Below are 72,089 nucleotides of genomic sequence, written 5' to 3'. Positions count from 1 at the left end.
TTTGTTAATGCTAACGTGAACAGTCACTAACAGTCAAAACACATTCGTTCAAACACATTTGCACTGACCTCAGATACAGTATTTCCGCACATCATACATCCCTGCAGTTCATCATGAATCATCAAAAGTAGTAAAACGCTTTGGACAACTACAGGAATTTGAGACGAGTTTTAAATTAGTTTGGGTTGGTACAGTTTTTTTTTAGGTTATTGGAGGGGAGGGACGAGCCTAATCCTTCCCATATTAAGCATTGAATACGATCCATCCGATCACTCAGTGAGTCACAGCGCTCTGTTCCGTGCAGTACTGTCGCGTGTGTGCGTTGCATTTCAATATGACTGAACGTGTTGAGCAGCGCATTTGCCTTAGATTTTGCCAGAAACTTGGCCATTCAGCATCAGAGATGATTACTATGATAAGGAAAGTTTATGGTGACGTGTCTATGGGGGATACACAAATAAAAGAGTGGTTTAGGCGGTTTAAAAATGGCCGCATATCAGTGGAGAGTGATGACCGATCTGGCAGGCCTTCAGCGGCCAAAAACGCTGAAAATGTTGAACGTGTTCGTGCAGCAATTAATGAAAACCGTCGATTGACTGTCCGAGAGCTGGAAGAAGATTTAGGAATACCAAAATCATCAGTTTGTAACATTTTACACGAAGATTTAAAAATGAACCATGTTTCGGCAAAATGTGTTCCTCGACTGCTGACAGAAGACCAAAAGAACTGTCTACTTGAAATCGCACAGGACAATCTGGATTTGATAAAAAGTGACCCAGGGCTATTTAAAAAAAGTTATTACTGGTGATGAGTCATGGGTTTATGGCTATGACCCTGAAACAAAGGCTCAATCTTCACAGTGGAAAACTCGCGAAGAGCAGCGGCCGAAAAAAGCAAGACAAAGTCGAGACAGTTTTTTTTTACCAGGATGGCGTTGTTCATCACGAATATGCTAGAGACCAGACAGTGAATAAGGAGTATTATCTTGAGGTCCTAAGGCAGCTACGAGATGCAGTGCGAAGGAAACAAACTGAACTGTGGACAAGCCGTGACTGGATCCTGCACCACGACAACGCGCCAGCTCATTCCTCAAATCTTATTCAGCAGCGTTTTTTGTGTGAAACATATCAACCAACTACGACAGCCTCCCTACAGTCCTAACATAGCTCCTTGTGACTTCTGGCTATTTCCGAAATTAAAAATTCCTTTGAAAGGAAAAAGATTTGATGATGTTGAACAAATAAAACAAAAACAATTGTTTGTAACAGGACCTGTTAGCCATTCCGCAAAATGAATTTAAGGAGTGTTTCTGGAAGTAGGAGGAGCATTGGAATAAGGTAGTGGCTTGTGGAGGGGAGTACTTTGAAGGGGACCAGATTGCCATTGTCGCCGAGTAACGTCAGTTCATGACACACGTCAAGGTCAGATACTTTTTGGACACACCTCGTATATGCCTGAGGAAACTGTAGCACGTATGTTGTCAACATGATTGTTCCAGGTCAACCCTCTATTAAGGAACATCCCTACGAACTTTGTTTACATCCAGAAAAACATAATCTGGAGAGGCAGCTGGTTCTTCTTGATGGTTATTTTGTTGAAGTAAAAAGCTTACAACACCTGACTGATTTGTTATAATGTTCAGTTCAGTGAAATACTAAACGCACCAATTTCAGTTCCATAAATGCAGCTATTTCAAAATCTTTTGACGATTTGCTTTTGAAACAGAGTGTCGTGTCATCAGCCTATTGAAACAGTTTTCCATTTTGGATAACCGAATTCAATCTACAGATATAAATCAGGAAAAAAAGAGGCCTTCAGGGGACACCATGAGACGATGTCCCCATGGATCTTAATTTTGTTTGAGACAATGTTTGAGGTCTCCGTGCACTGTTTTTGATCCTATAGTTAAGATGTGAGCCATAGGAACACCTGGATGCCACAATACTCCACTGGTGCAACAGTGCCTCTTGGTACACACAGTCAAATGTTTTAGAAAAGTTGAGGAATATACAACTACATGTTCTCTCCTTTCCAATCCATTGAAATCGTCTAAAAGGGTATTCAAACATTAATTATGGATTGATTTGTTATGAATCCATATTTTTAAGGACTCAAAATTTCAAAGTTAAAAAAATTTTTCTAAACACTGAAAGAATTGAAATTGGTCTATAATTGCTCGTGAGGCAAGTATCGCATTTTTTTAAGATTAGAATGACATGCTGTTCAATATGTGGTTATGTTCTAATGTGCAATATATGCCTGAAGCAATGCTTAAGTAGACACACTGACATATCATTAGCATCATACGTCTTGTTCGCATTCAGTCCCTGAATACCACAAGCCTTCTCCTCACCCACAGGAAACAAAGCCATGGATGCAATTGGTTCCCTAATAATACCTCTACCACACATTTGAAGTTCTGTGAATGAAGAACATGATGCAACAGTTCAAAGGTATTTATTGAATTCATCTTCTACTCTTGATATTCCTCAACAATAATGTTACTGACTTTAATTTTGATAAGATTTGGATGCTTAAGAAAAGTTGTTACTAATTTTCAAAAACTTGCAACTGTTCAAAGCTCTACTAATGTAATGTGCTGTTTAGCTGCTCGGAAGACATTTTTATACACCCTCCGGTAAATTCTAAAGAAATTTTGAAATCTTCATTTTGGCTTTCAATGCAAATGTTTAAACAAGTGTTCCTTTTGTTAATCATGAACACTTGTGGTCTGTGGTTGAATTTAGTTTTTTAAAGGGACATGCAATGAATGACTAAATAATAGTTGAAATTTTTTTTTTTTTTTTTTTTTTCCTTCTGAGGGAAGAGGACACTTTGTCCCCGCACTTAGTCCTAAAAGGACCTTTGCGCCTCCCTTACTTTAACCGAGGCTTTTGCAAAAACCAATCAGATTTAAGGGCTCCTGTTCTCTGATGTCCTTGGGGCTGAGGAGATATGCTCCCAAGTATCTTTTCCTAGTCTCTACGATGGCAGGACAATCCAACCAAATGTGCTCTGCTGACTCCTCCTCTTCTCCACAGAGTCTACATTCGCTGCTCCGACTAAGGCCTACCTTCAAAAGGTGCTTCCTCAGAGGGCCATGTCCTGTCAACATTCCCAATATCAGTCTTATATCCTCCTTATTCTGGTCTAGGAGAGCTATCCACCCTTTTGCATAAGGAGAGATAAACATTTTAGATATTCTTAAACCCAAGGCTCTGCTCCAATTCTTGTATCTTGTCCTCTTTTCCCAATCTTTAACCAGAGCTTTAATGTTGGAGAAGGCTATCCCACAACCTGGCTCAGGCCCCACCAATGTGGATTCTGCTCCCTTTTTGGCGAGGATGTCCGCTTTTTCATTCCCATGAATTCCTTCATGACCCGGCACCCAACCGAGTGTTACTCTGTTATTTGTTGCTAGCTCTGCTAGAGCATTTCTGCATTCCCAGACCGCTCTCGAATCAATCGAACAGGTATCCAGTGCCTTCAGTGCAGCCTGACTATCAGAGAGTATTAGGTATGATAATCCTTTTGTCCTCAACTGTGTGAGTCTTCTGGAACACGAATCTATTGCCATGACCTCCACCTGAAAAACTGAGGCATGTCTTCCTAGGGGCACAGCCATGTCAACTCCAGGTCCATGTATTCCATATCCTGCCCTAGAGTCTAGGAGTGAACCATCAGTGAAAAACTTCAGGACTCCTTTTTTAGGGTACGCCTCCCTTTTAATCCATTCCTCCCTACTTCCGATAGAGACCGTATATGGTTTTTCAAAGGAGTATTTCTTAACCATAGTATCAGATACTTTGGTTAGCATTTCAGCCTCAGGAAAATTTTCCAATATCTTCATGTGGCCTTCTAGGGAGGTAGCATTTATTACCTTTGTTCCTAGTAGCTTCATTGCGCTCATCGCGGCTGTTCTCATCACTTCCTGGCCAAGAGGAGTGTAACCCAGAACTGCTTCCATTGCAAGTGTTGGGCAGGAGCTCATTGCTCCCGTGATGCTTAAGCAAGCTAACCTTTGAAGACTCTGTAGCCTTTTTGCAGCTGTTGTTTTGTTCGACCTTCGGCCACCACACTAGAGCAGCATATGTGACCATTGGTTTTACTATGGTTTCGTAAATCCAATATATCATTTTGGGTTTAAGTCCCCATTTAAATCCAAAGAGTCTCTTACAGGCCTCGAGGGCCATTATTGCTTTGGATGTCTTGTTTCTAATATGGGAGTTCCAAGTGAGTTTCTCATCCAGGATTAAACCCAGATACTTCACTTCCTTTGTTTGGTTAATGCTGATTCCCTCCAGGACCGGTTTTGCTAGCTGGAATTTCCTTTTCCTGGTAAAGGTAATCATATTAGTTTTTGATGGGTTGATCCGCAGACCTTCCCCATGACACCAGTTGCTTATGAAGTTCAGTTCTGTTTGTATTAGGCATTCCAGCCTGCCTATGTTTTTCCCTTTAATCATAAGCACTAGGTCGTCCGCATAACATAGTAGCCTTATTCCCCTCTTCTCTGCTTTTCTTAGGAGATCATCCACTACCATCGCCCACAGGAGAGGAGATAAGACTCCCCCCTGGGGGCAGCCTCTTTGGGCCGTGATCGCAGCCGATTCGTCCCCGTACTTGGCTTTCACCTGTCTGCTTTTTAGGAGGGCTACTATCCATTTGACTACGTCTGGGGAAACTCCAAAACGTTCCATCGCAGTCTTCATGGATTGATATGCTACTCGGTTTGAAAGCTCCTTCAATGTCCATAAAGACGCTGACTAGGGCTTCCTTTTTTTCGAAGGTATTCTCCACCTCTCTCACTAAACTGTGGAGAGCAGTGGTGGTTGATTTTCCTTCTATGTATGCGTGTTGTGTGGGACTAAGTGGGTGTTCCAGTAATATTACGTTCCTTATGTGTCTATTTATTATTTTTTCCATAGTTTTCACCATGAAGGAGGTTAGGCTTATGGGTCTGTACGAACTGGGTTTTGTTGGATCCCTGTCATTTTTTCGCAAGAACACCACTAGTGCTATCCTCCAGTTCTTTGGTATATATCCTAAGGCGAAACTGCTTCTAAATAGAATGCTAAGGGTATTTAATAGAATATCCAGCCCCTCTTGAAGAAGGGCTGGAAAAATTCCATCCGCCCCAGGAGATTTAAATGGCTTGAACGATCTTATCGCCCATTTAATTCTTTCGTGTGTGAATAGTCTGTTAGACAACTGTCTGGCTTTTGCCACCTCCCGACTGGATCCCCCCCCATATAGAGAATAAGTATCCTCATTACGAGTTAGCTGACCCCCCGGGAAGTGTGTCTCCAGAAGTAGTTCTAAGGTCTCCTTCCTGTTCATTGTTAGGTCTCCGTTGTCCTTTACTAGAGTCCCCATTGGATTAGTATGCTCCGTTTGGAGAGTTTTTTGAAGCCTGGATGCCTCGGGAAGACTGTTAATATTTTTACAGAAATTCCTCCAGGTTCTTCTTTTATTCGTTCTAAGTTCTTTTTTATATTCATTTTGGGCCTGTAGATAAGGGAGCCAATCGTCTGTCCTTTTTTGCCCATTTTAATAGTTTCCTTGTTTTGTTTCTTAATGTTTCCAACCTCCCAGTCCACCACGGCACATCCCTCTTCAACCGGTTTTGCCTGGGAGGACAGTTTTTTCTCGTAGGCCTTTATTATAGCTTGCTCTACTATTTGTGCTGACCTTTCTAATTCAAATTCATTTTTCTGAAAGGGTCCTATTTCTTCCAACTCTTCTGCTAGAGACTCTCTGTAACCTCTCCAGTTGGTAGATTTAGGAACCCTGTGGGTGACGTATCTTTCCCCTATCTCCTCTATGTCGAACCTAATTGGACAGTGGTCCGATAGTGAGGCCTCCTTGGAGACGTGCCACCTTACAATATTTATGTTTTTGAGTCCTGTAGATAGGGTTATATCTAGGACTTCTTTCCTATTTCTAGTTATAAAGGTTGGGCTTGACCCTCTATTCTCTAACACTAGGTCATTGCTGAACATAAACTGTAGAAGTTCCTCACCTCTCTTGTTTATGTTTGTGCTTCCCCAATACGTATGGTGAGCATTGCAGTCGCAGCTGAGAATGAGGGCCGAGCCTCTGTCTCTGCAGCTCTGCAATAGTCTTTCTATTTCTTTCGGTGGGCAGCTTGTTGACGGGTTGGGGAAGTAGGCTGAGGCTATAGTAACCTCTCTGTCCCCTTGCAGTGAAGCCACCTTCACTGTAGCCGCCACCAGATCTCCTGTTATTAGATCTGTAATCGGAAAGGCTGTTATTAGTTTTGAAGTTAGAATACAAGTTCTTGGGTTTTCAATTGTTCGATCATAAATGAGATTACCTACCTGAGTTGTCAGTCCTCTGATGCAACCTCTATTGATCCAAGGCTCCTGGATTAGGGCGATATCCAGGCCTGTTGAGATAAACCTTCTTCCCAAGATGTCAGTTGCGCCCTTTGCATGGTGTAGGTTTATCTGTATTAGGCGCATACTTACGCCTTTTTCCCACCTCCCCCAAGTGGTCCATCCCCGTCTCTTCTTTTGGATTGCTTGGAGACTTTGTCCCCTTTTCTTCCTCGAGCCGAGACTGGTCCTTTGAGAGAAGGTCCCCTCTTCAAGAAGAGAGAACAGGTTGGTCTTTCATCTTCATCCGCTGCACTGGCTTGTGGAGTAGACCTTTCTGGTAAGGTATGTACAGATTGCTCTGACACCTTCGTGGCCTCCTCCACTTCCATCTCTTCAGCGGTGCTTTTTCCTGTGGTGACCGTCTCAGATTTCTCTGAAGTCCCCTCTTCCCTTGTGGGTTGTTCTGTGTTTCCTTGGTGTTTCTTTTTCAGTCTAAGCTAAACTTTTCCAAACTTGTAGCCGATCCATGGACCTTCCTTCTCAAGCTTGTTCGCTGTAGCACAGTCGACTGCCAGGGTGAGTAGGACAGACTTCCCCTCGTCGCTTCTCTCCGCAGAACGTTCCATTCTCCGACAGATAGCTCTTGTTTTGTCCTTTTAGGAGCTTCATCATCTTGTCGGTAGTATCGTGTGTACTATCAGGAAGATAGACAGTCGCAATTCTCGCACGAGGGATTTCTTCCTCTGGTACAATCCTTAGACTGGCCTCTTCCCAAGGCTTTAGGGAGTCTTGCTTTCCTTTAAGCCATTCAGCTGTTTCGGTATTTTCGCAGGTGAAGATTAGAACCCCTTGTCTCCTGTTGATACCGTAGAATCTTGGAGAGTAGGGACCCTCCTGTTCTTCCACGATAGCTTCCAGGATGAAGCTCTGGATCTTCTCCATCTGTTCTGTTGTGAGTAGGGTCTCGGGAAAGTTTGGAGTGCAAAACCCCCACCCTTATACCAGCTACCGCTTGTTTGTAGGAAGGTTTCTGGGGTTGTCCAGATTGCTCCTTGTGTTCCCCTTGAATGGAATACCTTGTACATGCCATTGACATTGTCATAGCCATTGAAGGAGTTTCAACAGATCAGAAATGGTATTATATTTAACAATTCTTGAAATTTAAAATTCTGGATTTTGATATTCCGGGATGCACCAATTAACACTATGGGTGCGCGTCATACAACATAATAGTTTGGAATAAACAACTCTCATTAAAACTGTTGTATGATGAACCGCAGCTTATACTGTGTTACCTACACTGAACAATATTCTTCTAATACATCTAATTTTGTCCCCTGAATTACAAATACTGGGCTAGATAGATTAGAGGCTTGGCAGAATTTAGACCCAATAAATGAAATGAAAACTATGAAATTGAAAATTTGTTAATAAAAATGTGATCCTAACAGGGATATTCAAATATAAAAATTATTAGGGAGAAAAAGAACAGACATTTGTTGTTTAAACTTATAAACAATAAAATTCAGTTTTTGTTTTTATTTTATTTAATACTACTGAGATAAAAAATTAATTAATACAAAATAAAATACTATTAACAGCATGAGTTAACTATCTGCATTCTCATAAATTAATTTGCTGGATTCTCGTCATAGAAAGATTTTGTATTTGAAATTTATTAATTGTATTTTTTTATAACAGTTAATTCAATTTAACTACAAGTTTTACTGTTTATAATAAAATGTTGAGTTCTTTAACCCTTTATATATATTATATATATATTTCAGCAATTATTTAAACCTAAACATCAATAAGCAATGTGTTTACCTTGGCTAACTTGCAGAAATTTGCAAGTATAATATCCATGTTTACTCTGCGTATGGGACTAACATGTGCCTTATGTTAATAATTAAGTGCTATAACTGTAACCTAATTATAATAGCTCTGAATAAAATACAAGAAAATACTTAGTTTTAAACCAACTTTTAAGTATTTTTGCTGTCTAATTTTTGACAAACAATAGGACGTAATTCAATATGAATTTTAAAACTAAAATTAATAAAAATGTTTGTTACTTAAAGACACATTATATACCATCAATAATATTCTGTAATTAATATTGTACAAGGGCAAATTTATAAAACTAAATAATTAAAATAGATTAGCTAGCACAGAGCTAGTCAAAATACAAAGAAGACTTTAAAACCATTTAGTGTGTTGGAAACAAGAAACACAAGCAGTTTCTGATTCTCTCCATGATTTTGTGAGATGTATATGGTTTATGTTGTCAAAAATAAGGGTAATTATTTGGAGAGATGAATAAATAGAAAATACATTTTTGAAAACAATAAGGTATTTTTTTTATAATGTCCATTTAGTATAAATCAACAATATAATAATTTGCAAATAAACAATTTTTGTTTGATCAAAGAGAAAAATATAGGTGCTCAATTTTAAAGTAAAATGTGTTATTCCCAAGGCGATCATTGAAAATACACAGATACAACCTTTCCCAGACATATAGGAAGAGAATTAAACAATTATTTATATAAGAAATGTATTTTGGGGACCCCACTTACTAAGGTAAATAAACAGGAAGCCATATAATTAACACATATAATACACTAGTAAATAAAACATCTAAACATATTTTCAAAATTTTGTCATGAGAAACAATTTTTTTCAAGTATGTCAAATATGACCCTTTCAGGTATGTCAAAGTAGATGTTATATTTAGCTTCTACTGCTATATTCCTATGTCTACTATGGATATACCCTCTTTGTACAAATACATCTAATTTAAGGTCAGATGCAGCATTTTTAATCACAGCGAAGAGAAAAATGAACCGACCGTGATGACAGAATCTTCTGCGGACAATGAATGGCAAGAGGGTGGCAGATGACTTGCAAGTCTGGGTCTGAAGAATCGTGACAGAGTGACCTTGGTTTTGTCACTAGTCATTGTCGACAGCCGGAGGTGATCAAGTTGTGTCAGGAACATGGCAAGAATCAAGAATCAAGATCTTTATTGACCATTAAGTAATACAAAATTACAATAGGCTTCGTCAGTTCCAACAATAAAATATCACAGCTTGCTAATACATAAAATAACAATAACATATTATGTGCAATAAATAACACAAACACCAATACTAATATAATACAATACTACATTACATAAAATCTTTAAAATACCCACATTTAACTGTCACTAATATTATATTCTAAAAATTCTCTTATGGAGTAAAATGCACGACTTGACAGCCAACCAGAAACCTGCCTCTTAAATGAATTAAAATCTAATACTCTCCATGATTCAGGGAGTTTGTTAAAAAATTTTATTTGTAAATATTTATGACTCTTTGCATATTTTTCTAGTCTAGGAATAGGCAGGACTAAGTTGTTTACATTTCTTGTTTGATAACTATGGATACCATTAAAACAGAGGAAGTCATTAATATTCTCTTTTACATAAATTAAATTTTGAAAAATGAAAATGCAGGGTACAGTCATTATATTATGAGTAGAAAAATAAGCCTTACAACTACTCCTAAACCCTAAACCAAAAAGGATTCTTATTGCCTTTTTTTGCCATAAAAAAACTCTTTCCGCACCAGTACTACCTCCCCACAAAATATTTGAATACAATAAATGAGCATGAAAAAAACTAAAATATGACATTTTCATCAACTCTTGGCTTACACAGGTCTTTAACTTTCTCAATAAAAAACAAACACGTGCCAATTTTGAGATTAAGTTGTTTGTATGATCCTCCCATAAAAGCTTCTGATCAATAGTGACACCTAAGAGTTTTATTGGCTTTGTCATTTTACTATCTATCTGCATTTGTCTTAAAGTAAACACTATATGTTCTGTTTTACTTTCATTTATTTTAAGATAGTTAGAATCAAACCATACATTGGCTGTGTTAATTACTCTATTAGTTTGATTGAGCACTTTATTTAAAACAATTTCCATTTACTAAGATAGAGGTGTCGTCTGCGTACAATATGGTATCACAATCTAAATTAACAGGCAAGTCATTAGTATATAGTACAAATAGCAAAGGACCTAGGACAGAACCCTGTGGAACTCCAGCAAGAACCTCCTTAGCAGATGAAATCTGATTTCCAACCGATACCATGTGCAATCTGCCACACAGATACGTCTGAAAAAATTGTAATTGCTCGTTATTCATTCCGTAATATTCAAGCTTTTTCAAAAGAACACCATGAGAAATTCTATCGAAGGCCTTGCTTAGGTCTAAAAGGGTCATTCCCACAAGTTCATGATCCTCAAAGCTCCTTAAAATCTTTGTCACAGCAATATCTAGGGCCTTAACTGTAGAGTATCCTGGACGAAAACCAAACTGGCTACATGAAAGAATTTGATATTTATCAAAATAATCTAATAATTGTTTTTTAACGCAAGTTTCTACAATTTTTGAAAATACTGATACAATTGTTATGGTCCTATAGTTATCAATACACATTCTATCACCCTTCTTAAACAGAGTTATACTTTTGGATGTTTTTAAGCAGTTTGGAAAGACAGAAAACGACAGACAAAGATTAACTATATACACTAAAGGTTTAATTATGAATGGAGACATCTGTTTCACAATTTTGTTTGAAAATCCAAAAATATCCTCACATTTTGACATCTTCAGAGAATTTACAATGTCACATATTTCTCCCTCATCCACACTTTTCTAACAGAACTTTACCGGAGGACGTTTAGCACTTGTTAAAAACACTTCATGACTTAACCTATTACTACTAGTAGACTGACTTAACTGCAATATTTCTTTACCAATATGTATATAGTGGTCATTGAACTGATCTGGTGTTATAGGAGGAAGAGATACATCTGATTTGAAATTCCCTGATTCATTTTTAATAATTTTCCAAGCAGCTAAACACTTATTACTAGCTTTATTTATAAACTCATCATTGTGATTAATTTTTGCTTCTTTAATTTTTGCCTTATACAACCTCCTTTGTGTACTATAACAATTTCTCAATTTTACATCATATTTATATGCTGGTAATTTTAACATATCTCTTAGTATATTTACAAAACTTCTTAGTTTCTTTAGTGAATCGTCAAACCATTTTGAACAGTCGGGTTTCTTTCTATCTTGTACCTTAATACATTTTTGTACTCTTGGACAATACTGATTATACACAGATGAGAGTGTATTTACAAAATATTCAAAAGCAGCATGTGTATCAGTCATTTTAAATAGGGGATCCCAGTCAAATTGAGACAAGCGATGTAAAAACAAATACATATTTTTATCATTTACTTTCCTATAAGAGATAATTTTTGTATGGGAAAAAACTGAGGAGGTTGAGAACTTGAAGTTAATTGCCTTGTGATCAGAAATAGCGTAGTTCCACAAACTACACTCAAAATAGTTTTTATCTATATTAGTGACTATGTTATCTATAACACTATTTTGTCTGGTTGGAATGTTGTTTGCCTGATACAAATTAAAAGATTTCAGTACATTAATGAGAGTTACTGTTTCTATTTTTTTTACTTTAAAAAAATCTGTATTGAAATCTGCCCCAAGTACTACTTTACTGTTTGGTTTCTTATTATTAATAAAAATGAGTAACGATTCAAGGTAATCAAAAAACATATCATAACTTGAGGTTGGAGTCCTGTACAATGAAATAAATAATACATTAAAGGTACTTACATAAATACAGACAGCTTCAAAAATGCTAGTAAGAGTTAAGTGGGCAATATCAATAAACTCGTATGCAATATTATACTTTACTAAAATAGAGGCACCCCCGTAGGGCTCATTCCTGCAGTATGCTGCAGCTAATTTAAAACCCTCAGGCACATAAAGATTCACCTCATCATTAAGAAGCCAGTGTTCATTAACTAACACAACATCACATTGGGCTTCATATAACATTACTGACAATTCATTTACTTTGTTCCTTATTGACTGTATATTTAAATGCATTACATTCACCCATGTATCTTTACCAGACTTTGTATAACATGAAATTAAATTACTATTGATAGGACTTGCAGTTTTTACGGTGGTGTAGTGTGACAGAGGGGTGAGAAGTTTCCCGAAGCTAACTTTTTCACCGGCTCTGCAACCACAGACAGTTCGCAGCTTGAAGTGGATTCTGTATCTAGGGTGACCAATATCGAGCTGGACTCATTGACTGGTAACTGTTGTTCATTGCTCCTATACTCATCTTTGAGGGGTGATGTTGGAGTTGATGTTCTGCCGCTGGTTGATCTATGGATCAAGACTGACCTTGTACTCTCCACCAATACTTCACAGATTCTTCTTGCAAGCCAGTGTTTTCCCAAGCCATTCATGTGCATACCATGTTGTGTGTGTAAGTTTCTGCCAGCCATACTTGACTTGACCAGCAAGACATTTGGGTACTTTTTACTAAGAGCTTCAAGTGCTGCATTTGACCTTATTATTTCTTTGTTAACACATGACCACATTTTTTAAATCGTATCTAATTGGAAAATCCACCACAACTATTTTGGGAATACAATACGTTTGCAAAGTCTTGTCGATTACGTTGAGTGCTCTCTCCGCTTCGTTGCGAGCAACATCGTTGGCACCACATATAACAACAAGGGCATCCTCGGGTCCCAAGTTTTCACCATCAATGTTTGCAAAATTTAACACTTCCTCTGCTAAACCACCTGGCCTCACAAAACCGACACCATCCAATGTTTTTGAATAACTATTCACTTGAATAGCTAAGTCACGTCCATGGCTGTCAGAACATATAAGCACCTTTTGCCTTTTACCATTATGAGCAGGAGTAAATTTGAAAATAAAATTGAAAATATATTTCACTACTGATAATGTCACATATATTCACCTTAAAATTATTAGTTTCTCACAGTTTAAGGCCAAAGAGTATGGAACTCTACTGATTTAATTAATCAGTTTTTTAGCGTGATCATACCAGAACTTAAAAATACCAATTTACTATCTTGTAGTCGCAGATTTGAAAGTACACTTTCACTATACTGTACTGGATGTAGGTATTCTCAAAAATAGATGTTACTGAAAGTGACAATTTCCTGGTCTATATCTAGAAACACAGATGGACACTTAGTTCCACAGTGTTACTGCATTGTAACACCAGTTGCTCTTGTAGCCTGTTGCTAATTTCAGTAGTTCACTCTGGCTCAACCAGAAATTTATAAACCAATATCACTTATATATACTTTTTCAAAGATTCTGGAATAAACCTGTTATTATCGGAATATTATCAGTCTTTATTGTTGTTCTACAAAATTACATTGTAATGAGAAAGTCCTTACATCAAAAGAGTTCTATATGCACGCAGATTAACAATGATCACAGAATAACAATGATCGTAGGAAACAATGGATCAAAAAAATAAATCAGAATAAATTAAAATCTAAAAAACAAAATTGTCTATACTGAATTATTACGTTTCCTGCACCCTATATTGGTATTGTTTTTTGTTTTATACATTTAATTACACAATTTTTTAAGTTTTAACAGGTAGAATTTTTTGCAGCCATAGGCAGTTTGTTTAGCAATATCTGAGCAAGAAGACCTTATAACAACAAAACAGCATGAATTCATAATAGGCAGATCTACTAACAGTGCAATTATCCAACTAATAGAAGCTATAATAAACCATCTGGGTAATCATTAATATGAAATGGCTATTCTCATGGAATTCTCCAGGGCTTTTGATTGTTTAAGTGATGACATCATCATACAGTAGCTAAATATGTCGGGGATTAAGGAAGCACAAGTGATTGGATAGAGATTCGTCTTAAAAACTTATAGAGGTTCAGCAGGGGAATTAAAGGAGAGTATGTTATAGTCAGTGTCGAAACCGAGGGGAGGGATGTGGGGTGGTGTTTGTATTGTTTTTCAGTTTTAAGTTTATTTATAATTAATCACTCTTTTTAAAATAATTTCTTAGATATTTTTATAAATTTATAAACATATGAAATGTAAAGAAATATAATAACAAAACATTTTCTCTTTATCTCTTTTTAAAGTTATATTACAACTTAATTCAACATTTTTATCAATATAATAATTTTTGTTACTACAATAATTGCATTCTAACTAAAATGTGAAGTAATTTACATATTCGTTGTTCATAATTTCAATAATAAAATCCTGTCGAAAAGCTGAGACAAAAAATGTAAGCTCTCTAAAGAAGTTCATGAACTCAAAAGTCATGCATTAAAATATAGGGCTTTATTCTTCCAACTTACCTCTCTGGCCTGGGCTTTCATAACTGAGCTGCAGGCAATTGGGGGGGGGGGGTGGGGGGGGGGGGGGGTGGGGGGGGGGGGGGGTGGGGGGGGGGGGGGGTGGGGGGGGGGGGGGGTGGGGGGGGGGGGGGGTGGGGGGATAGGTCCAATAGGTTGGCTTGCATGGTTTTATAGGCTCATTCACAAACATTATGGTGCACATAATAATTTTGGAAAAAACCACTCCTTAATAAGTTTTTTTATGTTATAAACCGTCTACAGTATGTGTTTTTACCAACCAATGAGGTCCGTGAACCACAGGTGGTCCCGGGATGGTTTAAAGAGTACCGCGATAAACTGTACCAACGGCTATACACAAGTCATGTAAAATTAGAAGAAAACAAATGAAGCTTTTTAAGGAAGTCATACCATTATCCATAGGGCATGCTGCTCACAAAAAAAATAAGTTCTGAACTGTACGATGTGTTACCAATTGTTGTGAAGATAATAAAGAGTAGTTCTCTCAAATCAAGATCAGTTTTCTGCATTGTGACGGTATGGGGTCTATGTGCTCTTAAAAACTAAACACAGAGGACTGTTGTAGACTCTTGGAGCAATTGGAAATTCTTTAAATATTATTAAATATTAATAAAAAACACTACTTTTCCAAATTGTTTATTATTTTCGGGCGAGGCCTTTCAAAAACCAAAGGTTTCATCTTCAGGCAAACTCCACAAATAAATATTTACATATTGTTTGTTAAAATTAATATTAAATTAACATATGGTGTAAAATGTAAATACAAAAATTTTGGAAAATATTTTCAGCCAGTATGAAAAAAATTATATTTGGGACTAGAGTTTAATTTTTGAATAAATTCAGAAGAAAGAAGATTGGAATTTTCAATAGGGCCCTCTTCATTGTTCATGAGTTTTTCTTTACTTCTGTTTATGTATAGTGTTTTCCCAAGCATTCAAGTTCATTGGTTTTTGTTATTTCTTTTATTAATTTTAGATTTGTAATTGATGTTCTGTGTCCTGATTCAATGCAGTGCTTGGCTACAGCAGATTTGTCAACTCTTCCATATTTTGTGGTGCGATAAATGCTCTTTAAATCGTGTTTTTATTGTTCTTTTTGTTTTGTCCAATATAAATTTTGTCCACAGTCGTTGCATCCAATTTCATAAATTCCCGATTTACTATCATTTTGAAATTTTGTCCTTAGGGTTTCCTAAAATTTGGGATAATTTGTTGCTTGTTTCTGTGAGTGACAGTTTTATTTGTATGCTTTTTAAAAGTTTTGCATATTTGGTTTTGAACAGAGGACTGTTGTTTATCAATTAGTACAGTTTTAAATAGGCTGTTTAAGTTAAGAGAGGAAGTTCCAAGATTTCTTGAGGGGGAAAAATCGACCATAACCTCTTACTTCCAGTATACTAAGTGGCCAGAAAAGTTCCCTCTTAGGCTTGAATATTTTAATGGGTCAATATTTTAAATCTGACACTTCAAAGCCAGTAAGACAGTTTATGATCTTGGAAAAATTGGCATTTAAAATGAAGTTCAACCTATTGGTTAATAAAGCAAACAAAATTTTTTGACTTGTTAAGTTCACTCTTTTTAGACTTTATATAAGAAAACCAGAAGTTACATGATTTTAGTGATAGAGTGACAGAAGGATATAAACACGTAATTCACAATGTTTCAGCTCTTATTTCGAAAAAAAATGTCTACTCAGGAAACAGTTTTGGAGTTTTGATTCTTTTGTACCCACTAAGGATCTAAAGCTGTCACATCCTCAAAAAGGAAAATTTACATTAACAAATTATTTCCCCCCTAACCGCTTACAAAGAGAAAAAAATATTGTTCATTTTATATAAATACCTAGGAGTGCGCTTGTAAACTATACTAAAATCAAGTCCTGCTCCTTCTTCCTTCTCTATTATTTTACCCTTTACAAATCTTTTGGCATAGCTTGATTGTTTTTGGTTATCTTTGGCGTTCCACCCACAATTGTGAACAAGCCAACTGTAAACTACAACTAACTAATGTTACACATCTTCTTGCCAAGCCCAAAAAACACCATACAATATTTTAGGGATTTTTAAGGTTCCTGGAAGCTTTCAGCCAATTATTGCATCGGTGCTTTCCTATGGCCTTGACCTGAAGGTTGACTCTCTCGAACACCCCCAAAACCCAGTCGAGCGAGAGGGAATATGCCCGTGGTCCCTTACCATGTTCGTTCATTTTGATTCATTGCTTTCAGCATAGTTGTACTGTTACCGACAATGGCCCCATCTGAACGCGATTTACTGCAGCGATATCCTCTAAGCTCAGACTGGGCTTGAATTGAGTGGATTTCCACTAAACACACCACAGAGTATCCAGATCTCCAGTCTAACTGTATTTTTAAAGAATGAAACCGTAGACCAGATCGCCACTTAATTGCCCTGTGACAAAGGCTTCATTGTTAGAAGAAGGCAGGCATGTTCTGCCAAGGAAGATTGAGCTCCTTGCATAACAAAGAAGTTAGCACAAAAAAGTACGGGAGAATATTCTATTGTGTTAGCTTCTCACCAACAATTTATGCTTGATGTTGATTGCATAATTACCGCTTAGACCCTACAATCGGATTGTAAAAATAAGTTTGTTTCTGTTATTTTACGTCTATGAAATTTTGTATTAAAGAAATTATATTTGTTGGAATGAGATACCGGTATATAGAATTGAGATATAGAAAGGAACTAGACCAGAGAAGAAATAGCTTGAATTAAATAACCACTGGTCCGTAGGTAAAAATAGCTGTTTTGGAAATTAGGCCAGAATGAGTAAAATACTTACCAATCCCACCCTTTACAACTTATTTTCATTGGGTTTCAAGACGGCGTGTTGATAAGTGAATTTTACAGCCACCGTGTATTTCAAAACTGGCACTAACATTCCTATATGAGTTATTTTCCACGACAGGCCAAATATATCTATTAAAAAGCGGGTATTGAGGAACCACTGTATGAATTTTCAGATTTAGGAGAAAACAGTGTGTAGTTTTATTAATAAAATATGAAAAACGGCTTAAAATGTGTAGCACATTTTTTTTAGTTTTAGTAGTAGCATTTAAACAAATATATATATATATATATATATATACACATATATATATATATATAAATTATATTATATTTAGATTGATTATGAAAATCTTAAGCCGTACAAAAAAAAATGGGTGATTACTTAATTTAGGATTATGTTTTTGTTGTTCTCAATACCCTTTTTGGTTTTTAATCTAAACCCTCTGCGTAGAATTTCGCAACCCTTAATTTCCAACAGAATAGGATAAGTAGTTTACCTGCAGACTAAAATCCGCAGCCAATTTACTCGAGTTGCTGCTATATTTGAGAGATTTCTTATCGCAAAAATATCGAAACTGTGGTTTTTATACACAATATTAACGTAGTCATGATAAATAAACCCTGTGGTAATGTGCACGCCTAGAATCTTGGTTGTGGCACACGAAGAAACCTCGCCCCACAAACAAAGTAAAAGGCGTAATCCTCCCAAAATCACCAGTGAGGACATCCGTTACTTTTGTTTTTTGTTAAGTTCCGAATTACTGAACTACATCATGAACCTTGTTGGTGGATGTATCATCAACGAGTAGAACAATCTTGTCATTCACGTAAGATATAATCTCCGAAAATCATTATAAAATAAGGCAAGAACAGAATTCGCCCTATAATCGAACCTTGCGGATCACATAATAAGAGCGTCATCCGAGGTGGAAATTGCTGACGTCATACGTCCATAACCGTCCAAATATAGCATCCGAAACCAAACTGCGTTTCTTCCAAATAAGTAACAGGAACGCAAAACTAATCTCGCTCAAAGATTATCAAATTTACCCAAACTATACTTTGATTAATCATTGTAACAGGTTTAGGAAGAAAAAAGTATATGAAATAATGATTTATTCCACAGATGTTTTCATGTGGCAGAGAGCAGTGTGTGCAGATCGCGAACACCCTGTCAGGCAAAGTATAAATGCAGTACGGTGTTCCCCAGGGTTCAATTTTGGGGCCCATGCTTTTTCTCATTTACGTCAACAGATTGAATTCATCAATTCAAAATGGAGAGGTGATTCAATATGCGGACGATACGACTCTCTGCGTCAGATAAAGTACAAAACAAGATCTTGAGATCAAAGCCTTTATTGAACTAAAACGCACGCATCGAGCACTTTTCAAAGATAAATCTAAAAACTAACTATGCCAAAACTAACCGTAATAAAATTTTGTCTCCGTCAACAAGAAGACGAATACAGACCAATTGTGATGGCGGATGAAGCTATCTTAGTTGAAGCCGAATCCACCAAGTTTCTAGGAATGTACCTGGACCGGGGACTAACCTGGAGCAATCACATTGACAGAGTTTGCGCAAAGGTTGCCTCAGGCATTTATGTCTTACGCAATCTAGCAAAATTCTGCTCGTTTGATGTACTGGAAAACAGCCTACTTTGGCATAGTACATCCACATTTGACCTACGGTTTGAGACTATGGGGCAGCTGTTCTAAATACAAATTTGACAGAGTATTTAGAACACAAAAAGAAAGCTGTTCGAATAATTTCGAAATTAAAACCCAGAGAGTCGTGTAAAATTGCCTTCAGGGAGCTTGGATTTCTAACCTTACCCAGCCTCTATATTCTCGACGTCATCCTGTACTGCCGATTCAAATGTGAACTGGTTCAGGGAAGGGACGTCCATCAGTACGAGACCAGAGGCAGGAACAACTTCAGAAATGAAACAGAATAAAACGGGTATGTTCGAAACACTTGCCATCTCAAATGGGTGTAAGGTTAATCAATAAGGTTCCTGGAGATCTCAAACGAATTAATGAACCCAAACAATTCAAATCTCGATTAAGACACTTTTTGTTGTCAAAGGCATTTTACTCCGTTTATGAGTTTACGATGGGCCGCTGGCATGAAAATTAGCATTTTATTATTATTATTTTATTTATCCTTTTCTGATATCCAAAACTGGCAAAATACAATATATTGTTAGGTTCACACATTAGTATGTGGAATTGACTGTGCCTATGATAAGATAGGTTTTAGTTTATAGATTTTTAAAATCAATATGTTGAAATGACGCTTGCAATGCAATTTTGTTAATTGTTTCACTGCAATAAAGAATTATTATTATTATTATTATTATGTTTACATGTATTAAACAAAACTATTAAATAATGATCCTTAACCACAGATTCCAGTAATAGTTGTAGATATTTCTAATGTTTATAAACAGAATACAAGTAATCTGAATCCAGTCCTTTGACAAACATGGTAATCGGATGAATAACGGGCCGCTGCAATGCTCGTGAAAAATTGCCTATAACCTTTTCTCCGTCCATTTCTTCAAATATTAGAATATAATTAATAAGATGAGACTTGTTGTTGTGTAGAATAAACTTAATGATTTTTTTTTAATAATTTACAATAAATAGATTTGACAACATACCAGAAGGCAACAGCACAAAAAAGTTTATTGATTACGTACCAAGCGTATTTTAAAGGTGTCATCGTACGAGGTAGGTCCAATTCCTAAGTTAGGCACTGAACATTAAAAGGTTGTAAATGTTTAAAAGCCATACTTTTCTTGCAGAATTTTATCTGATTGTAACTTTAATTAATTTCTAGTGTTAGTTTATTGAAAAAGCGTGGCCCAAGATAGAGAAACGAGTATTTTAGCTTGAATAAATTCACTTTATACTTGATAAACATTCTATTTCTATTGCTACGTGTATAATAGTATCCTCGAACATCAAGTCTATTTCTACTCATCATGTAAAACAGGTGCACAATTATTAAAACAAGATATACTGAACTGGGAAATATATATTGTATAGTTCTGTATATAAATGAAATGACGAGGCTCGTCTATTTTTCTTCTGAATACCTCGTGTGTATTCTCGAGTAAATTAACGCAAAATGCAACGTAATAATTGGATATCAAAAAAGTTCCTTAAATAGTAAAACTTTGGAAAATTTAGTTTCACCTGATTCTGTAATACTGTAACATGTTTTTTCATGATAAAGATTCGTCCAGGTTTATACCTATTCACTTAAAATTGCCCATCTAAAGCCATTTTGAACATTGGCATAAATCACTGTTACTTGCATCATATTTATGATATTTGACCGGTAATTTAAAAACAAAGCTACAATTATCAAAAGTAATAAAATTTGTTTTGGAAGTGTTCAAGACAATCTTATTTACGTCGTATAATGTCTCAAACTTTAGAGACCATTTTTTATTTTTGGAACAAAGTTTCGATAGACTTTTCTGAACATAGAAACTCAATGTAGTCTGCGAACGTAAACATCTCTCCTGAAAATTGCTAATTCGTAAATAATTAATTAAAATAATTAACAAATCAGCAGAAATCCCCGTTCCTTGAGACCCACAAGCCATGACAGGCAGCAATGTGCTGAAATTGTTTCAGATTTTCACTGTTTGTACCTGACCAGAAAGAAAACTTTTGACCAGCTCAAAGGATTTCCGCTGAGTCTAATTGATTCTAATTTCGATGACAAACCCTTAGGACGGACTCGGAAGGCCACACTCAAGGCTCTGCTTTGTTTTTAGTGCTCAGATATTCAATGTCCTCCCCCGATCGGAAGGTCACACTACAGGCCCACTGCATGTTCTCCCACTTAGTCGGAATTCTATGCTTACCTACCGCTAAACGCTGACATATCGAATTTTGTCCGGGTAACTCCAAACTGGATTCATCTGCCTCAATTTCAAATCACCATAATATTGATGTATGGTCAGATTTGTTTACGTAACGCAGACAACAGATCATAATGTAAGTAATTGTGAGTGAGTGTTTCATAAAAAAATTGTATATAAATTAATATAGTTTTTATACGAAATTGTAAGCATGATTATCGATAATAAATTAGTGGTAAATCTTGTTTCACGGTGCAATTCAACTTTATTAGTTACAAATTATAATTATCTTAAATGTAAAGTTCGATTTAATTATCAATATAGCACTAATTTTAGTGAGCTGTTCATGTCGTATTGTATGTAATTCTAAAAAACTACATTGTGCAGCTTAAGGTGAATTAACAATTTTCTTGTAATAAAAGTATAAAAAAACAAGTATGGCAAAAAACTTATAAATAAATTTTATAAATTAATTCAGTTCAATAAAGTAAATAACTATACTCGGCGTCACTTACAATTAAACGTAAAAAAAATTATGGTTGCCTGTAAAGTCGGTTTTACGGGCGAAGATTTTACGTGACAACGTCTTTTTCTCGGTAGAATATTTATTGATATGAATATTATTAAATTGCACAATAGGAACAAGGAATTGAATGAAAATAAGAATTGCACAAATTTTAACTATAGAAATATATTGTGTTTACTAAAACATTGTACATAATTTGAAATTAATTAAAATTTGTTATTGTAAATGGTAAAGTTGAATAAAACATTTACTAAAATTGGAATTTGAAATTCTTGCTAAACACAGTTAAATTCTAACTCCGCCGCGCGTGGTGATTGGTCGGTTTAGTTCGTTTGTTTGGTCGCACTGTTATGACAGGTTAGAGGTTATAATTTGTTATTTTAAATGTTTGACTAGCAATACGCGCTGTTTCTTCTCAATCGACTGAATTACGATTGATTGCAGAGTGATTTAAACTAATAATTTACTTAACACTATCAACATTTGTCAATAGTATGACATAACCTATAAACTCAGTTTTCTCAACTTTTGTGTCAATCTAACAATTAATCAATCAATCATAGTTTACGATAATGAAATATCAGTGTACAATTATTTACCTTTATTGTTGTAGTTGTTGTAAATGACGAATCTAAGCACTCCACATTTTCACGAATAAACATAGTTATCTGCTTTATCCCGTGCGGCGGACCCACAGTTATCTGCTTTATCCCGTGCGGATCCCGTGCGGCGGACCCACTGGACGGGCATCGTAACGTTACCGGGCGTTTACACTTTTTCATGAGTGACTCCGAGCCGCAACCTAATTTAAGACGTTGTCACGTCAAAAATCATCATCACTATAATCAAATTCTTGTGTTTCAGTCATTTGTCTTATTCCATTAGAACCTAGGTCATCTACCATGATGTCATATCAAAATTTATATAGTTAAACTAAAAGAATTTAATTAGTCAATTATATAAGAATACATATGCAACACTGTGCGAAACACGTTGGAACATAAAGTTGTAGTTAAACCATCATACCTATTTCAGATTTTATTTTTGTTATACTTAATTATGCAGGCCTTAATTATACACCTGTAATTAGTCTAATATTTCATTACTATGAGTTGGCAATGTCAAAAATGATTTCATATGATTACTATTGATAACAGGTGGAGGGCTTATATTTAGTGTCGTGAGTTATCTATTAATTAAAATGTGGACGTTGACGAAGAAACTATTTAACGTATCCTCTACTAACTGAGGGTTATCAATACACTCGCCACTACCCAAGATCAGCTGATTTACATTCAAAATTATTTTGCAGTAAAATTATTTATTACCTTTTATTGTTGTCCATCATTGTCACCATCACCGTTGCTTATTAACTTTGCATAATAAATGTATTTCATAGAATCAATATAATTCTTAAGTTTGCTAACAAAATCGTAAGGTCTTTTTTCGCATAACTGGTAAAGTCTTTTCTTTTCTTAATCCTACTTGCAATATTTCTATTTATCAAAGGACTAATGACTTTAGCTTTAAATATCTTAGACTGAAATAGCCCCTGTTTTGTATTCGTTAACTACACTGTTTTTAACGTAGAATCTTGGAGCATTGGAAAAACGGTTTATTGTAGTATCACTAGATAAAGGAATACAACATTTTCCAATATATAATTTTTTATATATTGGAAAATGTTGTATTCCTTTATCTAGTGATACTTCAATACACTGTTTAAATTAAAGTAAAAGTTTAGAACATTCGCTAAAATCTGTTTTATTTAAAACAATATATCAGCCAAAATTCTATAGTTTTTCATTGATTAAATCATAGTTGTAATTTATATTAGTTTTGACTTTTTCTGTTTCAATTACATTACATGGGATATTTAGTGTTAAATCCAAAACGCAATGATTAGTAAAATAGCGGAAGTGTATCATTATTTTTAAACTTTACGACAAAAAGTATCCACACAGGTAGAGGATTTTTCATTAATTCTAACAGTTGTATTGACAAGAGATACAAAGCCATCATTACTCATAAAACTTGTAGACTTTTGTGCACTGAGTGTGTTTCTTCAAATGTCTACATTGATATATCTAGTATATACCATATTTAATGTAAATTCAATAATTTTAATGTCAAGCTATGCATTCTGTAGGCCGAAAATAAATAAAATCGAACTGTATTAATTTTCATGTATAATACATTCATTATATTCATTATTATTGTATTTGTTTGTCATTCCTATATGATAATTTATTTCAAAACAATCAATAGCTTCCAAAAGAAAAACATACAACTCCCCTCGAAAAAGTATACTTCCCAAAAACAAATTCTCTTATGAGAATGAACTAACAAACAATTCAATGAGGTTTGATCAGTTTTGGGCTGTTTATCTTGAAACATTTCCCTCCATCCTCTCTTCTGATGTAGAAATTTCCATAATGAAACCAAAGATATTAATGTTTTCCTTCCTGCACGCTTCCTTAAATTGAGCTAAGAAGACTTTGTTGTTCTTAAGAGTATCCCTAAGTCCGACTCTCCTGAACCTAACACTTCAGTGTTAAACTTGTTGAAATGATACAACAAGGTTTACAGTTTCGATCGTAAACGCCCTTTTGTAAAACTAAATTATTTAGGAGATTTGTTATTATACTTGAAAAGGAAGAACAAGAATCTCCCGAAAGAACATCTTTTTGACTACCTTCGAGAAGGTTCACACGAGCGAGCCCTTTCAGATCTTAAGTAATTGGTGATGTCCTCAAGTTCTTCAATTTCTGATTAGTGTTCTGGAACATTTTATAACCCAGTAGAATAGATACTGTTTGCCTGATTGCACCAATAATTCCACTCCAGTGATTGCTTTGCTCTATTGCAAATAATAATTCGTTTACTGTACTGGTTGCTGTAACATAATCTGCCATGTGGACATTATTTTCATCCAAAATTTATATTTTTGTTTTTATGATTCTAAGGCTTTTTATCATTAATGGTTTGTTTCTTAGACAGATTTCTTTTTATTGGACAATGTGGCTAACCAGTCGACTATCTGGAAAACTACATGTATGTATATACAATTTACATAGTAGCAGTATACTCTTTGGTGAAGAAGCACCTTTTCCGTTACTCTAGAGATCAGTACAGCAGGTGCATGATTGCAGTATTCAGGATCTTATTCTTATTGGCTCTACCTCTGTTTGTGGCTGGCGTTCTCAAACAAGGAACTTTATCAAGTTCGGGTGTATATTGGCTTTTTGTATTGCCGGTTTAGAAAAGTTATTTATATAGTAAATTATTTATACCCAGAAACTATGGATAAGGTAAGGGGTATATTTTTAGTTAAAATAGTTAAGTAGTAATGTTAAGTGCAATAAAAAAGTTTGGAATGTCGGTATGAGGAAGAATGTTCTAGCAACTTCTTTCTCATTCTCACATGGCAACCTATTCGTAGGTTACTGTTTCCTGAAAATTTTGCTGTGTCATTGGTTGTGCACTTTTAAGTTTAATTTCATGAATTTGACATATTATTCCAGAATTGGGAGTTTTATCAGACACAGCAATTTGGGTCTGCTCTTTTATAGTTTTCACTTATAATATACCGGGCTTTGTCCTTTGTGAAAATAATTGACACAAATTATTACTAGGTCTATATTGTTGGTAATATACATATTTAATCTTATATTGCAACCTAAGATTTTGCAATATAACAAGATATTGTCTGGGTTTCACAAAACCATTTATAAAACCCTTAGGTATTTTCTATTTCCTTATAATAATGCTTATATCTAAGAAATATTCCCCTGAGTTTCTCATGGGAGGTCTTAAACTCATTTTTGTTGAGATTTTGACATGTTTAAACCAATTAGTTAAATAAGTTGGTTAATTCATTGGTTTAAACTCTAGAACTAATAACCTGATTTTCCTGTCCTGCCAGGTCCATTCAGGTTAATATGCTACAAAGGTAAAAACATATAATTTTAAATAATGAAACTTAAAGCAAACTCTGGCTAACTTTGAAGTAAGAAAACAACAAATTAGCAAGCATAAAAAAATAGAAGCAATGAATAATAAAGGGCATGAGAAACAGGATTTTTAAAATAACTGAAAAATTAAAGGGATTAACATTTTAATGGTTCTTCTGAGTAGATTGGCATTAGTCATTCTGAAGAAGTTGACATCCTTTGGAATTAGTTTATGTATTAGTATAGTAATTAGTCTAATTTGCCTCCACAGTATGTATTAAATTTGTAACTTATTGGAACAGTTGGTACTTAGCCTATTTCACTTAACATGTAATTTCAACTTAGTAGTTGCAGTAATTTGTTATGTAAACAATATTAACAGCAAGAAGTAACTAATATTGTGAAAATTAGTAAACGGGGATGAATATCAGGAAATTATGAAATATATTTCTAGATATGCATTTGGGTTTGGCTCAAGGTAACTTATTGGGAGTACTGCTATCTGAGAAAGCTATAAATATTGATTTATAAGTCTAGGCCATAGTGTGTTTTGTTACTTTTTAATGTTATTGTTAATTTTATGTTATTACAAATTTTAATGTTTTATTCTTGTTGCGTACAATTATTAAATAGGCTTAATATAAAAGTTGGATAATGTATATAATCGTTTTGAGTGTAGGCCCCTTATAAAGTGTCCCCTAGATTATTAGTTTTTTATAGCCATCGAGAAGTTGTAGAGAGCTACTGTGGGGGACTAAGATTTCCTTTAATGTTAAATTGGTTTAGTGAACAATTCAGAATGTTTCGTCCTTTCACCAAATAGATTGCATTTGGCAGAACCTCAAGAACGTCTTCTTAAGGCGCGTGGCTTGGGTAGGGTACGATAAGCGGACCCGGTTTTTTATATCGAAATAGGCAAACGATATTACTTAATCAAAACCATCGATATAATCAATCGATACTGATTAATTATGTTTAACGATTAATTATGTTTAACGATTAATTAAATAATCTATATCAATAGCTGTAAACACTCTCAAATAATACTCTTAATGTAATATTTCAATTTTATATAAGTAATATAAATAATTTTATATATGTGTGTGTGTATGTATAATGTAGATGCGCTGCTTTGATTCTTTGGAAATGTATTTATTATTCGTTTTCTATAACTTCAGATTTTTATATAAATTGTTATCTTTTCATAGATATTAATTCTGTTATCTTTTTTTTTTCTTCTAAATATTTTATTTTTCATTTGTTGTTGACTGGTAACTTACGGATGTTTGTTTTGATATAAATTAATTATGTGCTTGTTTGTAAGTAATACGTAGCTCCTAGTCATTCATCAGTTTTATGCATGTTAGCCACCACTTGTCAATTTTTTCATTGTATATTTTTTGATGTATTGGGTTTCTCCCGTTGAAATAAATAAATAAATAAAACATTTGATTATTAAAAATTACAGTCAATTTTAGAAAACTAAGTTACACAACATTGCTTTGAAAGATGATAAGACATGTTTTTCATGACTTCAACGTGTTGGACTCGTGCGGAAAAACTCATTATGTGAAATTTGTGGGAAAGAAACAACTGTAACTGTGAGAGGAGCAAATATGGTCGTCTTCAGTTTTCCTAATTTTGGTTATAATAATTTGTTTGATCACTGTAAATATTAGATTCATATTTTAATTTAAAACATGATTGTTATTGAGAACTATAGATACTTTATATCGATTGATAGTCTAGGATTTGAGATGCGAATATTAGGTATCGATGATTACATTTTTCGATATAAAAAACCGGGTCCGCTTATCGTACCCTACCCCGTGGCTCTCATAATTTTCAATTATGATGAAGCCGTCATTTGAAAAGCCTGAACCTTGTAGTTGCCGTCAGTTTTTACCCTTTCGATACAGTACATATTCCCAGGAATACCATAAAATGATACTCTGATTCTTTTCCTTGGAAGAGGATTTCACCAACAGGAAGACTGCAGATGTGAAAGTTCCTCATCAATGATCTCAGCTTGGGTATCATCAGGGTCATTTTCACCTCATGAAGAATTGGAAGCAATGATGGCTCTGAGTTTGGTTCTGAAGGTAGTTTGTGTATTGGGAGAATGTATTGATCACAATCGTAACAAGAGAAGCAGCTTAACCCTGGATCTGGCAGTTGAAATGCCTATAATGGCAGGCACTATTTTGCTAGTTGTACACTTCTTCATTCAAACCTATGTTGAATGTTTATTACTGAAGTAAAGTACATACTACTCTATATTTTATTTTTCAGTACAAAACAAGGAACATTTATTATGCAGTTGGGTTAATTTTTTAATTTAAATGTAGGTTTTTGGTTTTCATTATAAGTGAAAAGGCGAATATTAAAACAAAAATATCCAAAAGTAATGCCTTATAAAAAATTAATAATTTGTTTTATTACCTTTCAAAAGATACAACATGTTTTAAAAAGGGTTTTTTATGCAAAACAAAAAGATCCACCTTTCCCATAATTTGTAAATTGTTTTGGTAAATAGGATAGTAAAATGTTGTATTTTTACAAAAAACAACATTCACATTCTTAACATTTTAAGGTATTTTCTATATGGTTATTATATTTTGAGACCTTTTCTATGTTGAAGAGATAAAAGTTCTGAAAATAAAAATATATATATATATATATATATATATATATATATATATTTATTTTAATACTTCCATACCTACTATGTAAAAATGTTTTGTTGCAAATCTTAAGAAGTGTTTTTTCAAGAAATAAAATTTGTAACAAACACAATATACTGTCAGAAAACGCTTGAAATTAAGTAAATTTATTATAATTTATTTCTGTTTTCTAGTTTGTAAGACATTCACACATTGTTAATGTGAAGAATGCATGGACGCAATCTTGTAAGTTTTTTTCTTTTTTTTCTCACATTGTAAAATGATATACCGTTTGAAATAAAATAAATAAATAAACAATAAAAACTTATTGTTTAATAATAATTGTCTAAGTTCTTCACCTGACTTTACTAGGTCACTCATAGTGATCAATAAATAAATACTGAAATTAACAGTATTTGTAATCTAGGCGTAGGCCTAAGTATAACGATTTTTATGTCACAATTTAGCCTACAAACCTGTGAAAGTCACTAAACCATTGTACAATAAATGAATCAAATAACAATTGTTCACGGTACAGTTCAAATATACTGTACAAGCTTAGAATTCACAAATAAAAATTTAGAATACATAATGAGTAATGCTGGTGCATCAATATGGCGGCTATAGTCCTCTCGAATGTATAAAGTTTGATCACAAAATATACACTTATAATTTATTTATTCCTTGAAGATATCTATACTACTTGATGTTAAATTTCACAAGAAAAAGTTTGGTACTAACACATCTCTAATAATATTACGAGAGACTACAAAATACTAGTAACTGGTTGTCTAACATTACAGAAATGTTTTAAACAATCGTTGCATCGAAGGTTATTCTTCGTAACATATAACAACAAACAAATTTTTGAAGCAGATATGCTTGTTGAGAAAGAAATTCTGAACGCAATGATTTAGTCCTACTCATTCCTAAACGAAATTTCCTGTGGCAAAAGTATAGGGAAAAAGTCCTGTTTTTTCGTGTTCTCTTGAAGTGCGTGACCAAATATGGCATACCAACACTTGTATTACAACTTTATAATTTCATTGCATACTTATTGCACATTATTATTCAATAAACTATATGTCTAGTTAATCTGTAAAACATCCCGATTAATTTGGTATAGTATTTGTCCTACTTAATTTTTATTTTCGATGGCAAAAGTTTGTTTAAACAGAAGACTGCAAAATTGACAAGTGTCTAGTTGTTCAACATTAAAAACAGATTTTGTAGCGACTAGTCACTAGCTGTCTAACAGATGGAGGGTTAATGAGTTCATCTTAAGAATGTCCGGTGTGAGGCTTAAAGAAAACTACCTTCTTCAACGATTGTGAGCTGGACTCTTCTTGTGTGGGTTTGCAAAATTTCAACAAAGGTTCAGAAGTTACTAATGTCACTAACCCTGTCGGCTATCTGTTTGAAGTAACCCCCCCCCCCCCTCCACCACAATCCCACTTGTGGCACCTTTTCTGTGTCCAGGACTTCCATAGTTATACATAGTAAGAATTAGGTTTTCGAAGTGACCTTACAGAAAAGAGATGGAACAGTTTTGTGTTCATGTATTGCGCTGCAAGGCAGTCTTAACTGGAAATGGAGCACATTGATTTTGAACAGCTCTCTTTGACGAATTTAAAATTATGTTGAAAAATGTGCCCACACAGCAACAAAGCTATGCTCTACCTCCGAAAATAGCCTGTTATTTTGTGACTTTATGGTTTATTTTAGGGAAAAAGTCCTGTTTTTCGTGTTCTTGTAAAAAATGTTCATGTAATTGGGCAATGCCTGTAATGTAAGCATTTCTTCTTCAATAAACGAATTATGAATTTTTTTGTTCCAGCTGCTGACAGCGTAATTATATAAATACAAAATTTATATTTAGTTATGTAATGTGCCAACCGGTAGACTTTCTTTATTTAGCGAAAAGATTACATTAGTATTATAGGTTAGGTTTCAAGCTATGTGAAACTGCCCATAGATTCCATCCATAGAAAGAACTAATCCTCTTACACAAATCCTAACCTGGTTCATGAACTACTCCTAACCTAGTTCTTGAATTATTCCTAACCTGAACTACTCCTATAACCTAGTTCTTGAACTACTAACTTGGTTACTGAACCAGTCCTTTAACAAAAATTAATTTGATTATTTGAAGACAAATGGAATAAACAAAAAACGAAATCTATAGAATTTACTGTCATTCCAGAACTTCAAATACCTGTTTTAAATGAACAAAGTCTAATTGATTTTATAGGCCAAATACAGTAAAAAATCTTTGGCTGTACCTCAAAAATGTACAAACCCATTTTTATAAAATTCTCTATACACATTCGAGACAGTCCATTATTCATTATTCAACAATACAATCCTCATTTTTGGGCGGCGTCTATTTTTGAAGCTACATAGATTTTATATTCAGAAAATAGGCTGGCTTAAGAATGGAGTTATAAGTATATTGTAGTAGACTATGTCTTTAATGTGTATGCAAAGTTTTATCAAAATCAGCTCGTAGGTTTTTGAGGTACAACTATCTAAAGGTTTTTTTAACTTGTATTTAAAAAACGATACAGCTCAGAAAATAGGTGTGACCTAAGAATGAGAGTTAAAATATAATATAGAGGAACATTGCAGACCGCAAATAGACGCTTTTTAATTCAAGTTGGTATATATTTTCTTGATTAAGGTACAAGTCAAATAACACTTGAAATACCTAAGATAAAAAATTAATCTGATCAGACGAAAGTTGAAACTTTTTGACCAAATTAGGTTTTTGAGACATATGTATATATTTATTTATACAACAAAACCTAAAAAAGAGAACTATTCAAAATTTTACTTTAGTTTTGAATCTCTCAAAAATAAATATGATATAAAACAATATGTACCTAATATGTCTACTTGCCAGAATCAACAATGTAGCCTTGGGAACGAAAGAGCTGATGCCCTGGCCAACCAGGGCTCAGCGACAATTATGACGGGCCCTCAACAGTTCTGCGGTGTTCCAAGGTGTGAATCCTCTAGAGTTGTCTCGAAATGGATTCGCGCGGAGCATGGGAGAAGGTGGAGGTTGCATCCAGGTTTGAGAGTGAGTAGAATGGTATTACAGTCACCTTCCTCCAAGGTGGCTTCGGACCTTCTCTCATTAAACAGATCAATGTCTTCTAAGGTCATTGGTCTCATTACGGGGCATGGTCACCTGAGGAAGCATCTTCACAGAGTCGGCATCCTTCAGGAGGATCCGCTCTGTGGAAGGTGTAATGAGCAGGAGGAGACTGCTGAGCACCTGCTCTTTGATTGCCCTGCAATAGCAAGAGAGCGGTATGCCATCTTTGGTAGGTTGGACAGGGGTGGTGAATTTTCCCAGGAGGACTTGATAGGTTGTTTTCGGCGGTTTGTTGAATTGCTGAAGTTGTAGACTGGTGGGCCTCATGGTGTGTTTCCGGGGTGCGCAAAAAGCCCTTGAGGCTTAAGTGCATGGCAGTAGGTAGGCCGCCCCAAGGGGGAAAAAAAGTACTTATTAAAAAAAAAAAAAAATGTAAGACTTGCTCATATTACATCATAAATGCTTTCACCACAAAAGATATGGCCTTTGATTTTGGAAATTGCGTGTAAAGCTGTGGTTAACTGCTAATAATGATAATAATAAGGACGTTCTATTAGATTTATCCAGATGTGCTGTCGTGAGTTTGGCGTTCAGAGTGTGTAACTTTTCTGAGAATTATGGCGATTGGAATGTGTACTGATTTATTAACCATGATCATCTCATGTGACGAGAGTCTGGCAGCAGTTTAGTAAATGTAGATGGTTGCTGAAGTTGATCATGGTGGGCGAGAAACTGTATAGGTATGCTGATAGGATACCTATATTTATATAAACCTGAGCTCTGTGTGTGGCAAATAAATCCGGCACAGACAAGAATCAATTGTTTAGCATACCAAATTGAAGAGGAAGAGTTGTATTACATAAACGCACATGCACCAAACTACTGCACACCTCTCTTGTACACAGATGACACAACTCTACTCCTATATCAACATATTTTAAACAGCCTGGTTGTATCATCTTAGTGGGCTTCAACATGGTCTTTCTGTATTGATCTACACAAATGATCTTGTGGTAAACCCCTCAAAAACCAACCAAATTGCTTTTGGAAGATCATTGGAAGTCCTGGCTGTTTCTGGCATCAGAATCTAAATTTCATGGCATAACCATCACATAGACAAACCGGTTTCAGCATTTGTGTACAATCCCAGCAAGAAACTTGATACCAACTTTTGGTAAAACTATTAGTTTCTCTAAACAGCTTACAGACAAATCCTAGTTACGGTAAGGCCTTGTTGTGTGTGGAGGAAAGACTAAGCAGTTTTAAAGCATTAAAACAAATATATTTTGCTTTTGTGGAATCTCATATCATTTGGTCTTTCCCTATATGGTGCAACATCGAACAGTAACTTAAATCAAATTCTAATTTTACAAAAAAGGGCCATTCGAGTAATATTGAAATTAAGTTTTTAGGATTCTGTAAAAGAACATTTGCGATATTGGAATTTGCTAGTGTTTACGCATTGTACATTTATCAATTGATAATTCATATTCAGGGCAATTAATAAAAAAAAAATAAAAAAAAGTAAAGTAAAGAATGTCTTATTTTACCAGGCGAAGTTAGGGCTAAGAAGCCCTCTCTAACACTTAACCTGAGGACCAATGGCTTAAAGGTGACTTTCAAACCACCACCAATGGCCGGGCAGGCGGGCCGCTTGCAAGGACAGGATCACTCAGCGGTCAACTATCCAAGCAGCGGCCACGCTCGACGTTGCTTGATCTGGTTATCTTGCGATACCCGCTACACTGCGCCATTGGCAATTTAGACCAACTACCCAAAATGTGGAGTTTCCACAGTTATTACACAAGAAATAGTTAGCAACCAGCTTATAATAGTCATAGACTAGAACTGTATGCCAAGAAACCTAGTTATGCAGGAATTAGGATTTTAAATAATTTGCCATGTGAGTTTAAAAACATATTCAAAGAGAAAATCAAAACATTTTTAATTGGATAGACTATTTATTCATTAGGGGAATTTTTGTCTGATGGGTTGATTGTTTGGTTTAATAATGTTCTAATTGAAGTATTTAAGTTTCTGCTACTTTACGAACTTATAATTTATAAATTGAATAGATTAGAGTAAGTTTGACGCCATTCATGTACACTTGTGCTTGAATAAGGAAATTTTTAATTGAATTGGTATAGATCATGATTATAACAAAAAAGTATCTTAAAACAAGCAGGTCTCCATCATCAAGAAGGCTGTAAAAGTTCCTTCAAATTCTAATGTATGCTGATGGGGGAGATTTCGCATAGGGATGTGCACTGCAACAACACATGAAATGAGACACTTTATAGCCTTCCAGCTCTCATTGCCTGAGGTCTTAGTAAAAACCCTTCAACATGGGAATGTAACTGCCAACAAACCTCCAATCCAAAAGAGGCAAGAAATTAAAAAATGGTTTTATACCGATGGCTCTTTGACCAACCTTATTTATGCAATAAAAGAGTTGTTACAAAGGGCAATTTAAAACTTTTAGGGCATTATTTTAAATATTGTTGTGTACTTTATTAAATCCTTTATCTGTGACACTAGGAAATTCTCATTCATTAATTAATTCAATTTCATAAATACCATTTATATAAAATGGAAAATAGTTTTCAATGCGAAACAAACATATTGTAAATAACTTTTTTTGTAAAACTGAAAAATGATAAAAATTTCAATAATTTTGTAAATATAAATCAAACAATGAATATAATACTAGTTTATTCATTATTATGTTCTAAAATATTTATTATAGCATAAAAGTTATTTTAAGAAAGTAAACTCCTGCAAACTTTGGCTGATTAATGTGAATCCTGTTTACCTCAATCTCGTGGCCAGTGAGCTAAAAGGTGTTATCCTTTTTTTTTCTTTTTTTTTTTTTTTTTTTTCGTGGGCGGCCTACTGCCATGCACTTAAGCCTCAAGGGCCTTTTGCGCACACCCGGAAACACCATGAGGACTACCAGTCTACAACTTCAGCAGTTCAACAAACCGCCGAAAACAACCTATCAAGTCCTCCTGGGAAAACTCGCCACCCCTGTTCAAGCTACCAAAGATGGCATACCGCTCTCTTGCTATTGCAGGGCAATCAAAGAGCAGGTGCTCAGCAGTCTCCTCCTGCTCATTACACCTTCCACAGAGCGGATCCTCCTGAAGAATGCCAACTCTGTGTAGATGCTTCTTCAGGTGACCATGCCCCGTAATGAGACCAATGACCTTAGAAGACATTGATCTGTTTAATGAGAGAAGGTCCGAGGCCACCTTGGAGGAAGGTGACTGTAATACCATTCTACTCACTCTCAAACCCGGATGCAACCTCCACCTTCTCCCATGCTCCGTGCGAATCCATTTCGAGACAACCCTGGAGGATTCACACCTTGGAACACCGCAGAATGGTTTGAGGGCCCGTCATAATTGTTGCTGAGCCCTGGTTGGCCAGGGCATCAGCTATTTCGTTCCCAGGAATCCCCTCATGACCAGGAACCCAACAAACGGTTACATTGTTGATTCTGGCAAGGGAGGAAACGGTCTGATAGCAATCCCAAACCAGTTTGGATTTGATTGCGCAAGAATCCAGCGCCATCAGCGCTGCCTGACTGTCCGTGAAAATGTTAATCGTCTTGCCCCTATATCGCAGACGAGATTCTCATGAGCACATTCCATAATGGCTGCGACCTCCGCTTGAAAGACTGTCGGATACTTTCAAGAATGTATGTACAAGAACAGTTTTTTACATTCAACCTCCGATCTCAAGGTACAAGAGCCGTTTTTTATATTCAACCTCCAATCTCAAGCCATGATGGCCAGACATGTGATAAGTCTGCAGTGTGGGCAGTAGTTGATCGAGTATATTCACCGTTACATTTGTCACTGCCGAGTTCGAGTAGCTAGTTTGTGCTGAGCTACGATTGCATAAACATTGATTCTCCTGCCAAATGTAACTTAGGAGTTTTATTCAATTCCTGCAAGCACAGAAATGAAAAGTGCAGCAGAAATCCATAGGAGAATGTGCCGTGTTTATGGAGTAAACATTGTGAATGATGGTGTTGTACGTAAGTTGTGTAGAAAGCCAAAGATGTTGACTGACATCTACAAAAATGGCTTCAGCTTTGAAATTTCTGTAATTGACTCTTGAATTTGACAATCTATCATTTGAAAAATGGCAACATGATTCACGAACAATACCATCTCTTATCTTATGTTTTCCGTAAACACGGAAGATTCTCCAGTAGATTTCTGCTGCACTATTCACTTCTGCGGTTGCAGGAAATGAATAAAATTTGCACCTAGTGGAAGAATCAATAGAGGCGGCCATGTTTATGCGATTATCATTCTGACTAATTAAATTTAGTGGTGACAAATGTTGTTGCGGGAAAGATGCATGATCGACTACTGCGGTTTTGCCATATGTCTTGCCATCATGCAGTGAGATTGGAGGTCGTAAACAAAACAACTCTCATGAGACTTAAATTTATAAAAAGTACAACATGTGGTTAAGTCATTTAGTAATGTGCTTTTTGATCATAATATGAGGGATTATTTTTATTTTCCTTTGTATGGTATATAAGATATATCTCTGGCTTAACTGGATGACACTTAACAGCATATAAAGTGTATCATGTAAAACATGTAAATGTTGTTACAGGTAACGGAACTCAAAGACAAGGGAAATGCTGCTCTCCAATCTAATAACTGTGATGAAGCAATACAATGCTATACCGAGGCAATATCGTTGGATTCAAAAAATCATGTTTTGTTCTCCAATCGGTCAGCGGCTTATGCAAAAGCTGGTTCTTATCAGAAAGCACTAGAAGATGCTGAGAAAACTGTACAGCTGAAGCCTGACTGGGCTAAGGTAGGTGTTGGCTCTGTAAATTCATATTTCACTTCTCAAAATGTCTCATGCTAAAATAATAGTAATAGGAAAAATTCAAACTATTGATTTATTATAATAAGATATATTGTTATCTTAGCCACCAAAACTAAAATATTAAATTCATTAACTAGACATTTATTAATACCAAATTAATAGTGCTAAAATATTGGAAAAACCTTTCTTATATAACTGTTGTGTCGATCATCAAATTAACAGTTGGCAGTGATCGTGCTTGTCAGATGTGGGCTGAGGTTGAGAATCAGTTATTGTTAGCACTATGTGAACATTGTCTAAGCATCCCTGATATTGTTAAATGCAATTTATGTAGTTGGTGAAATGAAATGAAAAATTACCTTATTTATTATTCAATGTCTAAGCTAGTAAAACTGGATTCAATATTAGATTGGATTCTGTTATAAGAATCATATTGTATTGTTTAGGGCTATTCAAGAAAAGGAAGTGCGTTGGCTTACTTGGGCCGTTTTGAGGAATCTGTTAAAGCGTATGAAGAAGGATTGAAATATGACCCAAATAATGCCCAGATGAAGGAGGGCCTAGCGGAAGTTCAGGCTCAGATGATGGGCCAATTTACAGGTAAGCCAGCATCTGGAAACTAGAACTCATCAACATCTTTACAAAACTAAAATTATTTAACAAATATTCTGAGTGTTTCATGTAAGGCAATTTGAATTGACTGTGAGAGAATGAACTATCGTGCAATAGTGAACTAAATAGTTAAAAATATTTTTATATGTTTTTAAGTACCTACTGGATTCACCAAAATCAGTGTAAGTGTTGTAAGTGTTACAAAGACAAAATAAATAAAATAATACAAAGTAATATATAAAATATTTCTATCTTTATCCTATTTCAAGTGCATACATTTTAAATTCCATCCTTTCCGAGGCTGTTCTTATTTTTGAAAGCAAGTTTTATCCACTACCGGCTTGCTAGACCTGACGTAGCTTCACCAGAGCCCCGTTAGCCGTCTCTTTGAGCCGTTGCCCGTCCCTCACGACGAGGACGAGGGGTTGGACTTAGAAGGACAAAAATTACTTACAAAAATGTAAAGTAATGAAAGTAGAGAGAAGGGATGGAAATAACAAAGACGTGTTAGTTGAAGGAAAAAGACTTGAAAAGGTGAAGGAATTCTGTTATTTAGGAAGTATCATAACAGATAGGGGCTCAATAAGAGAAGAGATAGGAAACAGAATATGGAAGAGTGGAAAGTTTTTCAATATGGTAAAGAAGATTGTGTGGAGTTGGAACATTGGGAAAGAATCAAAAGTATTGATGTATAAATCTTATTTCCAACCAATTTTATTATATGGAGCAGAGACGTGGACGTGGACTAAAAATGATTTAAGCAGATTGCAAGCTGCAGAAATGAGATTTTTAAGAGGGATAGAGAAGACTACAAGAAGAGATAGAATAAGGAACGAAATAACCAGAGAAAGATTGAAGGTAGTTTCACTGCAAGAGACAATGGAAGGAAGAAGAATACAGTGGATGGGGCATGTGAAGAGGATGGGAGATAATAGAATGCCTAGAATAGCACTGGAGAAGGAGGAAGGAGGAAGAAGACCGAGAGGAAGATGGGAGGACCAAGTGTGGAAAGACATAGAGAGAAGGGGACTACAGAAAATACAGGTGGATGAAGAGGAGACATGGAACGATAGACTAAAGTGGAGGAGGCTGTGTACGACGACCCGTGAGAACGGAAACGTCTTAACGATGATGATGATGACATTTTAAATTATGCTATGTTTAGTTTAAATATCTTAAAAGTATTGTTTCTGACATGAAAGTAAAAGAAAAAGCAAAGTGGCTTTAGGTGGAAAGATAAATTGAGATACAGGCAATAGTAAGATGTTCATTGTCAACGAAAAATTCTGCCCATTCTGTTATGGGTGTTTGGATTAATTGAATATCCTTTAAGGGTACCAAATAACAAATTTATAGTAGTTAAAGCCTTTTTAACAATATAATTTTGCTTTTAACATAGTTTTTACTAGTAAGTCAGATTTTATGAAGAAAGTCTAGCTTATACGAGGGCTGTTTGATAAGTAAGTCAGTGATGTTTGGAATAAAACAAATTTTGACAAATATACATTTTATTTTTCAAATAATCTCCTTTTTACACTTTTTTTTACTTTTAGTCCAGGGTTTTTCTAATTTTTGTATTCCTTCCAAATAATAAGATTTAGAATAGACAATAGAAAATATCTTTATTAACATAATCTTGGAGATTAGTATTAGCGTCAAGTTATAAATATTTTACATTGTAGGTTTATTTAAAATGAGTCTTCAGTATTAGTGTTTATTTTATTGTTTTGATGTTACATCTGTGTCCAGTGGTATTTCCTTCAGGTATTCTTCCACTGAGTAGAAGGGATTCTTCAGCAGCCAGTTAGTTAGGTGTTTCTTCAGCTTCTGGGGTGGGGTGTTCTACAGGTCCTCTGGTAACAGGTTGAGAAGTTTTGCTCCAATGTATGATGGTTTTTTTGCTGTACTTGCTGAGGTGATGAGGAGGCAGGGCAAAGTCTGAGGCATGGCTAGTGTGGTATTGATGGATATCTCTATGTCTCAGTTGTTGTGTGGAGAATGTGTGGATGATGACCACTACTGTGAGGATCTTTAACTCGACAAACACTGTTCGGCAGCTTTCTCTTTGCTCAAGTGAGGACTCTTTCAAGGTTAGTTGCGGTGGTTCCTCCCCATGTAGCTGTGCCGTATCTTAGGTGGGATTCAAGAAAGGCAAAGTATTAAGTTCTTGTAGCCTCTGGGGTGCTTATTTGCTTGAGTCTGCGAATCAGGTAAGCCTGAACTGATCTTCAATCAATCAATCAATCAATCAAAGTGCCTTTATTTACAAGCGTTTCTCAGTACATACACTGTTTTGCAGAACAACTCAAGTCATTTAATGGCCTTAAATACTAAATAACAAAGACTTGTGATTAAAACTAAAAGGAACAACATTGGATTATACTAAATACTAAAACTTATACACTAACAACTTAAATACGTTATTTATCACCACATATGTAGTCCTTAAGTTTTAATTTAAAAGAATTGCAACTGTATTGCTTAAGGCTAAGGGGGAAATCATTGTACAATTTAGGGCCGAAATACGAACGAAAAACTTTTTCTCCCGACTTCATGCCTGACTTTTCGAAAGTCAAGAAGGTAGCCATGGCGGGTACTGTGTTGCGAGACCCCCTCCCGGAACAACAACCGCTCGCTCAGGTACTGCGGTTCCTGGTGTGATAGGACCTTGTGGACCAATGAGCAAGTCAACATCCTGCAGACGGACTCCACTGGTAGCAAGCTGGCAGCATCTCGAAAGGGGGGACACGTGATCAAAACGTTTCAAGTTGAAAATGAAACGCACCGCAGAGTTTTGAAGTCTCTGAATACGTTCTACGTCCCCACGCGAGATGCTGTTACCATAGGCTGGATAGCAGTAATAAATGACGGAAAAAACCATCGACTGCATAAGCTGAAGCTTCGCAAATTCCGGCAGTAGAGATCTGAATCTGTATAGACCTCTTAATCTGCCAAGTGCACGTTGTATGACATAAGTGACGTGTTCAGAGAATGTTAAATCGCTATCAAGCATGATGCCGAGCGTTTTCACCCTGTCACTCAAGGTCAAAAACTCCCCATCAAGAGCAATCCCCATACCACTGTCTGTCAAGGCCTGTATTGTGTTGTGTGGTAATAGTATGAAGGACAGTGCACTTGCCAACATTGAGCTATAACCCATTGTCTACAGACCATTTACTGATGTTTTCAAGATCAGAGTTTATATGGGCAAAAGCCACCTGAACTGAGCTAGGGTCATAGGACAAATGCAACTGGCAGTCATCAGCATACATATGAGCCGTACAATGTTTAATACACTTTGGGAAGTCAGAGGTGTACAGGTTAAACAGTACAGGACCAAGACAACTTCCCTGAGGCACACCTCGCTCCCTACTTAGAGAGGCAGATGTCTCGCCCTCAACCCTTGTCACCTGGCTTCTTCCTCCAAGATAAGACTTCACCCACTCAATAGCGTTTTCTCCAAAGCTGTAATAGTGCATCTTGGCCAACAACATTTTGTGACTAATTGAGTCAAATGCCTGCGAATAATCCAACATAACAATGGAGTTGTATTTTCCACTGTCTTTAGAGTCAATCAAATCTGAAATCAAATCTTCTTGCACAGCTGGACTGTGTGTGGTTTCCACGACATGCTGGAGTCGATTATGATGCCAAGGTGCTTGGTGTTGGTTTTTATATTCCAGTACTTTCCAGTATTCTTCCTTTTGTATTTTTATTTTTAGTGTTAAAGACTATTTGAACAATTTTAGTGTCATTGAGGAAGTCACTGGGAGCACAGTATTCTTTAGATTACCTAAATTGATAGCTGCTACAGTGTTAGTAGTCAGTAACTCATTTTGTTTTTCTGCAAGTGTGACAACCGTCATCGTCTGTATACATTACTATTTGACAGGGTCCTTGCAGATGAGTTGGCAGGTTGTTTGTTAATAGTAGAAATAATACTGGTCCCAAGACTGAGCCTTGCGGTACCCCTCGTTTTACTTGGAGTAGTTTAGAGTGGGCCCTTTCTGTTGTATCACCAGCAGCGTGCCGCAGCTCAACGAGTTGTTTTCTGCCACTCGGATAGCTGAAGAACCAGTGTGCTGATTTTCCAGCTATGCCCAGGGATTTCATTTTTCTGATTAGACAGTCATGACTTAGACAATCAAAAGCCTTGGTGATGTCCTGAAAAATACTAGTAACTGCACAGCCCTCCTCCAGCCTGTCCAGGATGTACTCGACAAGCTGTATCAGGGCTGTGGTCGTCAATTTGTCCTTAAGGAATCCGTGCTGTTGGTGTGTAAGCAGCTTGTTGTGGTTGAGGAAGTGCAGGAGTTGTTCCATTACAATCTTTTCAATTATTTTTGAAAAAGTTGGTATGGGGGAGATTGGGCGGTAGCTATTAATTTCTATTGTTGGTCCTTTCTTGTATTTGGGATAAACTTGGAGATTTTTAGTTGGTCAGGAAGATTCCTTGTTGAAGTGATTTATTTACGATGTTTGTCAGTGGTACAGTTAGTTCTTTTTTGCAGTGTTTTGTTACTTTGGCTGATATGTCATCTATGCCTGAGGAGGTTTTTGGTTTCAAACTGTCTATGACTTGACTTGGTTTGCTGCTATTGGTAGAAAATGAAATGTTCTATTTGTTATTGGTGCTATGTAATTGGTATTATTGCTTTGGTTAATGTTGTTGTTTTGAAGTGTCTTTTCTGCTATTGTTGTAAAGTGTTTGTTAAAAGAATTTGCCATTTCTACTGGGTCTTCTATGGTGTTTCCATTGACTTTCAATTTAAGTTGGTTATTTGACTTAGCCACAGCTCCCTTTGCAGCATTTATCACTTGCTAAAGTGCTTTAGATTTATTATCTGATTTGTGTTTATATGGTTATAATTTTGCTGCTTTTAGTTTAATAATTTTAATGTTTTTAGTTTACAATCGTAATCCTTTTTCTTTGTCGCTGTGGCTTTTTTATCTTCATCTCATCCTGTGCAGAGTTTGTGTTCCAGGGCTTGTAGATTACCTTTCAGTTTGCTATATTCACCATCCCAGCACTGTCTTGTTGAATAGCCTTTCTGTAATGATTTTGTGAATGGACAGGCAATGTCAAGACAAGTTTGTATTGTATTGTGAAATACATTGTAGACAAGATTGAAATCCTCTGCTTAAAAAGACCTTTTCCCAGTTTTGGTTGTTTAACAATGATTTGAATAGTTCAGTAGCATTTTTACTGAAGTTTCCTCTTAGTTTCTTTTAATTTTTGTTTGTTTTTAGTCAAGTTTTCTCAAGGCTTTCAAAATAAGCATTTATTTCAGTAATGACTTCTTCATTCGAACCAAATCTCCTACCGCCCAGCCATTTATTTAGGTTTGGAAACAGGAAATAGTCGCAGGGGGTTAGATCTGGAGAATTTGCTGGATGGATGGGGTGGCAGTTCTTAGCCTAATTGAAGAATTTTTGCCATCGTTACTAGACAAGTGTCACACATGCATTGTTTTGATGGAACAGCACTTTCTTCTTCGCCAAATGCAAATGTTTTTGCTTCAGATTATGTTGAATCTTTCCAAAAACTCTGAATAATATTCAATGGTGATCCTTTTACCCTTCTCAAGGTAATCAATGTGAATGACACCCCATGCATCCCAAAAAACTGTGGTCATGACCTTGTTAGTTGTAAGACTCACCCCGAGCAACCCACTGTTTCGATTGTTTCTTGGTTTTTTTCGCGTTGAGATGGATCTATGTTTCGTCTCAGTTACATAACAGTGCCAAAACTCGTCGAGGCTACGGCTGAACATTGCTGAAACACTTTTAAAGTGGTCACACGGTTGCGCTTATGGTCGAGTGTGAGTAATTGTGGCACCCATCTTGCGGAAAGGTTTTTTCATGTCCAAGTATTGGTGTAAAATGTGATTTACCCTTTTAGTTGAGATACCTACATCAAGAGCTAACTAACGCACTGTCATTTTGCGATTGTCTAATATCAATCCATGGATTTTATTGACGATTTCCGACGTGATCACTTCTTTTGGACAACCTTAACGTTCAACATCACTAGTGCTGGTATGGCCACAACAGAACTTTGTAAACCACTTCTTAACCCTTTGAGTGCCACGCGAAGTGGCGAAGGTCATGCAGCCGGTGCCAGTCATTTGTGACAGGCCATTCCCCTCAGTGCCAAGCACTATTTTTATGTTACTGCAGTATTTTACTACAAAATTAACATCTTCCTTAAATATTAACATAATGGGACACTTTTTGCTTTATTATTTAGTGCAAGATACGGGCTAAACATTGGTATATATACATTTTGACCATAAATAAAAAAAAATATATTTATATATGTGTAAGAAAAAATAAAAAAACAAAAAAAACACATTTTTTTTGTTTAAGATACAAAAAGTATTTATTTATTTTTGTTTTATGAGTTTTATGTGCCAATTTTATGTTCCCCATGTTAGTTGGAATACATGTACCAAGTTTCATAAAAATACATTTATATATAACGGAGTTTTGAATTTTTTTTTATATATTGCTGCAAAATGCTGAAAACCTGCCCCAACATGCACGCTTACTCTTGTTCATGTAAAATATATTTTACTAGTTTTAAGAAATTAAATCAAGGTAGATTATACAACTGTTATTTATTTATTATGAACAGACATAAATTAATTACTTTGGGCTTATTTCATTAGGCCTATTATACTAAATCATTCAGATGAAATAACTGAGTGAGTGTTTTTATCATAAGAATAAATTAATGTATTTTAATGTATTTTTGCGGTCAGATTCCGTTATATGCCCCCAACGATTAAACTTTTTTCAATAAACTTAGAACATTATAAAACGATGTAGTTGAGTAACAGAACTAACATTCCATCAATCTACAAGCATTTCCAGGTATTGCGATCGGTATTGTTGTCGCTGTTATCTTATCTTTGTCGAGAATCCCGATTACGGCAGGCCGCGCGGCATCACATGATTATATTTAAGTTTAGGTTAGTTTAGTTAAATTAGCGTTGGGGGCATAATGTTAGTTTTGTTACTCAACTATATTGTGTTATAAAGTTCTAAGTTCATTGAAAAAAGTTTAAGCGTTGGGGGCATATAACGGAATCTGACCTATTTTCGCTTAAGGGTGATCTGTTCCTTTTACTCATTTCGGCAAACTATACCTTATTCAATAATGAAATTGAACTGAAGTAATAAAAGTAGGAAACTTTTAAAACATTAATCAAAATGTCAACACAGCCACAATAGACAGCTAGCAAATTAAAACAACTGAACGTAAACAAAACGACTACGGCGTGACAACAGGCGGTTCCCGCCACAGGCTTCTAGATATCAGCTACATAAAAATATTGTATACTATATATACAAACTATCACTACGTGAATTATGTCGAACATTTCTTGGGCTTTAACTTGATACGTTTTACGATATTATACGTTAATATTTACCAACAGGATGGCCAATATTGGAAAGGCCGATCTAGTCGGCCCTTGGCAATTTTCGTCAATACCATCGGGCCGATTACGTCGGCCCTTGGCACTATGCGGAAACGTTGCTAGGCCGATTAAATCGGCCCTTGGCACTCAAAGGGTTAACCATCGAAATTGAAGGTACTGAGTCTTCGTAGTATTTATCAAGTCTTTCCTTAGTCTCAGTAATGGATTTTTTATGCACAAAGTAATGCTTAATCAGCACATAAAATTAATTTTTTTTTTCGATTTTCGTGAAAATTCACGAGGTTGTCTGCTTTGAACGGCTATCAAACGCCAACTGCACGATGCAGCTTACCCAAAATTAGAAAGTTGTCCACTGATGGATTACAGCTGACTGCAGCACTGTTGCATTTAAAGTTACTGTGCAAGAAATTAAAAAAGTCACTGACTTATCAAACCCCCCTCGTAGTTTAAAAATCAAAAAATTCCAATTTGAATATTTAAATTTAGATCAAAGCCCCAATAATGTAGAAATAAATAAAGTTGTTGTAATCTTTTAGCATTGTGAGTTATTAGGGATTGTGTGAATGTACTATGTATTATTTTTATTTTTAAAATAATACCTTGACAAATAACTTTTTTGTAGATGATCCAATGGCAAGTTTTAAAAGCCCCTTTAAATCACCGGACATATTTATTAAACTGCGCAATGATCCAAGGACTGCAGAAATGCTGAATGATCCAGATTGTTTAAAGTTAATCAATTCTTTGCAGACGAATCCAAACGCTTTGAGGTAAGTTTCTCTGAGTCCAAGATTGTTTATATATATATATATATATATATATAATTATATAATCATACTACTTTTTTATCTATACAATGGAACCTTGATATTTAGAACCTCAAAATATTGAATTCCTTGATAGATTGAAGTTTGAATGTTAATTGTACCTCTATTAGTTTAAATTTATGTACAATACTTGTTATAATCTTTTACTACACATTCATAAAGTATTCATAATCAAGCCTACATCATTACTGTAGACTTCTATATATCAAAATCTGCAGATTTAACCCCGATATAATGAATAACAGAACCAAAATTGAGCTCTAAAGTCTTTGCCAGACAACCTTGATGTATCAAACCTCATTGTATTGACATTTTCGATATACCGAAGATTTGTATTTGCTCTTGAGGTTTGATATATCGAGAGGTTCAACTGTATTTATATTTTAGTCTGTGGCTCTTACTGCAATAAAGTTTGTAATTTATTTTATTGCTCTCAAATTTTGTACAATGTGTAGTAGACCACAAAATCACAAAAAGTAATTTAAGATAATACGATTATGTACAAATATTGAACTAAAATTTTTTTAATTTTTGAAAAGTGGTGGAACTGCACCTTGGTAAAGTGTGGTAATATAGCAAATGTTAGACTCTGATATAGCCAACTTATTCTTCATTTTATCTTATTTCAGAAAACATCTAATGGTAGCCAGGTTATACATTTAGTACAACACAAATAGTACAAGAAAGGCTAAATTTTGTACCATTATTTACAAACAAAAAAATCCTTTCACTGAATGTTTTCTAAATATACACAAATTTAGAGAATTATATTCACTACGAAATAATAAATACATTAATAACTAATTTTAAAAAGTTATATTTTGGAAATTGGTGTAGAGAGTGGTAGGTTTTTTGATGAATAAAAAAACTTATTGAGTCAATTTTTATATGGCAATATTTTACTGATGATTAATATTTTAAATTTTACAATAGATAAAAAACTAATTTTGAACTTGCACTGAAATATTAACTTAGTTTGGGGTTCCAAAAAGCACAAAGCGATCCTAGGTTGTATGAATCAAGAATTAAGAATCTTTATTAGCCATTAAATAATTTGTACAAATTACAATAGGCTTCTTCAGAATATATCTAAATTTCCTAAATCTATTTTATGTACTAGAACAATGTTAATAATTTAAAAATAAAATCTTGGTAAAAGTAAAGTCTTTAATTAATCGTTAACCCATTGCGGATCGTATTGTTTTGGCGCGCGGGCACCAGCGGGCGCGAATTAATTCACGGTCAGCAGCCGCACGAACAGCAATGGTGCGACACATTGTATCGCTCGCTATTGTATACTAGAAAATTCAGCTGCGAAGGTATTCGTTCAGATGGAACATGGGCCTGCTGGGGTTTCCGTGATGTAGGAACGATCACATGCGAGCAAGGTTACGGCGTGGCAGGGATGATGTCTGAATCATAGTCTAAATAAAGCAGATCGGGCGAATCGATTGCAACATCCGGGCCATTGTCTACGACTAAACCCACCAACATGTACGTCTGCGTCATTTAGTTGTGTTACTAACCTCAAAAGTATTATAATAACAACTGAGGAAAATACCCAATCAGAAGCGCTAAAAAGCAGAGAGTAAATTCATATGAATGATTTTTCAACTTCGACATACAACTGCGATCTGTAGGATATTTATAAAACTTTTGAAAATTCTAAACGTAGACTGTTGTTAACGTAGACTGTTGTTAAACACTCTTAGTAGACAAGTGAAGACGATCGCCCGATCTATCAGACATTAAAAGAACTATTTGGAGGGAAATTTAAAAGCAGACCACTTTTGCGACCTCAGCTCGTCACCGTGCCGTTAGGCCCGGCCGCTGCGTGACGAGCCCAGCTCGTCAGTGATCCGCAATGGGTTAACCTACTAAATAATCTCAATTGTTGGTATTGTTAACTTTTCAGTATTTTGTTCAATCTAATACTTGGTGCAACTAGGTTTTCTAAGTTTCTAGTTTTTTTTTTTTTCTTTTAGAACAAGAAGCTCGTAAATTGCACTTAGTCCTATAAGAACCTTAGCGCTGTTTCCGGAGTGACAGGATATTCAGGTTGGGTAAGGTTAGGGAGTAGGGGCCGCCTCCTATCGAGATCCATGAGGAAGAATTAGGACACTAATCTCTTCACTAATTTGAACTGTTCAAATCAGATAGTCCAGCATATATGATACGTCATTTTGTTTCGTAGTCCGTAACTATAATCTAACAAAAAGGTTACTTGAACCACACACAGCCCCTCTTGTATTTTCTTTGTAGTTGTGTTATCATCTATTCTTGTATTATCGTAAGAGCGAACACCAAATGTTGAAGAGCCAGCAATTGATAATTATTCTGGGGGAAATTACGGAAAGCTCTTGTAGTTGTATTGTCATCTATTCTCGTATTATCGTAAGAGCAAACACCAAATGTTGAAGAGCCAGCAATTGATAACATTAATTCTGTTTTTATTCTGGGGGCAATTACGGACAGTTCTTGTAGTTGTGTTATCATCTATTCTTGTATTATCGTAAGAGCAAACACCAAATGTTGAAGAGCCAGCAATTGATAACATTAATTCTGTTTTTATTCTGGGGGCAATTACGGACAGTTCTTGTAGTTGTATTGTCATCTATTCTTGTATTATCTCAAGAGCAAACACCAAATGTTGAAGAGCCAGCAATTGATAACATTAATTCTGTTTTTATTCTGGGGGCAATTACGGACAGTTCTTGTAGTTGTATTGTCATCTATTCTCGTATTATCTCAAGAGCAAACCCCAAATGTTGAAGAGCCAGCAATTGATAACATTAATTCTGTTTTTATTCTGGGGGCAATTACGGACAGTTCTTGTAGTTGTATTGTCATCTATTCTCGTATTATCTCAAGAGCAAACCCCAAATGTTGAAGAGCCAGCAATTGATAGTTAACATTAATTCTGTTTTTATTCTGGGGGCAATTACGGACAGTTCTTGTAGTTGTATTGTCATCTATTCTTGTATTATCTCAAGAGCAAACACCAAATGTTGAAGAGCCAGCAATTGATAACATTAATTCTGTTTTTATTATGGGGGCAATTACGGGCAGTTCTTGTAGTTGTATTGTCATCTATTCTCGTATTATCTCAAGAGCAAACACCAAATGTTGAAGAGCCAGCAATTGATAACATTAATTCTGTTTTTATTATGGGGGCAATTACGGACAGTTCTTGTAGTTGTATTGTCATCTATTCTCGTATTATCTCAAGAGCAAACCCCAAATGTTGAAGAGCCAGCAATTGATACGGTAACATTAATTCTGTTTTTATTCTGGGGGCAATTACGGACAGTTCTTGTAGTTGTATTGTCATCTATTCTCGTATTATCTCAAGAGCAAACACCAAATGTTGAAGAGCCAGCAATAGAGCTTATTTGAACAATTTGTTTTTGAGGGATCCTTTATTGAAATAAAACCATTAAATGTTTTACTTATTACAGTATACAGATCACCTGGTCATTTAATAACAAATACATTCTTAGAGAAAATAAAGCTTCTCGTGCAAAAACTTGAAAAACAAATAAAATCAAAACAGTTTATAATTAAATCAGACTTCAATATAAATTTAATTAAGCATGACAAGACCACAGAAAAGTTTCAATAGTTAGTAAAACAATTTGGATATATATTAAATAAAAAAGAACCAACCAGGGTAACTGACAGATCAATAAGCTGGATATATAACATACTATCCTGCCAAAATTGGGAGGTTAACTGAAAATATTAGCAGATTCAGTATCTATTTCTACTTGTAAAATTGTATTCTATGCCTATGTACAATCGATTCTGAAGTACGGTATTGTGCTCTGGGGTTCATCTCCTGATTTTGAAAAAGTATTCTAGCCCAAAAAGCTGTTCAGAGAGCAATGGTTGGTGCAAACTTTAGAGAGAGCTGCAGACCACCATTCAAAAAATCTAAAATACACTCACTACCAGGTTTATATCTTTTTGAATTGTTGAACTTAGTCCATAAAAATCCAAACACCTTAGACCAATACAAAAATCAGTGTAATCATAATACTAAACACAAAAATCATCTTGCCTTCCTAATTCAAAACTTCTTATTTGAAAAAAGTCCACTATACAGCAAGGGCGGATCCAGGATTTTTGTGAGGGGGGGGGGCGGTCTGAGATTTTTTGGGAGATTTTTTACACATATGATTCAATGTTGGTAGTCAAAGCTCTGTAATTTGACATATAATGTTATTATTGTATACTAATGAAAAAAAGGGCTAAAGTGATAAATGAAAACAATGTAATATTTCCAATAAACTGTATATAATCTGACAAAAGTTGTAAAAATACAAAATTTTATCTTTAAAGTACAAAATCGAGTCTTCTGTTTTTTTGGCTTGCAAATCTGTTAATGACTTTTTCGGGGCATACTTCGATGTCCCTGTGCACGTTTAGCAGAGCGAGTCCAGTCAACCTATCCTCTGCCATCCTTGTTCTGATCCATGACTTCAATTTTCTCAGAGTTGAAAAAGATCGTTCTGCCGTTGCTGTTGGAAAAAACAATAAGTTCTAATAGATTGGCAAAAAAGGTCAAATGTTTCATACCAATGAAAAAAAATACTTTTTACTAACAACCACACGATTTAAGAAAATACTATTAGTTTTACTGGTTTTAGAAATTATCTGCTAATAAATAATTTTGAAAAAATAGTATAAACAAAAAATTACTTACCTATTGAAATTGGAAGAGTAAGCAGAATTTGTACCAAAGCCTTAGAAGAGGGTAGGCTGTTTTCATTTTAATGCTTCAAAAACATTTCATTGCTTTAGTTATAGTCTTAAAATTCATTATAATTAGGAATGTTCTTGAGGGAGCATACTTCGTTCATAAGTTTCAGTAGCATCGTGTTTTTGTTCAATGACACTAAACTGCAATACTTCATACATATGGGCTCAAAACTAGATTTCATATCCACTATTTTGTCCAAGTTTGTCGGAACGGTTAGGTTCAGCAGCATATAACACTCCAGTGAATCGCTTGAAAATCTATCTGTCATATCTGCAATAATGTTATCCAGGATTGTTATGTATGCGGATTTTTTCCAATGTTGTATTGTACATTCCCGACTGTCACTGGACGTTGAGGGGTAGTTTTGGTCTATTTACTTGCTGTCCCACAATTCTTGGAATACGAACTTTCTATGCCCATAGACTCCATAGTCTTTTCAGCAGTATTGAAAATCAGAGAAAAGAATTGATCAGGATTTGCCTTTTATTCTGAAGTACTTTTATTGTGTGCATTACTTTGTCTCTTGCTGAACACAAGTCTATGGTTTCTGACTGAAGATATTTACTAAGAACACAGGTTGCATCCGTTATATCACTAAGACAATGCATAGTTATTATAAACTCGCAAGTGGAGATAGAGCACAATAAGCAATTTGCTTTGCTTGCTGTTTGAGCTATCATTCCACTTTGAGACAATTTTAAGTGCCTCGGCTATTTTTGTTAGGTCTTCTGTAAACTCAAAAATTGAATTCATGCCGTTCTACCCAACGGGTCTCACAATATCCTCTCATTTGATGTCCCAGTACTTTTTTCAAAAATAGAGTTCCGTTTGGCCGAGGAGGTGAAAAAATCTAGAAATCTCTTTTACAGTGCCTACTGCATTTCTCACGCTTTGGACTTTATTGCACTTTGAAATAGCCAAATTCAATGCATGATTACTGCAGCCACATAAGGTGCTGTTTATGGCAATTTTTTTAATTTCTGTCACTGCTCCTCGCATGTCAGACATATTGACAGAGCATCCATCACAAACCGATCCCTACACAGTTATTCATGTTCAAACCAAGCTGTTGCATGAATTTCAGCACAGACTGTCCTAAAACCTCCCCCGTGATAACAGGTTCAACTTCTTGATCAGAATAGTTCGTACCCGTACCGTGGAGATCAACAAAAACCTACAAAGTCTTCTCTTATAGCATTGTTATACAGGTAACGTAAAACTAAGGCTTAGCTGAGAAGTATGAGACGCATCTGTTGATTCGTCAAATATTATGCTATAATATTTAGCTTCTGATACTCGTTGAGTTATCACTTCCAAAATTTTCATCAGAACAACATTTTATAAGGCAGTTAGCTGTTGTCTTGCTGATGTAAGTGGCGTTTGCTCCTGCAGACTTCAAATGATCTTCAAGCTGAACATCCCCGCTATCTATTCTAAATCGCAAAAGTGCCCTGAAATTGCCGTCATTTTGTACTGGATCATCTCCAACTTCAATCAAACTGCCATCATCCCTATGACCTCTAAGGGGTATGTTCTGCCTACCATGCAACAAAATAGTTTTAATTATTGGCACAAGCCTTGCACGATTCTGCATGGTTTGGGCCTTCCTATTTTCGTTTAACAAAATTAAGAATTTCTCCCTCAGGGTTTTCAAAAACAGATATAAAATGTTTGGCGTCAATTTCAGCATCTTTGTGATATTGTGTCGCTGCGTGACTTTCTAAATCTCCGTCCTTGCCTGAGAATTTAGCATATTTCTGTAGAGGTTCAGTAACTAATTTCTTTAATGAAACTGTATGCTGTCCTCCAACTAACTTTTGATGGCATAGTACTGCACAAAATTTTACAAAATAGCCCTTGCTTAGCTTCTGAAAAAACTAACCATGGATACTTTTCAAAATGGCCAATATTAGCTTTTCTTTGTTCTTCCCGTCCTCGTTTTACATGAGAGGATGTAGTCCTTTTTAGGCTTCCAATGATTAGTAAAAATACTATACTTAGTATGGTCACTCATCTTAGAGATGTTGTTAATGTGAGACCGATGTCGAAAGAGCACATGTTTTCGGAGATACTAACTTGTGAATTGGAGGATGATGGCGCCGATTGTGGTGGCAGCGGCACGTCTGTAAACCTCATGCTGGGTGGAAGGAAACCTCAACATTTGAAGAAGGAACTTCACTGTCTAACTTTGGTCTTTTAAACAAGATAAACGATCCATATTGCACAAAAATCTGTTAACACTCAAAAAGCTATTAAACACAAGCGAACGGGTACTTCACGATATTCACGAACGTACGCACTGAATCAACTGAGTGGCCGTAGTAGGCGGTGTGGTGTAGGCCTATCGTTGGGCGGGCGGCGGACTAGGACGACTCATGCGCACGCACCGCTCCCCCACCCCTTCCGGTGATCATACGCACTGTTACCACCTCCCCTCTACTCATACACGAATTAAATCTACAATCTTAAGTACAAAATGTATGTTTGAAACACCGACAGTACCAATTACGAATAGTGTGGCCGATGAAAGCACCCTTTACTAACGAACAATATAGTATTACTTTAAGCTTAAATCTTTTATAAACAAACAAAAATTTGAATTTGTGACTACCGAGGGGGGGGGGCGCGCGCCCCTCGCGCCCCCCCTCTGGATCCGCCCTTTGCTATACAGGGTATTCATTTGAAAACTTCAAACTCGTCTTAAAAGACTTATAGTCCAAGTATCAAAATTCTGTAAATGGGAGTGTATAATTCTAATTGAGGGACCGAAAGAGATTTACAAAATGGGTGTGCTCATCCCCATGCCCCCCCCATACCTAAAGCCAAAATTTTAAAATTGTAACTAATACCTTGTGACACCTCAAATTGAAGCTCATAAAAAATGCTGTATTTTGGTAAAAAAACTGAAATCGGCCAAGCCGCTTGGTGTCAGCAGCCTATAATGTAATTTCTTGCACAAAAATTATTAGTCTACAAACTACTGTACTACTGGTAATAACAACAAAATTACTCACTGAATACTTTTGTAAATCCTTTGTAAACTTCAAATCACATGTTTATATTGGTAGCCATTGTTATTCAAGCAAAAAATACCTATTCTTGACTATTCTTTCTAAAAGTTTCTCTGGTTAAGCATCTGCACTTAGCAGTGATCCTTTTTTTCAAGTCCAGGACACCAGTGGGATGTGTTTTAAAAACTACTGATTTCAAGTGACCCCACAAAAAAAAAGTCTAAGGGTGTTAAGTCTGGAGACTTTGCCGGCCACTCAATTGATCCTCTTCTGCCGATTCAGTGATCCGGGTAGTGTGCATCTAGCCATTGTCATACAGAAAGAGCATAATGTGGATTAGCTCCATCTTGTTTAAAATAAAACATATCTGCCATTGGGTTGATTCTTCAACGAATACATGTAGGTTTTGGTCTGACCAAAATCGGCAATTGTGTTTATTAACAAAGTCGTTAACATAAAGTATACATTCATCATTAAAGCAAATGTTTTTCACAAAATTTTCATTGCCAGTAATGATTGCACTCATTTGTTCACAGAATTCAATCCGACGGTCATAATTATCTTCATTAAGTTCATGACATACTTTGATTTAAGGATGAAATTTGTTAATTTTTAACGATTTATGAATGGAACCAACAGATAATCCAGTTTCAAAAACAAGTTTACGAATGGATGTATTAGGGTTTTCAATAACATTATGAGTCACTTCAATTTGAGATAATTCGTCAAAAACTCTGTTACCAGACCTTTTCTTGTTATTAACTGAACCACTTGTAGTAAATTTTGTAACTAAATCTATGATGTATGTAGGTGACACATTCCTTCCAGGATGTAGTGTGTTGAATTCGTTTGCAGTTCTATTCGCACACTTATTCTCGGATCCAAAGATATAAATAATCTTCTCTGTTGCTAAACAAATGAGACTGCATTCCCAAATGTTTGGTGTGTTGAAACATGACCAGAGATAGGCTTACCAGACCACTCTCCAACAACACTGTAGATAAGAAAGATAAAAGAATGATAAGACACTTGGTGTGTTGAAACATGACCAGAGATAGGCTTACCAGACCACTCTCCAACAACACTGTAGATAAGAAAGATAAAAGAATGATAAGACACTTGCTTGTCCTGTTAACATTACACAATACCTTTTGCTTTTTGGCAATATCATTGTATTCAGTAAGTAATGGTGTTGTGTTATTAGCAGTAGTACAGTAGACTAATAATTGTAATGTAAGAAATTACATTATTGGCTGCTGATACCAAACGGCTTGGCCGATTAAAATTTTTTTTACCAAAATACAGCATTTTTATGAGCTCCAATTTGAGATGTCATAAGGTATTATCATAAGGTATTAGTTGCCATTTCAAAATTTTGGGTATGGGGTGAGTACTCCCATTTTTAATGTATATTTTGTTTTTGTTCCTCCAATTAGTACTATACACTCCTGTTTACAGAATTTTCATACTTGGGCTATAAGTCTTTTAATACGAGTTTGAAGTTTTCAAATAAACACCCTGCATATGAGAATTCGCTTATATAATTGTTTACCTTTATCACTAAAAGAGTTTAAAAATAATAATTTTCAAAGTAGTAAACCTCATCATAGAAAAAGCTTATTACAGTGTAAATGATATGCAGAATGATTTTTCAAATATTATATATAACTAATCAATTTTAAAATCCCAACCCATGCAATTATCCGTTATTACACCATATTATCACACTTCAGTGTATGTAAAATAAGGATGATTTGTTATTCTTTATAGACATAATACAATATAGACAATACATGCAGTACACACTGCACCGCTTGTATTTTAGTTATACTTTTGACCATGCGCCTGTTTGTATTACTTGTAATTATTCTATTCTTGTATTATCTTAAGAGCAAACACCAAATATTAAAGAGCCAGCAATTAATAACATTAATTGTGCCATTTTGGAAATTAAGCTTTTAATATTTTTCTGTGATTACATCTTTAGATTATAAAGCTATATACAAACTTTAACTTATTACAAAAAGCCTTTCTCAAATTTAAAACGTTTTATAGAGAAAAAGCAAAATGGCTATTTTTTTTTGTATTTATTGAGTTAAAAATGTTTTAATGTCTTTAAGTCTAGTGATAATACATGAAAAATTGGTAGAGAGTTTTGGGTCCCTGTGTATTTCAAATAGCTTATATAGAAAATATGTAGAAATGTTCAGTTGTACCAATAAAACTTTGATAGTGGATATAATTATATAACTAAGAAAATGTCAATTGAATATAATGAATGTCTAAGTAGCAACTTAATAACTTGGATTTAAAATCGTATTAAACTCTGCTTTTTTAAATCGGGTTCTGGGATACAATAGCTATATGAAATTATTTAATCGTTCCAAAGAATTATGAAAACATTTATAGCTTTCTGTTAGACGGACAACAGTCTGTATCTTTACGCTAAATCATCATCATCATCATCATTATCATCAGACGTTTCCGTTATCACGGGTCGTCGTACACAGCCTCCTCCACTTTTGTCTATCATTCCAGGTCTCCTCTTCCTCCACCTGTATTTTCTGTAGTCCCCTTCTCTCCATGTCTTTCCACACTTGGTCCTCCCATCTTCCTCTCGGTCTTCCTCTTGGTCTTCTTCCTCCTTCCTCCTTCTCCAGTGCTATTCTAGGCATTCTATTATCTCCCATCCTCTTCACATGCCCCATCCACTGTATTCTTCTTCCTTCCATTGTCTCTTGCAGTGAAACTACCTTCAATCTTTCTCTGGTTATTTCGTTCCTTATTCTATCTCTTCTTGTAGTCTTCTCTATCCCTCTTAAAAATCCCATTTCTGCAGCTTGCAATCTGCTTAAATCATTTTTAGTCCACGTCTCTGCTCCATATAATAAAATTGGTTGGAAATAAGATTTATACATCAATACTTTTGATTCTTTCCCAATGTTCCAACTCCACACAATCTTCTTCACCATATTGAAAACTTTCCACTCTTCCATATTCTGTTTCCTATCTCTTCTCTTATTGTGACCCCTATCTGTTATGATACTTCCTAAATAACAGAATTCCTTCACCTTTTCAAGTCTTTTTCCTTCAACTAACACGTCTTTGTTATTTCCTTCCCTTCTCTCTACTTTCATTACTTTACATTTTTGTATGTTCATCTCTAAACCATATTTCTTCGCCACTTTTGCCCATTTGTTCAACTCTCGTTCTAACTCTTCTTCCCTATTTTCCCATATCATTATGTCATCCGCATATGCTATTGTCTTAAGTTCTTCTGCTCCTCTGTTTCCTTGTACTTCTAGAATAATTTCATCCATTATAATATTGAAAAGGAAGGGTGACAATATGCTTCCCTGCCTTACTCCTCTCTCTGTTTTAAAAGTTTCCGTATATTTTTCTTCAATTCTTACCCTGTTTTTACATATGCCGTACAGGTTCTTTATTCTTTCTACTATTCCCTCACGCAATCCTCTCTTTCTCATACTCTCCCATATCCTTTCTCTCAGTACCTTATCATATGCCTTCTGTAGGTCTATAAAAGCTACCATTGTATCTTTTCCATATTCCCACCTCTTTTCTAACACTTGTCTCATCACAAAAATAGCATCCACCGTTGACCTACCTTTCCTAAAACCACATTGCTCCTCTCTTCCTGTTTCTTCCAGTACTGGTCTAATTTTCTGCAACAGTATTTTTTCATACATTTTTTGTGTATGGCACAACAAAGTTATTCCCCTGTCATTCTCGCATTTTTGCTTATTGCCTTTCTTAAAAATCTGCACTATTATTCCCATTTTCCAGTCTTCTGGTATCTTCTTTTCCTTCCAAATCACTCTCATCACTCTGTACAACCATTGCATTCCTAATGGACCCGCCGCCTTTATCATCTCAGCCGTCAGCTCGTCTATTCCCGCAGATTTCCCCTCTTTCATCTCTTTAACCGCTTTTTCCAATTCGCACATACTAAATTCCTCTTCATCTTCTGTCTCCTCTGTCATATCTCTTCTTTCCTCTTCATTTTCTGTTCCTTCCAGTAGTTCCTTAAAATACTCTTTCCACGTCTTCAAAATCTCTTTCTCCTCCCATTTGATTTCCCCTGAAACATCCACCACCTTAGTCAACATTTCTTTAGGTTTCGTCTTGTTCCTTATCCGGACATATTTACGCTAAATATGTTATGTAAAGAAAAGTAAAATAATTGTATTTGATTACAGTGACAGATTTAACGACCCCAGAATGATCACAATCCTTAGTGTGCTCCTCGGCTTAAATTTGTCTGCCGAGAATGATGATACTTCTCCCATGGATGTGGATCCACCTAACAGATCAACTCCTCCACCCACTAAGTCAACGCCCACTCCACCCCCACCCACAGAGGATCCCTCCCTCACACCCCAGCAAAAACAGGTTTGGTCCAACTCTTTCATAGACATAAGTCATGTTTATAGTTTGTCCCGTAGAATAAAAAATTTTTTTAAAGAAGTTAAGATGATATAAATGTCCCTGAAAACTTGACCTTTAGTGTTTTTGTGACTGCTATTAAAAATCTATTTTGATAATAGTTGCAATATTTTAATAGATATTACCTCGCAATAATTTATATTAAAATGGGATTTCTAACATGTGCACATCTACACACAAACTTGTTTTTGCCTTACTTTGTGTTTTAAAAACGGTAAATAGATAACCTAATTTATCAAACTTATGTAAATAAAATATTTCTTGCAGTTAGTATTTTTATATTTATGTTGTGCTTCGCCATGCTGCGTCTATTTGCTGATGACCTTTTCGGTAGTATGCAAATTAACTGATATTTAAAACGTGGTTTTATTTAACTTTGTGATTGAAAAACCATAAATGTTAACCTAATCAACAAATTATCATACTTTTACAAATACTTTTACTTGCATTTTGTTTTTTTAATCTTTATGCAATGCCATGCATCTGTTGTACAAATGTTCTGAATTTTGATACTGAAATTGAGAAATTAAAACTAGATCAGGCTTTTGGCCTTTGTTTGGCACCAATGATTCACTTCTGCTACAAACCGAGCCACCTAGCTCGAGCCATGGCTAGTTTGTCACTATCAGTTATTTCAAGATAATTGCATTGTTCAGTGACACTTCTGTACGCAGTTGAGTCATGAGATGGGTAAACTATTATTTGTGGTAGGTTGAAGGTCAAGTTGTAGACTTTCATCCTCCCCACCCCAGGCTTCAAGCTGCCTGGTTCAGTCTTTACAAGAAACATTAAGAGTGTGCGTCACAACACTGGACCACTAGTTAGTGTAGTGCTCTGATAGACGACAGTATATAATCGATACTCTACTTTCTTCCCTTTTCTACTGTTTTATTCTTCACCGTATATTGCCAATTAATTTGCTTATTGGAAATAGTGCAAGAAACTGAATCTCAACATTTGAGTATTTAGCCATGGTATGTATTTAATTAAACAAACTAATAGATTAATAACGTATGTAGGAAATACCATTATAAATATTATTAATTTATAAGATAAGTTCTAACTAATAGTTGTGTCAACCTAGGTAGCGTGAATTTCTCACTCACAGAGATCTATCGTTGCTTTGTTATTACTGTGACGGAAAATAATTTTTGCTGACTGACCGCAGGCCGTAGTTTGTAGACCATTAACCTCGATCAACAATATTTAGCTTTCATCGTGAGTGTTGTACTTGTGACATCAGCTGGTTACAGTAAAAGAAAAAATTATATTACATGCACTTGTGCTAGTTAAACCAGGAACAGGAATTACAAAATGGAAGATTTTATAGCTTGTTCAGTGCTATGGTACTATCTGGCAGACAACTGTTCAACTGTATTCAAAGCTCCATTGTCATTAGTACATTTTGTAGGTAAATAAATCTGAACTAATAAACAGGAAACCGAAGTCTATTACTCACGTTTATTTTAAAACAAAACTAATTTAACTTAATTACTGAGTAAACAACAAAACACAAAATTTAGCTAACATCATCCTAACACATTCTAGCTGCAATGTCAAGAAATACAATGTGTATTGATAAACCCAGCGTGTGTATCTTTCGGCCTTCGTTCCACTGAGCTGTACGATACATTCGCTGTACCTTTCGCTTGTAATGGGTTAAAATAAGGCATTTATCATTCAAAATCATAATTTTAATGTTATCTTTCTACTATGTATAATTTTTTACACGTTTCCCAAACATGTATTTAAAAATCAAACTCTTAAGTGAGTTGCATTAAACATAACATCGGCATCTTGTAGATTTATTTAACAATAATTTTGTTGTATCAGGAGGACATATTTAAGTGATTTTGATGGAATATCTTATCAAGTGTACCCCTAATAACAGATGAGCTGTTGTCTCAATACAGTTTTGGAATTTTTCAGGCACAAGAACAAAAAGAACTAGGAAATGCTGCATATAAGAAGAAAGATTTCGAAAAGGCACTCGAACATTATAACAAAGCCGTGGAACTCGATCCGTGTGAAATAACGTACCTGAATAATATAGCCGGTGAGTACAATTAGTGTGGTACATGTGCTAGCCTTTTAGTGGATTGAAATATGTAGTTAGTAACCCACAAATTTGACTAATGATTTAATATAATTAGAATAATTATTTACTTTCTCTAGTCTTATAGAAAACATAAAATGAGTGATGCTATTAAAATAACACATTTTTGCTGCAGTAAAATTTAAATTTTGTTTATCTAGATCATTGGTGAACAATAGGAATAATTCTGTTTCTTAAAAATAATGTTTGAGGTGACATATTTATATATTTTACTTGGTCCTACATGTATTTAATTAGTATACATGTTTTTCCTTTTATGTTCAATTTTATTGTTCTCATGCACTTATTGTGAATATCTGCATAACTTTACCAAACGTAACCCCCAGAGCCTAAAACCACATCGTCTAAATCCCGTTCAAAAGCTTATATAAGTTACATAATGCGGCTTGTGGAAACGATAACTGTCCAAATCCGAAACAAGTTGAACTGTGGTACAAAAATTTATCTTATTTGTTAAGATACCTTGGGTAGATTCGTTGTCCAGCTAGGTACTCCAATTCCATTTCAATATAACTTATGTTCAAACTTTTAACAAAATTCACAACTCCATTATTTATAAACCTAGAGAAAAAATTTTGTTAATCATGTTCTGGAATGGTTATAATATTTCCTGTATTTTTGGTTATAAACGATTTTTTTCTCTTAAACCATTTTTGAGATATTTAGTATTTTAAAATCTAATGATAATAAATTAATAATATTAAGCTGTCACAAAATCTACCTACTTTTTTCGAGCTGGCTGAACTGTTTATATCCAATTTAAAACATGTAATGTGGTAAAGTTTCATAACTATACCAAATTGCAATTACCACATTGCTATAGAAATCAAGCTATTGCAATAAGTTTTTAAAACTAGTCAAATCATGAAAGAATATGAGTTTCTGGTGAGCTAAATGGCTATAAAAAAGTAGCGTGGCAATGGATTGAAATAGCCATTTTTTCCTAACCTCTGTAAATCCTGAAATTAGAATGTTATTCTTTGCTTGCTTTTTGTGTTTTCAAGTTGTCACCAATGGATAAAGGAATTCTTAGATCATCTAAATATGTTGTGTGTTTTTTATGTAAGTACCGTTATGCAATTCCGTTGCTGCAACGCTGTGAATTGTGTTGTATGCTTGCACACTGTCTACCTTCAGCTGTTAGCAAGGCACGGATACAATTTCGACAAAATATCAAACCATTTTTACACCTGTTGATGCATATTTTAAATGCCCCTGTCAATTAAAAATCCCACCAACAGTATGAAGTACGTGCTGTCATTTGTTTTCTTAGTGCTAGAAGTATGAAAGCAGTTGAAATTCACTGTCAGAATTTTGAGTGTGTGGACAAATCACTATGAGTGATAAAATGGCGTTTAAATGGGTAAAACCTTTTAAAGATGATCAAAAGAATGTTCATGATGAGTAACAAAGTGGATGACCCTCAATGATCACTAATGATTTTGTGTGGAAATTTATTGATAAAGTGAAAATAAACAAATTTTACAATTGAAATTGCACAGCACGTTGCTAGGAACAATTTTATAACTCCCCAGACAGCTTCAATTCAGCGTACCATATGTTATTTATCTAGCAAGTGTCAAAATGATCGCACTGCAGTCGCTGTTAAATTAGATGGGAATCGCTTATGAAGACAGTATACAAAGATTGTTTTAGATTTGATAAGTGCCTTTTTATTTATGTCAATTATGTAGAAAAGTAGTTATGTTTAAGTGTGGACTTTCACACAAAAATAAGATTGTTACACAAAGTTTACTGGACTTTTTAAATATATAAAAATGGTACTTCCTTAACAAACACACCTTGTATCTATATTATAAAGATTTCTATCAAAAAGTAGGGTTGTAAGTTAAAATGTTAGTTATAAGTTTGGAATACTGTGGTGTAATGGAAGAACCTGTTGCAGCTGTATATTTCGAGCAGAAGGATTATAAGAGATGTATTGAACAGTGCGAGAAGGCTGTGGAAGTGGGTAGAGAGAATAGAGCAGATTACAAGCTTATTGCCAAAGCCTTTTCCAGAATCGGGAACTGCTACAGAAAATTGGAGGTAGGTCCATTTTCAATCAATTTTTGTTTTGCTCTCATATTCTGTGTAAAGAAAAACTATTTATTAATACAATTTATTTCCTATTATGTACTTCCTTGAATACTTCGTAATAGCCAATTAACTAACTGTTTATTTCCCAAATGTGATGTAACTTTAAATAAACGTCACTTCTAAAAAACTTGAAATTTGTTTTAATTTTCTTAATACATAAATTTAGTTTATAATATATATGTAAAAATGTTTAGTATTTATTATAATACATAGGAGTGTTTCTCTCACTTAATAAGTTTTTAATCTTTTTGAAGCATCATCAGTTGAAAAGTTTTCAGTATGGTATTTTCATATATTTGGGTTCAAAATGGCACAAAGAGATTGAAATGTTATAAAATGGCACAAAGAGATTGAAATGTTATGCTTTACCATTTAAGGAGGCATTTAGATGAGGGTTCAGTATTCTTTCCATTTGCTTTTATGGGAGGAAAATTAATACTAACATTAAAATATGTAGGAAAAATGTAACTATTCTAGATTAAAGAGTGACTGGTATATGAAGATATAGTTCACTGTATCTAAATCGTACACTAAAACTGTGTTTTGTTTCACAACAGGATTGGAAACAAGCGAAAGTCTTTTACGAGAAGTCAATGTCCGAACATAGAACGCCAGAAGTAAAAACAGTAATATCTCAATTGGAAACAAAGATCAAAGAAGAAGAAAGGAGAGCATACATCGACCCTGCAAAAGCCGAGGAAGCAAAGGAGAAAGGAAACGATCTCTTTAAGAAAGGTTAGTATATATGATCATTTCTATAGAGTTTTGAAGTGACTACTTCTTTTGGCAAGCCATGGATGTATGTCTTGTTGCATGGAGGGGAGGGGGGAAATGGAAAGGCAGTAGCAGGACTGACCGACAGAAGTGACTACTTCTTATAACGGGCTTTGAATAAAATCAAACCTAGGCTAAAATATATTGCAAAATACTGGTTTGAATAAATCATTGATCTACTAATTTTATTATTTATTAATGAATCCAATGTAAAATTGATCAACTTACTGCATAAATTTTTTAAACCCATGGGATTCTGAATTGAATTTCAGCACAGTTTATATTAATTCCTATTCCAGTTTACTACTAGTTTCATGCAAATTTTTAAATTTTAACTATTTATTGTACATTTGATTACAATATTAACAATTCCTTCTGTTTACTAGATAAACTTTGACAATTTTTATCAAGAACATACAAAAAAGTATATATTTGTCAGGAGATTTCGATTGCCCGTCGCGATTGATTGTTTAAAAAACTAATTCTTGAAAGTAGATTGGACTAGGCTTCAGTTTTTTTAAAGAGTTGAAAACAGTTTTGAATAATTATTCGTTTAGTACTATTTATTTTTGTTAGGTTTTGTTTATTTTTCAAATAATGACTTCAAGTACAAGTGGTTTGAAAAGTAACAATATAAAAAAACCTACTACAAATCTACTAAATGATCATCATTTGATCTACTTAATGATGATTTGACATCCAGTATGAAGAGTCAACAGTTTGCCTGCTTGTTTGTGATAAATGTTATTTTTAACACATTTTTTTTGGATAGACAAAGTGTTACAAAAAAGAAATAAGTTAAGGAGCTTTTATGCAATAAAACAAATATCATTTTGTTGCACCAACAGCATCAAAATGTATATTAGCTGAGGATTTTTGTTTTAAAATTACAAAATAATTTTTTTTTTTAAGTATAAAATTATAGATTATAAAGGTAACACAAAGCATAGTTTATACAATGAGTAGTTTAAAAACTACAATGGTGTATTTTTACCATGTAAATTAAAAAAATGAAAAATGAAACACTACCAGATAGACAAATTGGTATATATTTTAATGACCATCACAAAGGGTTAAAAAGATTAATGTTTGTATTCTTGTTCTGCAGGCGACTATGCCGAAGCGGTAAAATATTATACAGAAGCAATCAGGCGGAACCCAGACGATCCAAAATACTACAGTAACCGAGCTGCCTGTTACACCAAGTTGGCAGCCTTTGACCTCGGTCTGAAGGACTGTGATGAGTGCGTCAAGTTAGACCCTAAGTTCATCAAGGGCTGGATTAGAAAAGGGAAGATACTGCAGGGAATGCAACAACAGAGCAAAGCCATTACAGCGTACCAGAAAGCCCTAGAAATTGACCCGAATAACCAGGTATTTCACTCCGAACTTGTTCTTCCCTAGTGTATTTGTTAACCATGTGATCTAAAAAAATATATATTTTCTCAGATTCTAAGGAAAATTTATCCCTTATTCATGGAAATGTGTAAAATGTCTTGTACAGAGTGTTTCAAAAGTACCTAATTTAATAGTATTTAAGTTATTAAATTAAACTTGTAAGATACTTAAAACGTAATATAAAACGTATTTTAGTCTTTGTTTTATGTATTAAAATTTAAGAAAATCATAATTGTGAAGCTCGACTCCTCAGTAAGTTTTTAGAGTTCGTAGAATTTTTGTGATAAGCAACTGATTTATATACTGGAAGATAGAATATTGCAAACATTTACTAGCTGTAATCGCTATTAATCTTATTACCCAATGGTACGTAAAACGATATCATTTAAATATGTTTTTTTGTTGTGAGTTCAAATGTGCAACTCGCAGAACAATGCCAACAGTGTAATTCTACAAATTTTCTTTATTTTGCTGTAAATAAAACCAAAACTTCAGAGGCGTCTTGTAAATACTTCTGGATTTATAATTTGTACTGAATTAATATGCAATAAATGTGTTTATTGAGAAAATTTATAATGTTAGTTACCGAGCTATCTATTATCTTAAAGTACAAGTTGGCTAAGAAAATAATTAACTTATGATTCATGTTAACTGAAGTGAATTTGTTTATGAGTTTGCAACTATTGATGTAGTGTCGTAGCAGTAACGTGAAGAAATCTGAACCTGAACATTTATTTCCGTTCCCTTAATCCGATTCGTGTCAAAATTCTCAGTGTAGTTAATTTATTTTGTACGTTTCTAAACCTACTGTAAAATAATATTTCTAGAATGTTGAGATACACTAGTCTTAATGTTTTGATACTCAAAATGTGCTTTGTGTGTCGCAGGAGGCGTTGGAAGGCTACCGGTCATGTTCCGTGGCCGCCAACTCTAACCCAGAAGAGGTGCGGAAAAGGGCCATGGGTGATCCGGAGGTGCAGGCGATTCTACGAGACCCTGCGATGAGGTTAATACTGGAACAAATGCAGAGTGATCCTAAAGCCCTTCAGGAGTGAGTACCTCATTTCTGATATTTTATACTGCTAAGTCAAATTTACCTGGTGAGATGAGAAAATTTAGTGTATTCAATTTTTTTCTAAAGCATTGTTCAGTTGAACTGTGTTTTGTCACTCTTCAGGTGAAGCTGTTGATAAGACTAGAGGGTATTACAGGATGTCTGTAAGGCTTGAAAATTGGACATGATACTATAATTTACAGAGAAAGAAAAAGCCTTGATATGCTTAAATTGTTTTATAATGTGTACGAATACATTTTTATTCTTTTTTAGTGTCATCCTAGATCTAGAATCTAGATGGGCAAGGTTTTTGTGTTCACGAGTACGTATGATGTGACGTTTATGCACAATTGTTGTTCATTGACAGACATAAACACGTGAGTCGTTAGTTTTCACCACACATTTGACTCCTCCATTTATATATATATTGGATTACCCCTTCGTCAGTCATTGCCATTTCAAGTCTTGTGTTCCTAACAAAGTCATTGTCAAGGTTGTCCATATGTTGGTATCGCACACTCTGACCACTAGGTCGCATGAACGTCATCGTTTCCTGTTTTCTACCGTTCCTGCGATAACGCAGTCCGCTCCAGTCCGAATACCGGGAAATAGTTTTATCTGTGTCCCATCTGTTTTCATCTTAATTTCTCTCAATCCTCCTGAACTCAAGATCCTGCAGTTTCTTTAGTGGCAGGGCACAATTTTATGTTTTGCAAGCGTTTAGAAATTCATAAAAAATATTTTTTATAAAAGTATTTGGTATTGCTGCCTTCATAACAGCCTGAAGTTTATAAATAACACGTTTTGTTATATATTAATTTTATAAGGTGGTTAAATGTACAGCTGTAACATTTGTAAACAATAACTTCAAGTTTAGCTTAACAATGTGGTTTTTGGTAGGTTTAACTTATATTCTTTAGAAAAGAGTACTTTCCCTTAAGATCTTAATAATTTTTGTAATAGTAAGTGCATACTGTTTAATACTTGGTAGGTGTCTGTTAAAAATTAAATTATAAACTTTACATTATAATTATATATAGTAATTTGACTACTTTTTTCGTTAAATTGACACTATTTGATGTACAAATGTGCAAATTAATGATTAAAAGTTATTTTGATTTTATTTGATATTCTTAAGGTTAAGTTAAAATAATTTGTTACTTTTAATGCATTTTATTCCGTTCATTAAATAAAAAATTATTTGCTCAAGGATTTACAATGTAAGTGCGTGCATATATACTATTTGTACTCAACTGGTTTCTTTGTGTTTTTTTTTTTAGTCACCTTAAGAACCCTGAGATAGCGGCGAAAATCCAAAAGCTACTGGAGTCAGGGTTGATAGCCATCCACTGAGCAGTGCGGCGCAGCAATTGTACTGCTAGCGATACCATTCCGAGGAGATAAGACTTGTGAACCGTACTGTTCATCGGTTTTGTTTCTTTTGAAACTGTATATTCTTCAATAATTTCTATTTTTTATATACATGCAGAACATTTTAAATCAAGTGTAAGTTAAACCGTGTGTTTTTTGTTTTGTTTAGTGTACTTACAACGTTTAGTATACAATACATCATGTTCCTAATTACGGAAATGAATTTTTGAGCATGAATGTACAATTTTACAACTAGTTTGAATACCGCACTACAGCTATAGGAATATAAATAAATTTAAATGGTGCCAAAGCGTTGTTTTTGTTATATTCCCTTGTTGTTTGAATATAAAGTCATACATTTAATATTTTTTCTGGGCCATTTGCATTTTTATTGAATAATTTATAAAAAAGTCTACCTCATCTATGTAATTTTAATGATTTGATGTTTCTTTCACATGGTGTGGCCAGAATTAAAGCACAAGACAGTTTGTTTTTATTTATCCTAACAAGAAAATCGGTAACCGTTTTGAATTTGTGCATGTTAAGTTATTCACGTTTTGTGTACATGTATTGTAAAACCGCGTCTTGAACCTGTTTAATAATAAAGCTTGAATCAAAGATGCTCTGCTCCTACTCGATAAAACAATATAGTGTAATATTAAATTAAATCTAGCGACTAAGCTTATAAAATAAAAGCAAATTTTGTAAACCAATATCGCATATTTATTAATTTTTCCTGAAAGTGTAAATTTTATATATACATATATGAGTATATTACATCTTGTTACTGTCTGAGACAACACAATATGTCTGCCTTACTAGTTAAATTATGGTGTGCAAGAGTATCATTATTTCTCCTCTAAAATTAAAAATTGCAATTTTAAGAAAACAAATGTTTTTGATATACTGTTAAAAATATAATGACACGTTTGTACTGGACTATGTTTACAAAAATCTTAACAACTGATAAGTTTAAACAGTTTGCAATTAATTACAAGTCTGCTTGCACATTCCTATCATATTGAACAATAACATGGCAGATATGTTGTGCATGATGCCTTCACTGAATTAAATTTATTTGAAATAACTGATGTTTTTAATTATGGAGTTTCACCCTTCACCTTTACACTACGAGGTTTGTCCGAAAAGTATCTGATTGTTTATATCTTCGCGCCAGAGCGGTCTCTGGAGGGTACGAACTAGTAGTCCCTCACAAACTACCTGAATGCCGTAGTTTCTGGCTGAACACCTTGCGTTGCGCACATTGTGTGTGTTTTTATGTCTCACGTGTTTTTTCTGTTTGTCGCATTTGCGTACTGCTGAAAATTGCAGAAAGAACGGATCAGCGAATTTGCATCAAGTTTTGTTTCAATCTCGGCAAGAGTTTTACAAAGACGATTGAAATGTTCACCAGGCACAAAATTTTCTTTAGTTATTAATGTAATCATTAAAATCTCTTTTTTTGTGTCATGGGTCATAGCTTGGGTGGATTACCGGTAATTTTTCTTTTGAGCTGACGTGAAATAAAACTGATTATTTGAAATCTATTTATTGACATGGTATTTGAATACAGGTTCATTACCCTATTTTTCTTTTTACTGCTGTAGTCTTCAATATTTTTCTTTCTGACAGCCCATATTCAATATAGCAATGATTTTTTCCAGTTCCATAAGGGTTATATCCTTTAATTTTCTTATCCTATAGAATTGTTTTTATTTCACCTTTTGTTTCTCATATTGGCAAGTCCTGTACAAAGTTTGTACAAAAATTTAAAAAATTTCAGTAGGCCTGGGAATTAATTGGGAGGACAAATTGAGTATCTACATTCCGTGCAGTAAATTAATTTTCAGTTATCGTTTCTGGCTCAGGAAGGATTACCAACCCATTTTGGGCGTGAAAATCTGGGGAATGTCAGGCTGGATACACTGGAATCACCACGAAAACCAACAGGCGGTGGTTCATAATTATACCCAACAAGAATTATTATAACCTCTGTTAATTATTCTGACTACCGATAATGAACTAACCTCCACATCAGAATAATGTTGTCTGTAGTGCAGCCGAGAGGCAGCAATTAAATAAAACAGTCAGCTGGCTAAGTGGCAAGGAACTTTGGTTTCTTAAATTACTGGTGATGGTGCAATAACAGTTCTCTATGTATTCATTGTTATAGTCGTAGCCAATAAGTCAAAGAATTGATTTGCGCATATTTCTTAGAAATGTTTTGAACGGTCGTCAAGCAACGTCAATCGGAAAAAGGTTGTGAATGAGTAATATATGACTTATCAGTTCTAGGGTTATCTGAAACTGTATACTATGAACACTGATAATATGAATCTAAAATTGGTCCTATTTACATTATTTCTGAACTACATAGAGCATCATCATTTATTACTGAATAAGTAAGGGTTTTGACTTTAGAATCCTCCACACTGGTCCAAAAAATTGTTACTGAAACCAGTGGACCTATTCAATAAAATAAAATGGTATTTTGGAGAAAATTTCTAGATATTTCATGGGTACCTATCGAAACGGTTCCACTCTTAAGAGTCCCAAAAAACTTTTTAAATCAAAGGTAGATCAGGAGACTGGATCATCTTTGTGCGACTATGATTTATCTCGTGAGTGTATAAAGTGTAATTTATAAAGAATATACACAAGGTGTCCCTGTTTTTTCAACAGGAAACCGTGCAAAGCCAATGGTAACTGCAGGTTTACAAATAAATTCACAATTTGTTCTAAAAATTTAACTTCCATCACAGATTTTATGCTGTCACTGAAAGAGATGAAAGTCTAAATTTTTTATTAGATATGAATGTATTATTTCTCTGTTGTCAATTAATTGTTTTCATTTGAAACATTAAACATGTGTATTTCAATCTGACAAATATTTGACAACATGTTTTACAAACAATTTTTATTAAGTTAAAGTGATTTTTATAGTCATTTAAATTCAGGGACAACTGTCTAGAAGGTAACTTGTCCATAGTTGAGCCCTCTTCTTATTTAAAATACTGTAATTTAAAACAAAAACAGTGAATTTTTTGTTCTAAAATGTTATATGTAATTTTTACTACAGTACAAATCTAGAGGATTTTGTGAATAAGTTGGTTTTTGAGGAGTGATTACGTATAAAAAAAAGTTAGTGTTTCAGTATTTTATAAATAAAGTATTTTTATTTTAATAGAAGTGTTCGGTTTTTCATACACTCAGCAGTGGAAGTCATGGCTTGGTCAATACAAACCAATCGATTTACTAAATATTTGTTTTCTTATCAAATTTGTTGGCAGTTGACATTTTATCTCTCCCCTCTGCTATTCAACTATTGATTTTCCACAGTTACGTCTCATTATGTCGTCTCTTGTCAATATAAAATTCTGATTCCTAGAATTGGTAATGATAAGTTGTTTTATAATTTATCATCTTTTCCCCATTTCACTACTAAAACGATCATATTTGCTTATTGTTAATTTTTTTGTAATTTTATTTTATTTGTATATTTAATTTTCAATCATGCCTGAACGAGTCTATTGTCAGGTAGTTTAATTGTTATTATTTTATAAGTTTTAATTTTGTAAACAAAGTCAAATGTAAACTTGGAAATGTAAAAATTTAATAAATTACTATGCTATGTTTGTAAGACAAAATTAAATGATTTTTTGTTTCAGAAATAATACATAACTGAAATTGATATTAAATTGTGTTTCAAAGTGTTAGTTAGACCTGCCTTAATTAGAGGGATGGGAATTTTAATATTTTTATGGACTTGTGTTGAATTTATACATTAATATTATGATAGTACATGTTAGATATCTTATCTTTATTATTTATTTTTTTCATCTTTTCCTCAGATGGTAGGCCATTTTTGAGTGTTTTGTATCTGTACTTTAAAAATTACATTTTTAATATAAACCTTTATATGTGTAGTACATTTTTTCTCAGGAAAATGTGGAGATAATTATGGTACAAAAACATGCATAAACTATAAAAAAAGACTACACTAAATAATCTTTGTTTTTACAAGAGGTGGGACTACCCCTGGTAAAGTGTGATAATATATTATAAATATTAGACTCTGAGATAGTCCATTTATTCTTCATTATATCTAGTTTCTGAAAATATATATTAGTATCCAGGTTTTCTTGAAGAAAAATTAAACATAATGTTAAAATCACAAATATAGTACAGGAAAGGCTAAATTGTTACTATGGGTACGGTTATTTTCAAAAATTTACATAAACAATCATTCTTACACCAAAAGTGTCCAAAATTTAACATGCATATAACATGAATTATATTGCATTACAAATCAATAAATAAATTATAATAAATTTCAAATTTTTGAAAAGTGGTGGGATGTACCTAAATTTGTTATTATGGGTTCCATAATTTTCAAAAATTAGCAAAAATTATAATTTTTACATTAAATCTAAAATATTCAAACGTATAGCCTAAAACAAACCTATAACAAGCTATCAACCAACATAATAAACTATACCCATGATATATCACTTAATTTCAAAATGGCTGGATGAAGACTATCTTTCTGGCAAGTTCTATGACGTCACTGTTGCTAAAACAGCAAAACAAATGTCATCATTGAAATCCGCAATTATTTCTATTTTAAATGGTATATAAATAGTGGTGGTAGTGTTGATTTATGTACTTTAGGAACTGTCAAAACGTGTATGTGTCAGATCAACAATATATTGTCGATTGCCATTCCAGGGTTAAACTTACAGTAAACAATTAAACTTACAAATGGTATTAACCCTTGAAGTACCTTCTTGGTTATTTCTGGACACTCCTGGACCAAAATATTAAACTGTGATTTGAGAATCTAAATTTGACAGATAATCTATTTAAAATGTCGATGAGCTGTTCTGATTCCTCATTTGTGACAGTTACATGTACGAGGGTCACTCTGAAAGTTGTATTAGACATACCAACACATTAGGTGTGATCAAAGAAATTCCCTCCAATGTCAAAATATTTACAAATCTCATCATCAATTTTGACTTCTGAAGAAAAGTAACGACTGCGCTTTTGTTTCACATGAAGAATTAATAGAAGTCGCACGTATTGACATCAGGTGAACAAAGGGGATGCTCCATCGTTTTGATGCATATTTGAAGCAAAAGTTCTTGCAGCAGTGTGAGAAGAGGCATTGGCATGGTGCAGAATTGAACCCTTGATGGTTCAAGTCCTGGAGAAATTCTGGCAAGCACTGTTCAATGTACCAAGTAACTATGACAGTTATTTCAGTTTGATAGTCTTCACCAGACCTGTACTCCTGAGGAAAACAGTGAACATTACTTTCTTTACCGTTGTTTCTTGACCATACTGGGGGATGCATCGTCTTCAAACACCTGTATGCGAGTATCTTCAGGATGGTGCTTCAGAACAAAAGGCAAATTTTTAGATCTTCGATACACTCTTCTGAAGACAAATTAACTTTAAAGTCATAGCCCAAAAATGCTATCTCGGTGACGCCATGACTTTTCACAAATTGATCTTTCCAAACAGATGCCACAAGTAAACTAATGAACCCAAGTTGCTGTTAGATACTGATTAGTGCTTGGACAAATAGGTAAGAATTATTAGATTATTGCCGTATACACTGTCTGTTAGTATCTCAAAACTTTTAGTGACCTTTGTATCTGTGAATTTTTTGAATTATTCCATTTCATTCATGTTTCTGGAGGTGTTCTTAAAAATCAGTTGCCATTCTGATAAGTG

At 34.6% G+C, this 72,089-nt stretch overlaps 1 protein-coding gene across 1 annotated transcript; it reads left to right on the top strand.

The window, feature by feature from the left end:
* The first annotated feature begins 24,997 nt into the window (after positions 1-24,997).
* LOC124356585 (stress-induced-phosphoprotein 1) lies at positions 24,998-67,437 on the top strand. Its single transcript, XM_046807671.1, has 11 exons — positions 24,998-25,151; positions 36,192-36,401; positions 36,863-37,016; positions 45,096-45,243; positions 57,291-57,483; positions 59,467-59,593; positions 61,560-61,702; positions 62,311-62,488; positions 63,636-63,901; positions 64,813-64,976; positions 66,260-67,437. Exons 1-11 carry the CDS (start codon positions 25,143-25,145, stop codon positions 66,330-66,332), a joined length of 1,665 nt encoding a protein of 554 aa, XP_046663627.1. The 5' UTR covers positions 24,998-25,142; the 3' UTR covers positions 66,333-67,437.
* Positions 67,438-72,089: the final 4,652 nt, after the last annotated feature.

Source organism: Homalodisca vitripennis, chromosome 3 (genome assembly GCF_021130785.1).
Source record: "Homalodisca vitripennis isolate AUS2020 chromosome 3, UT_GWSS_2.1, whole genome shotgun sequence".
In the NCBI taxonomy this organism is placed as follows: Eukaryota; Metazoa; Arthropoda; class Insecta; order Hemiptera; family Cicadellidae; genus Homalodisca; species Homalodisca vitripennis.
This window is presented reverse-complemented; position numbering and strand designations above follow the sequence as displayed.

Coding starts and splice junctions, on each gene's coding strand:
- LOC124356585 (XM_046807671.1), top strand. Junction 57,484..59,466: donor TCACACCCCAGCAAAAACAG/GTTTGGTCCAAC, acceptor GGAATTTTTCAG/GCACAAGAACAAAAAGAACT. Junction 61,703..62,310: donor ACTGCTACAGAAAATTGGAG/GTAGGTCCATTT, acceptor GTTTCACAACAG/GATTGGAAACAAGCGAAAGT.